General features: G+C 40.5%; 3 protein-coding genes across 3 annotated transcripts; 1 reads left to right on the top strand and 2 right to left on the bottom strand.

Moving 5' to 3' along the window:
• Positions 1-478: 478 nt before the first annotated feature.
• b3gnt7 (UDP-GlcNAc:betaGal beta-1,3-N-acetylglucosaminyltransferase 7) lies at positions 479-20,477 on the top strand (the record flags this gene model as incomplete). Its single annotated transcript, XM_083887798.1, has 2 exons — positions 479-549; positions 19,229-20,477. 2 exons carry the CDS (start codon positions 479-481, stop codon positions 20,475-20,477), a joined length of 1,320 nt encoding a protein of 439 aa, XP_083743924.1.
• A 5,100-nt stretch (positions 20,478-25,577) lies between these two features.
• Positions 25,578-33,833, bottom strand: ncl (nucleolin). Its single transcript, XM_083888534.1, has 16 exons — positions 33,710-33,833; positions 32,574-32,672; positions 32,373-32,472; positions 31,916-32,029; positions 31,385-31,588; positions 31,039-31,179; positions 30,681-30,764; positions 30,392-30,515; positions 29,706-29,842; positions 28,738-28,864; positions 28,454-28,590; positions 27,947-28,079; positions 27,541-27,680; positions 27,210-27,336; positions 26,501-26,790; positions 25,578-26,301 (listed from the first exon to the last, which is right to left on the bottom strand). The coding sequence occupies exons 1-16, from the start codon at positions 33,725-33,727 to the stop codon at positions 26,237-26,239; spliced, it is 2,040 nt and encodes a 679-aa protein (XP_083744660.1). The 5' UTR covers positions 33,728-33,833; the 3' UTR covers positions 25,578-26,236.
• A 7,359-nt stretch (positions 33,834-41,192) lies between these two features.
• On the bottom strand, positions 41,193-42,404 carry nppc (natriuretic peptide C; the record flags this gene model as incomplete). Its single annotated transcript, XM_083888031.1, has 2 exons — positions 41,193-41,465; positions 42,312-42,404. 2 exons carry the CDS (start codon positions 42,402-42,404, stop codon positions 41,193-41,195), a joined length of 366 nt encoding a protein of 121 aa, XP_083744157.1.
• Positions 42,405-60,948: the final 18,544 nt, after the last annotated feature.

The following is a 60,948-nucleotide window of genomic DNA, read 5'->3' as shown; positions in this document are numbered from 1 at the left end:
TTGCCATCATATATAACATGTATCCACTGGACAGATGAATCATCTGAGGCTGGAAGTTTGTGTAGGACTCTGTGCTGCACTGTGGAGCCAAGAATAGAACTTTTCGCGAACTTTCGGTTTTTCGAAAACTGTTGCCCTCGCCACCACTCTCGCGTGTTTTACGGACATAACGGAGCTCCGCAAGACAACAATTCCAGGAATTTAGCGTCTTGCGATGACCCAATGAGTGCGGAAGTCAACTTTGTGTGTTTTATCTCCTGTACTTAGACTGAGGAGGACCACAAAAACATGACTGAGTCATCTTTTTTTCACACTTTGCTGACTGATAGGACCTCCAGAGTCCCAAATATAAGGATTTAAATGATAAAAAAGTTGATTTTGCATATTATGGGACCTTTACGCAGGCCAAGATTCATTAAGTGAGAGTTTGTAACATTGGCTAAAATCTGTCTTTCTTTGTGCTCTAAAGAGAGCAACCATGCCTGTCGGATACTGGTTGGGGGCCACCAAGGGTCAAATACAGCTCAGACCTGGTCCCATTCGGACCCGGTACCAACATCCGTCCTCGGCAATACAATCATATGTGCCATTGTTTACATTGGGCATTAATTTATGTCCTGGATCCGTCTCCTATGATCAGATTTGGCCTCCCTGCCCTTTATTCAAATACACAAAGGACGTCACGAGCGTCTGTCTGTGAGAACCGAACGGCATGTTTGTGTGTAATGAGTCGTCATCACAGACGTCTGCACACACGATTAAAGAAAGAGACGGAAGGCACTTTAGCCAATCTAAACTCTACTCACACTGAAATAATTTTCAACCGTTAAGAAAACAAAGTCGTAATAGCAGTACACATAAATAAAGCCAAAAGTCAAAACTGCTGTAATCAGGTGATGACAGCTGAGGAGACGGAGTCTCTAATCCACCCTGAGGACAGATTACACTTAAACAGGAATGTGGCCACGTGTCCTCAAACCACCTGCAAATGTGGTCTCCGTGATCGGATCACTCAGGATGGATGTTAATACCAGGTCTGTACTGGGTCTTTGTGTCAGTACCTCATACAACCACACCTGAACTGTGCTTAAAGGGCAGTTTCGTCCATTTGGTCAAATGAAGAATAGACTTAAAAAATCATTATGATGCTGCTGTGTTTGTTTAATTTGACCAGGTTTTGTTTGTTAATTTCTTAAATTTTTTCAGATCTTTTACTCTTAAAACTTGACAGACTCACAGTAAAGAGCAGTGTAGGGTGTTTATTTTTGACTTTTTGTCAATGTTTTGTTTTTGTTTTTTCAATCCCAACTTCCTCTGTTGTTGTGGGAATGAGACTCTCAGATCCACTGTCTGATGGTGGAATAAGACATTTATGAATATGAAAAAAAAAGTATATTTTTTGGGTGAAGTGGCCCTTTAAAAGGAACATTTCTTATATAACTCAACAATCTTACGAATGTCTACTACGTGCACAATCACACATTTGTGACGGCTGAAAAATACATGTACAAATACTTGCATATAAATACTTGTAAAAAAAAAAATATTCATATAATTATTGATGTACATTACTTTACCATCCTTTCCACATCTGACAAAAAACCTTGAAATTGTGTCTTTAAAAAAAAAGAGTTTCCAGGTGTCCTGATGTTCTTAACTTCTACATTTTTGTTGTAGTGTATTTCAAACTGACTTTGATACATTGTGCTGTATGTGGGGTTTAAATAAATGTGTTCTCTGTTGTGCAACACCGTGTATATATAAACTCCCTATATTTATTACATGCTATGCAATTATTGAATTTGTTATCTCTGTTGAAACAGGATCCGTGCTACATCCCAGCATTACTGGCAGTCATTTTTTTTTAGGATAAATTGTACTGAGCACTGTCTCCTAAAAGCAAATGTGTTGTTTCCTAAGGTGTAGCCTCTTGTCCTGTATGAAAAAAAAAAAACCCAAACACATAAGTAGAATAGTGGGATTCCTAGAAACGTGGAAAACTAAATAAGTTTGTTGTGTTTTTTTTTTACTAAATGCGGTCACAAGTGTGTTCCTTGTGAATGCTTCATGTTTCCATTGCCCGGGGGGCAGATGTTAACAATGTTGTTGTTAATAAATTGATACAAGACTTCTATGAGGGTGAGGGTGCCATCACGCTCTCTGTCAGGGTGAAAGTTTTATGGCGGCTGGCAAAAGTCCCCACATTGTTGCACACAAAAAATCAGGCGACTGGAATTTGGAAATGAGTCATCAGTGTGTGTGTGCTCTGTTAGGTGTGGAGCATCAGTGGTTAATAATTACAAATCAAACAAACACCTCCCAATATTTCTGATTTCATTTCCTGTACACGGACATCGATGAGCCCGATTATACAGCATTTTCTGTACGACGTCACTTTTAGTCACATGATGCACACATGCAAACCTTTGATATAACACAAAACATGCACTGATTTTCAGGGTCTTTTTCCTGTTATTATTTCTTATATTTAGCAAGAAACTTTCCCTCTCCCACTCAGTCAACATGGTTGCACATAAAAAGTCTTAACATTTCCACTCATTTATTGTCACCATGTGATTCTATTAACTGACTTCTCCACTGTTTGTTTGTCAGCTGATGTGGCCGAGCTGTTTAGTGTACATATAAATATTTAAAAGGTCACAGTACACGTTCAATAAAATCACGTCTCCACAGCTACCACAGTAAAATACACATTGCATGTCACGAGCTACCACAATAAAAGCTCATCTGAACAAGGTGTTATTACCCACAATAACCTATAACTAGGTTAAGGTATAGGAATGACTACAGCTCTTGCTGGGCAAATCTTAGTAGCCTACGTAGCCTTTCCCCTCCGAGAGATGACATGCTCAGCAATTAATATTGTTGGACTCCGCAAGTGAGAAGCAGCACAATGTGAGGAAACAGGCTGCACATGAAACACTGACGCACTTGCGGCCAGGTGGCCGCGTAACCCCGGGCTTGAGCCACGCTGGTAACAGTCCAGCTGTAACTCCGACAGAGAGGAAGCTCTGCTTTTTATCAAAACAGTGGTGTGGATAAAGACCACGGGATGGGGATCAGACTTATTCTATGACCACATTTAAGTTTTTTAAAAAGCTGTCTCAAAGTAACCTCTGAAGGTGTATAGTACACTCTTAGAAATAAGGGTTCCAAAAGGGTCCTTCTACAAGGGCTGAGGTTCTACCTGGAACCATTTGCTTCTGAAAACCCCTTTCCCAAAGAAAGGGGTTTTCAAGGGTTCTTGGTAACACTAAAGGTTCCACTAAGAACCATTTTGATCCAGAGAACCCTTTAAAACCCCTTTCCTGAATAAAGGATTTTAAAAGGATTCTTGGTAGAACACTCCAAAAGGGTTAAAAAAGCCAAAGAACCTTATATGGTTCTACTTAGCACTTTTATTTCTAAGAAAACCTTCAAACCTAGAGTGTTATTGGAGGACTTTTTTTCCCCATTTGTTACAATTCTTTAATTCATTTTCATGTAGAAAATCAAGGTACATAAAAATCAGGACCATTTTAGGAAATTATAAAACATTGTAGTACAGTGTTTCAAAATCCCAGATGGATTTCATCAACTTACCATCGTTAGGTTTTTAGATTTTTCTCCGTAGATGCAGGAGAAGACAGAGCCGCAAGGCCGGACTTTTTGTAGTTTCGAGCTTTGCAGGCCTCTCCGTGTTTCTAATATCTCGCTGTAACGTGCAGTAGCGTGGTTTCAGATGTCTGTGGAATCTACCAAATATAGATCTTAGTGCTGATTATCCATCAACCCAACAGGGACATCTTCATGTCTTTTGTTCTTTAAAGATGGATGCTTATTTCAAACTTGATTCTTTATTCTTAAGTGTTTTTTAATGCCCCCTGGATTAGGTTAAGAAGACTCCCACTTATATGTAAAGTGGATTTGCACCACAGCCTCATAACTTTATTGTTAATCTGATGGAGACAGAAGCATTTTGCTGAAGTGTCACCAGGATAACTGGCACCATTTCCAGATGTCTTTATCAGGAGACAGCCATGTGAACAACTGATAAAAAGGTGACGCCAACCAAAAAAGAGATGGGGGGGGGCGGCGTGGGGGGTGTCTCTGTCTCCTGAACCTCCTGTTTCCTGATGACCAGTCGCCTTTTGAAGAGATAGATCAGAATGACCTCCACCAGCATTTGCCCTTTCATTGTATGCACTTGAGGTACTTGTGTGCTTTTCCCTTCAGGCCATGTTTGGTCGTTTTTGAAAGTGCACCAAACGAAGATAAAGGCCTGACAAAAGGAGACTTGTATAAAAGACAAAAGTGTATTTGGAAGTCGCCGTTTACATTTTTGACATTCTGAGGAATGTCCTCACAAACAGCCCAATAACCTTGACTGTGAACGCGGCCTTACTTTTTACTCTTATGTACAGTACGTTGTCGCAAATTCGCGCAGCGGGTTAATGTTTTGCGAGACCAAATGAATGAGAGTCTATGGCGAGAAAAAAACCACCATCGCTGTCACTCGTCACAGATGGATCAGTTTAACAGCAAGCCATGCTTTCCTGTGGCCTTTTCTGCACAGAACAAGGGGAACGCGGTGTGTGGACGACGCCGACGTTTATGGGAATCGGTGCAACGGCTGATCTTTGACATCGAACGACAGATGGCAAAACACTCTTGACTCGTCAAATGATTTATGGTTCTATTTTGCTTCATCCGCTTCAGAGTGCATGCTGTGTCACAGTCATTCTGTCCTGACGTGAACTGAACGGAGACATTTGATCTGGCAACAGTAAAAACCTGTGCGTCTCCTGATGAAACGTGGTCAAAATGGCCGCTGTGCAAAGGTCTCGTTTCTTTGTAAATCATGAAAAACGAAACTAATATGCGTTTATGAAATGAGTTCCTCGCTGGTATGTTGCTGCAATTGGTCATTTCAACTAGTAATGTAAGCAGTCGCTTAAGCCGTGTTGCACTATTACAACATGTGTGATCATGTATTGTGTACTGCTTTTTTATTTTGCAAACAGAAGACAAGATATAAGATCACACACACACACACACACACACACACACCGTGGTCTGTACATGTGACAACGTTGTTGATTTATTGATTTATTGATTGATAACTGCTTTTATGAGTTTTGTGCAACGTGCAAGCATCTGCCCATTGCTTTATAAACAATTTTAAACATGTAAATAAAAAGGTTTAAACACGAAATGAGTTTCTAATAAATTGCCACAATATTTTATAAAAGTAATAGCTCACTGACAGTGAGGTGTAAACGACAAATACTTCCATGAGGAACAACTGGACCGAGGCTCCAGTCTCACCTGTGACACTTAGATCTGGCCCCCACTTCCTTCAATTTCAAATCAACATATTTGTTTTTCGTGTGATTCTTAAATCCCCCGTGTGACAAACTCAGAGAAACAAAGGTGACGTGTGCTTCTCTTTGATGAAGGTGGAGGTCGTTTCAAGTCGTTTCCCCGTGTGAAACCATAAAATGCAAGTTTAGAATACTTGGTGGGGGGGATAAATCATCCAGTAGAGCTCACCTTTGTTCTCTCCCACCGTAAAAGCACCTGTGGGTGTTTCCTGCCCTCTGCCCTCGGGCGTGAGACCATCACAGCTTAACACAATAAAGTGAAAAAGACACAGCACTAAAGGCGACGTTAAGTCTATAGGCTTGACTTTTGGAAGTTGTAGTTGATATGTGGGACAATCACAACATTGCAATAGCGATAGATTGGAAAGGGGTCAAAATACCATAAGGACGAAGCAAAACAAAACAAACAACAACAAAAAAGTAAAACGAAGCTTAAAGGACAGGAAATGACATCAGCCACAGAGGCTACTGGGAGCTAACAGCAGTTAGCATTTGGAAAAGTGATCATTTGCAGGCTCTAGAAGGCACATTACCATCATATATAACATGTATCCACTGGACAGATAAATCCTCTGAGGCTGGAAGTTTGTGTAGAACTCTGTGCTGCACTGTGGAGCCAAGAATAGAACTTTTTCGCGGACTTCCGGTTTCTGAATGCTTTTGCCCTCGCCAGCACTCGCGTGTTTTACAGACAAAGCGGTGCTCCGCGAGACAACAATTCCAGGAATTTAGCATCTTGTGACGTCTCAATGAGCGCGCAAGTCAACATTATGTTTTTTTCTCCTGTACTTAAACTGAGGAGGACCACAAAAACATGACTGAGTCATCTTTGTTCACACTGATAGGGCCTCCAGAGTCCCAAATATAAGTATTAAAATGATTAAAAAGTTGATTTTGCATAATATGGGATCTTTAATGAAAAAACCAGATGTGTCCAGGAGACCCGGAAAACACAAAACGAAAAGGCAAAGGCTGCCCGGGAGACCTTTGATGACCCAAAAGGCTGAAGTCACGACAAAACTCTCCAGCACCACAAGTATATACACCCGGAAACAGACATCAAAGATACACAATGTTTTGAGTCGGTGTTTACAGATACACAGACGACTTGAGAAGCCACAGGGAGAACCTCTCACTGCCTCTGAAGGTGAGACAATGAGACAGAGCACTGCAGACTCAGGGTATATGAACACTCCTCACACCTGGGCTTCATCAACGCCAATCACACACCTGACTGCAGTGAACTGATTCTCCCACCGCTCTCACAGAGCCAGAAGACTGAGCAGCCCTCACAGATAATACACACGGTGTGTCCTAAAAATAGCATCATGTAAATCTTTAACATAATTCCTGTGACTTAACCTGTGGTTCATTAACACAGAATTGAAATGTTTTGACGTAAAACAGGAAGGTGTGTCAGCACCGGCGACGCCTTGTGCCTCGTGACCGTTCGATCACTGCTTGTATACTGTAAAGAAAGTGATTTCCTCCCTGCCACACATTTAAAGGTAACTTATATTTGCACTGGTTAGTGATTAAATACAGAAATAGTTCTCTTTATTAATACATTTGTGGTTTCTCATCTGCGTCGTCTAATGTTCGCATAAGTCAACCATTAACTCTACTCGCCACGTCATCGAGTTTATTAGATTTGGATGTAGACGCCTTCTGTATCTTTTTTCTCGATTTGAAAACTAAAAATAACCAGAGTAAACTCACACCCTTTTGTCTTTTTTTTTTTAATCTTGCGTCTTCACTTTGACCGTTGTTGTCTGCGCCTCGTCTTCTCTTTTGCTTTGTCTTACCTTATCTAACCCTTTGTTTTTGTTAAGCACTTTTGGCTCGTCTCCGGTTGTTTTTAATGCGCCACATAAATAAATACGGCTTGACTTAGTGTGGGACTAAACCAATGGGGGCCTCTCTGTTTAGAGAGAAGGCAGCTGTTTACCTATAACACAGCTGACAGCCTGATCACAGCTCCTCCTCCTCCTCCTCTTCCTCTGTAAGCCTTTTCAGAGAAGAACGTCCTCAGTTGACGGCTGAGTGTGGAAAAAAAGACAAGAGTGTATGGGGGGTGAGGTTGTGTGTGTGTGGGGGGGGGGGGTCCCCTCGGGCCAGTTTTTCTCTCCCAGCAGTAAATTCTTTCATAGTGAGTAAGGAGTCATCCGCCAGGGCCCCTCATTTATCAAAAGGAGGAAGGACAGGCTCATTCATTCCACTCAGTCAGTTCACGAGAGAAGAGCACACCAAAGGTATTCCTCTCCCTCAGGTGTGTCAAACACAACAAGGGATTAGCAGCGACTTCCTCTGAGCAGCTGCAGAGGCTTTTTTTTTTTGTCCGACCACCCGACCGCCGTATCTTCCAGCATCCAGCTCACCTGAGTAATAAAGTTGCAACACGAAGTTAAAAGGAATTCCAGAGTGGAAAGTTATCGCGGGTGGGATGATGACGGAGGGAGGATCAGGCGTGACAGGGATTGGCCCAGATTACGTCACGACGATTTCAAAACTTTACAATTTACTGCCATACATTGCTCGGTTATGAAGAAAGACTTATAAAAAGATAAGTTCGAAAAACTAGGATTCTGTAATGATTAACTCGTTACACTTGCTCTTTGGACGTTTGCTTGAAGTACAACGCAATCACCGCCCTTTACCACCTCACAACGTCAAGATTTCCAGTAAGACGCGTACGTCTTTTCATGTCTCACTGTGAAACTCGTGATGTCATTGCTGCTATTCCTGGTGCTCTTTTATCATTGACTAACTGTATTAACTACTTAATCTGTGCAATCGCTGTATTGACCGACACTTATAGATGTCATCGTTATCATTCATATTCCTGCTGATCAGTAGAAGTAAATGCCACGTTCCGATATACTCTATAGCCTATAATAATCAGTTATGCTTGCTCAGATTTTTGAAATTCTTACACTGACATTAACACACCCTCTCGCATTGAAAAATAGAAAATCATAATACACAATAATAATGTTATAATCTATCTATAAAGCAAGTTGCATCTGTCTGTCTGTGACAGGCATATATCACTGACCGTTAGTCAGATTGCCTTAAGACTTTGGATATGGGTTGATCATGGCCCGATTGTGTGCATCCTTGATTTTCAAGTTTTTTGGAGGAGTTTTCGCTGATTTATTGTGCTGCACATTCACCGATTTATCACGCTACACCAGGCAGGCAGCGGCTCATCAACAGCAGCTGCGCTGTCTGGAGGCTGTCCTCACGGTGGGTAAGACATTTTCATGGTGTTATATTGAAATAACGAAGTAGGTGTGTCTATTCACCAATACGCAAAAACATATTTATTTTTGCATTAGCATGCTACTACTTTGCGGCTAACTTGGCAAACCTGTTTCCAAAGGTAAGCTAGTGTTAGGAAGGCAGCACACAGCTGGACCCAAATTGCACAAGACGGAATATTTAAGAGACTTTATTTTATACTCTTAAAAACCAAAAAATAGGAACACTTCTTTGCGAGACAGACATGGATAAAGTTTTCACTTGCAGCATAAACAACGTACTGGCACGAGAGAAAGGGACTGGGGAGGGAATCAAGGGCAGGTGTGAGTACTTAAGGATCACCAGGTGAAGTGCATTAGAGAATTAGGGGAGATGTGTAAAGGTCGGTGAGGTGACAACATAAAAGGAAGACATAACCATTACCAAAATAAAAGGGGAAGTGAAAATTAAACCCAACACCAAAAAGGTGACATGAACTTAAAGGTGAAATAAGTAGTTTATAGTGCCATCTAGAGGAGAGGCTGAAATTTACAACAAAGAACTGCTCCTCTGCTCACCCCCTCCCTTCCCTGAGCGCTACGGTATCCTCAGCTGGTCAAATGACGTCCTCGTCGTCTTTCTCCGTGTCAGCAGATGAGGTTCGTGAGGCGAGGGAGAGGGCGAGCTACCGCGGCAGTAGTAGACGAAGCGGAGAGAGAGGAGGCGGGACTTCCGCTACAAGTAAAGAGACGCTTGATTTGTTCTCTCGCGTTTGTCCCTACAGGCTCAGGTAGAAACATGGTGTATCGCTGCTAACAGTGGCTATGCAACCGCGGCCCGCGACCATGTTATTTTACATGACTTTTTAAACTACGAAAATGAAACAAAAACTATTATACAGCTACTCGACAATGCAGGAGCACATAATATGTATGCAAAAGTGGATTTTGGGTTATATAAACCCATAAATACTACACATTGTCCCTTTAATGTGACTCTAAACCAACTAACACAAACTGACTAAACAGACACAAACATAACTGGTGTGTCGTGACAGCTAGCGAGGCTACGATTAGCATTAGCGTAGGGCTAACATAATACAAACACTGTGCAACCTCATTAGGCACAACGCAAAAGTTTTCATTTTCAATTAGTGACAGTCACAACAGCTAGCTATGCTAATACTAATCGAAAATTAAAACATTAGCGTAGGGCTAATGAGGTTGCACAGTGTTTGTATTATTAGCCTTTACGTTCCTTACCATGCATTACCATAACTAAAAAATCTTCATCAGCTCCCACTATAGGAATACATACTTCTTACGGGCACTGCAGTAGTAATAACAATGATAATAATTTAACCACTGGATAAAATATCTCTCACATCTCACCCTTTGCACATCATGCTGCCCTGAGTTGAGATTGACTTCAGCTAAGTGTGGCAAAGAGTAGAGACAGGGATCATAAAACAGCCTTCGACTGTAATATGATATCATATAAAAAGTATTGCATACAATGCTTTGCCGATCTCCGTCTACACAAAGCCATACAAATGAACACATTTAGAATAACAAAGATGTCAAACGGCTTACATGCCAGGGAAGAAACATGGAATTAAAAAACACACGAAACAGTTTAGAAGTCTGATATTGCAGATTAAGGAGCTCTGTGTCTACAGTGAGTACAATATTTTAGCAGTAACAAAGACCAGATTCTGTTACCAGAGGTCACCGTCAGAGGTCAAGTTCACTTCGCATTCTTGTGTGGAGACCTAAAATGGATACTTGAGAAAAGGTCTCTAGTATCTGACCAGAAAATGACTTTGGTAGAAGTTGAAGTCACTTTTTAATGATATTATAAGTAAAAGTCTTAAAGTCTATGACATTTACTGTACTTAAGTATCAAATGTCGTTATAGGGTCAGTTGTCTTTCAACTGGAAGGTTGTGGGTTCAATTCCTGCCTGTGCTAGTCTATATGTGTCCTTGAGCCACTTAACCCCATGTTGCAGTGTGTGAATGGGTGAATGGCAAAACTGGCAGCTCATCAAGACTAGAAAAGCTTGATATATATACATACCATTACCAACTCTTCTTCTTCTGATTTTATTTGGTAGTAATGAGTAACAAAGATAGTTGGGAGGAAATGTAGTGGAGTAAAAGTAAAAGTTGCTACAAATATAAACAACAAAGTAAAGTACAGATACGTGAATGTCATACTTAAGCAGTTGTACTTTCCTCTTTTAGACATCAGTGACAAACCTTTCAAGTCAAGGTCAAGATGAGTGGCCGCAGTGTCCGTCACCACTTTGCTCATCTGCAGCAATCACAGAGCTAGGATCCACAGAGAGGAAAAAAAAAATCAAAACGGGAAAAAACAGCGCCAGCAGGCAACAGGATGCACATGGGCCTGAGAAGGATGACTGACTGGATCCAGGAAATGGAGAGAGAAGGAGAGGAAGGAGAGATTGTTGGATTGCAGCTGTGTGTGCGGACTGAATAAATTCCTGTTTTTAAGCCGAGAGACATTTTGTTGTTCTTTTCCCCGGACCATAAAGAGGCGGAATATCACAGTTTGCCACAGAACCGGGTTAAGAGTGTGGCTGTGGTGGTGACAGCTGTGCAATCAGTGTCTCAGCCATCACCAAGAGTTCCCTGTTTGTTTTCAAGTTAGAGGGAGCTGAAGAGTGAAAATCGAAAAAAGATGACTGAAGAGAAAACACAACTCTTGATTCATGACATGACTTTCCTTCCAGTAACTGTAGGTAACCCTTCTATAACCCTCCCCGGATGATAGATGGGAGATGAATATGTCACTTTTATGGGCAATTAAACATCCTTGGACACACAGCGACTGTGAAAGACGTGCATGCTGATAAACACCTGTGGAGTTTGCTCTGCCGCTGCTCATTGACATCAGTGGGTTACCACACAAGTGCATACAGTTGTGCTCAGAAGTTTACATACCCTGACAGAATGTATGATTTTTTAAATCATTTTTCAGAGTATATGAATGATAACACAATAACTTTTCTTTCACTCGTGCTTTGTGGTTGGCTGAAGCCATTTACTGTCAAACAACTGTGTTTACTCTTTTTCATCATAATCAATCATAATTACAACACAAACTATCCAAATGACCCTGATCAAAAGTTTACATACCCTGATGATTTGGCCTGATAGCATGCACACAACTTGACACAAACGGGTTTGAAAGGGATATAATAAAATATCAAAGGAATTGAGAATGCCAATCAGCAGTGTTCAAACTCTAATGAAGAAGTGGAAAATGAGGGGTTCTGTTGAAACCAAACCACAGTCAGGTAGACTAAAATTTCAGCCACAACTGCCAGGAAAATTGTTGCTGTTTCAAGATGCACAATAAGGAGGAACAAAGATGGGCTGCATGGTCGAGTTGCCAGAAGAAAGCCATTACTACACAAATGCCACAAAGTATCCCGCTTACAATACGCCAAACAGCACAGAGACAAGCCTCAAACCTTCTGGCACAGAGTCATTTGGAGTGATGAGACCAATATGTAACTTTTTGACCACAACCATAAACACTACACTTGGAGAGGAGTCAACAAGGCCTTTGATGAAAGGTGCACCATTCCTCCTGCGAAACATGGTGGTGGATCACTGATGTTTCGGGGGAAACACTTTATCCTCCACCAAATGGTCGCTGTGCTGTACCTATCTCAGCTGACATAGGGCGATAGGCGGGGTACACCCTGGACAGTTTGCCAGTCCGTCGCAGGGCCACACATAGAGACAAACAACCATTCAATCACTTTTATTTTTTTAATTTTATTTAACCTTTATTTAACCAGATAAAAGACCCATTGAGATCAAGATCTCTTTCGCAAGGGTGACCTGGCCAAGAAAGGCAGCAGCACACATCAATAGTTAAATAAGAAGCAGGAAATGCAACATTTACAAAACAAAACATTGAAAGTGCAGGAGTTGTGATCGCAGTAACAATTTAAGAACATAGACACTGTTCAAAGAATTTCTGTTGTCTGTCTTTTAAGATGGAGCGGAAAGCTCCTAATTCACTCACTTTAGAGTGACCGGTTCGACTAATCATCACCTTGCATGTTTTTGGACTGTGGGAGGAAGCCAGAGAAACCAGAGAATACCCCCACACACACAGGGAGAACATGCAAACTCCTTTCAGAAAGGCCCTTGTTCCAACCGGGGACCGAAGTTGTTCCAACCGGGAAGGCCAAGTCGACCTGTCATTGGCTACAGCAGAACAAAGTGAAGGTTCTGGAGTGACCATCTCAGTCTCCTGAACTCAATATCACTGATCCCTTCTGGAGAGACCTCAAACGTGCAGTTCAAGCAAGACAACTCAAGAAATGACAGGAACTGGAGGCTTTTTGCCAGGAAGAATGGGCAGCTTTACCATCTGAGAAGATAAAGAGCCTCATCCACAACGACCACAAAAGACTTCAAACTGTCATTGATGTCAAAGGGGGAAATACGTGGTATTACGAACTGGGGTATGTAAACATTTGTCATTCGGTTAGTTTGTGTTTGACAATAAATGCCTTCAGCCAACCACTAACCACGAGTGAAAGAAATGTTTTTGTGGGTATCATTCATATTCTCTGAAAAATGGTTAAGAAATCGTAAATTCTGCCAGGGTATGTAAATTTATGAGCACAAGTGTGAATGTGAATATCAGTGAGGTTAATCATTGTGTTACAGTTACTCATTTGTGGTGTTGCTGAGAAGTGAAACTTCAAATTCTCCTGTTGCACCAGACCAGTGGTTTGGTTCAATGAAATCTTACAATGTATTTTGAAGTTTCAACATACATTCAATTTCAACAGCTGCTCCCACCTATATTCACATGGCATATCTATTTATTTTCAGATTGCACTTTATTTTATTGAAATTATACGCAGATAATCTATGAACGGTCCAAATGACCTCTATGGTCTTTCTAGTGGGTAAATCATTTCCTGTAGTCCAAGTGTTAATAATAATACTTCACTCATTAAAATAAGGTTCCATGATTACAAACTAAATGGTGCATTTAATCTCTTTTATAGCCTGTTCAGTTTGACTCTCCTAACTTTAACTTTAGTTCTGTAAATATGTTGTGTTTCTTACATGGCCTCGGTATTGTTGTGAAACAAAAATAGATAAGAGAGTGCTTATGTTTCGATGAAATCACACATGTATTGTCACTGTATCCTGTCCCTGCAAAACTGCAGCAAACACTGTTTCCTTCACACCTTGGCATGCAGCAGGATTCGTGTTTCTGCTGGAAGTGGGAGTCTGAAGAGCACACGTGATTTAACAGTATACGTCACATGCAGTGTTCTAATATAACACAGTACAAATACGAAATAAAATCACGTCTGTACTTTACTTGGTTGTTTGTATTTCCAGCAACTTTTACATTTACACCACAACATTTTCTCTAACTGTCTTTGTTACTTGTTACTACCATATACAATCAGAAGAAGAAGAAGAAAAGTTGGTAATAGTCTGTATTTATATAGAGCTTTTCTAGTCTTGATGATCTGCTTTAAAGAACACTTTTTGCCACTCACCCATTCGCACATCTTTCATACCCATTCACGTGCTTCAACATGGGGTTAAAGGGCGGTTTCACCCATTTTTCTCCCCACTTGGTCAAATGAAGGATAAACTTAAAAGCATTATGATGCTGCTGTGTTTGTTTAATTCGACCAGTTTTTTTTGTTTGTTTTTTTCAGATCTTTTACTTTGAAGAAAGTGACCTTGTCGTCTACTTTTTGTCAAACTTATTTATTTATTCAAATCCTAACTTCCTCATGTTGTTGCGGGAATGAGACATGTAATATAACAATTATTGACCATTAGTTACCATGGCTCAATCCTAACTCCCTTGCTTCTTAAACTTAAAGGGATAGTTCAGGAAAATACATTTTATCCTCTTTAATGACTAATGTATATCTGTTGAGGCCTGTGACAATATATAAAATATGTGTAAAATATATACACACACACACATACACACACACACACACACACACAATCATATATATATATATAGCAAAGTATCTTAAATGTTTAGTATAAGAAAAAACAGAGAAAGAAAAGCCTCATCCACTTCATCTTAACTCTGTGGATTATCTCACAGACTTTTCTTACAGTAAACTGAACCAAATGAATAACTCAAAACATCGAGATATGATTAGTGTGTGAGGAGAGAGAGAGCGATAGATAGATAAAAAGTTGTTTGGTGACACCAGCGGAAACACGATCTATGCTTTATCAACAGGAAACTAAACTAGTAGCAAATACTAAAGTAAAAAAAAAAACAAGATGTTTTCAACATGACTTTTTATGGGTAGATAATCCTATTCAGACAAACCAAATATTTTTTCCGTTGTGATTTGTTTTATTATTTGCATTGCTATGATTTTCCATTATTATTTCTATATATCTACCAGCATTTTAATGAAATAAAAAATAAAATAAAAAAGCGCAGAGGGAGGATAATATCAGAGTAAATACAGAGTTAATTGCAGAGCCTAAGCAGCCGCAGGTCATGTTGATTTAGGATTTTTTATTGAGCTTTGTTCACTGCACAGATCCTGGTCCTCCCATGTTAAGCCCGGAACCTAAAGAAGTGGCTTTGGCATCACTGTGAAAACATCTACTTCCTGGGTAAATATCATCTTCACTGCAGCATCGGGGGACAGTAAGACCTTTAATTTAACTGCTTTTTAATGATTTTAAGTGTTAGCTGCTCAAAATTGCTGCTATTTATAAGTTTTCTCTCATTTTATGTGCCTGATATTATTTATTTGTGTTCTTTCAATTTACTTTACTTTCCCTGTGACGTCTCACAGTCATAGCTGTATTATTTATTACGTGTTTATTACGAGATATTACAAGATTATTTTTACATTTCTATTTGTACATTATGTTTCTCTGCAGTTTAATCTTTATGATGGTTTATTTTGTGCTCAGCTTTGACTGTTTTATGACCCTCTCTTTAATTAAGGAACATGGATGGTCAGATGTCCTGCAACAGCACACATGTTGTATTGTGGGTTGTAAAAATCAAAAATTACAAAATGGTTCATTAACAACGGGGAATAAACTCTAATCATTAAAAGTCCAGCGTCAGTGCGGGGAGCCACTCCTTTCTTCCACGCATTTGGAGGCCAGAGCAGATCCATCGAGAGCAGGTGGATCATATGTAAGAATACCTTTATCGCTGTGACATTTCGGTGCTTAACCCACACGCAAACACTTTTTGAAAATGAGAAGCCATCTCAAACAGGGTGTGGGCCCCGGCCTCTTGAAAATGGATTATATGTTTGTTAAAGAATCAGCAAGTCCACGGCACAGCATTCCTCTCCAATAATAATGATAATAATCATGCAACTCGAAAAATAACTAAAATGACGATGCACTAACACTAACGCAGCAACGCAAAGCCAATAAATCATTAATAAACCACGGAATAAGCAGAACATAATGACTCATGAGTGAGTTTTAACAGCAGTTTTTTTGTCCTTCTGGCTGTCTCACGCTTTAGTTCAACCATGTGGAAGAAATGCAAAGTGACACTCATGTCACGTGAACCTTTGTCCTCCCTTCTTCTACACACCTGTCCAACAGAGACCAGAACCACGTTCTCACAGGGTAAGACACACACACACACACACACACACACACACACACACACACACACGCACATTTGTCTTTCTATGGCTGAGAGGACATTCAATGCACTGCTCAGCCCTTTTATGTAACTTTAACCATCTCAACTTTAGATTATTTATTTCATTTCATTCACAAATAAGATAATTAAAAAACTATTTAATATAAACACGAGACAAGTTGTCGAAGTCTTGAATGAAAGTGAGCAATTATGTATAGGAGCATGTACTTTATCCCGTAAGTAATCAATTTACATAGTATAGAAAACAAAATGACAATAATATCCATAGAGTAAATCAAATAGCCATAGTCCAACACAGCTACTACAACTACAGCCCCTAATCTATTTTATTTTATATTATATTATTCATATATATATATATATATATGGTTGTATGTGTGTGTACCTGGTTGTTATTCCTAATGTTGTGAGGCTGAGGTTAAGGATTATGGGTCAGGGTTTGGATTAGGCGAGTACTAGTTATGGTCAGAGGCGCACCTTGAGAACAGGCAAGGCAGGCAACTGCTTGGGGCCCCCAGCCGATGGGGGCCCCCGACCATCTCGGAGACTGAGGGCTGTTTTTTACTGAAATGTGCAGTGACCAGTCGCCTCCCTGTCCCCCTTAAAAAACAATGGCCGATTTGCAATGACATCTCAGTAGGAAACCTCCCTAAAGGAGCCCCACCTCACTTTAACCTCTTAGAAGTTATCGTTCTGCAAGTTGGAAAATTAAGAGGATTATTTGCAGTGTAATTCATATCTTTTTTTCACTAAGTTTATATAGTTTTTTAAAAGCTATTTACAGTATTTTATTGTTTTTTACATTTATATTTTCACATACTTTTTAATTATAAGGTTTTTCCATGTTATTTCATTCATTTCGAAAAAATATATATATATTTTGAACTCATACATTTTTCATTGGTGTCAGATTATTTGTAACATAATTGTGATGAACACTGGTTGGAAGGGCCCCCTGGGAATTTTAGCTTCAGGCCCCTACAGACTCTAGAATCGCCTCTGATCATAAGTTATGTGGTTTCATTTTGTAGTCTATTGTACATTTGGTGCAAATTTGTCTGTCAAGTTTTTAAACCTATATGCAAATGAATACCCTTACTGAGACAGTGAGACTGGTTCATTGCAAATAACACAATATAATAGTATTCATGCAATTTATAGTATTACATTTATATCAGTAATACTCACAAGCACAGGTGTCATCTAGGTGGTGGGAGGGGGCCCCAAGTCAAATTGAGCTTAGGGCCCCATAAAGGCTTGGGTCAGCCCTGGTTATGGTTAAGGTTTTAAGTCAGTCTCCAGGAAAAAAAGTCAAGAGTCATGGAAACCGGTGTGTGTGTGTGTGTGTGAGAGAGAGAGAGAGAGAGAGAGAGAGAGAGAGAGAGAGAGAGAGAGAGAGAGAGAGAGAGAGAGAGAGAGAGAGAGAGAGAGAGAGAGAAAGAGAGAGAAAGAGAGAGAGAGAGAGAGAGTTTAAAAGCGGGACACAGACAGAGAGAGAGGTCTGTGCTCAGGTCCTCAGCAGCAGCAACATCACCAACAAGACAACACCACCGTCTGCTCCACGGCTGTTTCCATAAAAAGGATTATTATTATTATTATTTTTTTTTTATCATTTGGGGCCCAAAACAAAAAAAAAGAAGAAGAAGAAAGAAAATAGTGAAGCTAAAAAAAACCCATCTCTTCTGGTTTACTCCACATTTGATTTAAAAAGCCCCTCAAAATAACGTTGAAAGAAAGTCTTCAGACAAAATGTAAGTACAATGTTTTTATGGCGTTGTCTTATATAGAGAACACACGTGCACGCGGCTGTAAATGTAGGTCATTGCACCGAGATAAGTGGCGTTTTTCTGCGTTTACAACATTCCAGGTTTTATTTTTAATCTAAGCTTTAATTTAAATAATTATTTTTTTTTAATCGAAGAGACTTAGCTTTAGCGTGTTTCAGTTGTACTACGAGGCGAACAGAGCGTTTCAAATGCAGACCGAGCGCCTGTGTTTATTCCCCCCTCGGGAGTGTCAGCTCCGGGGTTCGTGACTGTGACGAGCCTCGGCATGACACGATGGAAATGTGAGCGTTTTGAAGTGTTTGACTTCACTTTAGCCGAACATTCCAGCTCTTCCCTTCAGAAGTGACGCTGGATACGTAGAAAGTGATAAGTGTGCTGCTTTATCTTGGCAGTGGTTGTGTTAAAACATGTGGAAACAGTTCAGATTCAGCGTCTTCTTCTTTTGTGTTACCCATTATCCACAATAATGGCTTTATTATTAATTGAAGAAAAAAACATAATCATAGGCTATTTAAATATGACTTCACCTCAGGTAAACTTTTCTCTCTTTTTTTATTCTTACTTACATTGCATACATTTTATACATTCAGAATGTATGATATGGAAACTAGTATGTATTTATTACTGTTATTTTATTTATTTATCCCGGGAGAAACATGAACATTTCAAAGGTATTTCAAAAAGTTATCAGCCCCAACCCAGGAAATGTCTCAAGAGAATAAATTGTTCTTGCATCATTTTTCCAACACAGTCACCTTTAACATCAATTCACTTGGTTTGACCGATGATCGACTGTGATCCCTTGATGGGAGATAGGTTAACATCCTGAAGTCTCCAGAAACTACTTTCGTCATCATCTGACTCACAGTTGGGCAAATTTGGAAAAATACTACTGCTATTCCAGCAATACAAAGCCACATGGAAATCAAATTCAAATGGAATTCAAATAAGTAACCCACTTTGTTTCCACATGAGGCTGATACCTTTTGAAGTACCCAAGTACATTGTGTGAATTGTCATCAGTTATGAAAATGTTTGTTGTTGTTTTTTTTTTTATGTTGTAAGTTTATATCTATTTTTGCCCTATCTGACTGACATGTGTGATCCATGTCTCCCCCCAGGTTCAACAACAGAGATCGGTGTAGGGTGTACAAGAAGGTGGGTGTCATGTTCTTCCTGGCTGCGGTGGCACTGACGGTTGTCCACAGAGGGAGTATCAACATGGTGATTCCATTCGAACTCCAGAGACAAGCTCGCATGGACAACTCTCTCGGAGTCGAGCCTGGAGCTGTAACGGAAGGAAAAACGTTCCTGGGGTTCAAACATTTTTGGAAGATGAACAAACAACAACCGCACCCAAAAGGATTGGCCAGCACACATGAGGCCACAGTCACAGAGAACAGCAGCCCCAGAACCTGGGACATAACCAGCTCCAACTGCAGCGCGAACCTCAACCTCTCCAGCCAGGACTGGTTCAAGAGCCTGGAGGACAATTTTAAGCAATTCTTGCTCTATCGACACTGTCGTTCCTTTCCTATGCTTTTCAACCACCCAGAGAGGTGTAGTGGGGAGATATATTTGCTCATGGTAATCAAATCAGTGAGCACCCAACATGACCGCAGGGATGTCATCCGAAAAACCTGGGGTAAAGAGCGGGTGGTGGACGGCAAGAGGATAAAGACCCTCTTCCTCCTTGGCACGCCATCCAGTAAGGAAGAGAAAGCGAACCATCAGAAGCTTGTGGAGTTTGAGAACTACATCTACGGGGATATCCTCCAGTGGGATTTTTTGGATAGCTTCTTCAACCTCACGCTAAAAGAGACTCACTTCCTCAAATGGTTCCACATGTACTGTCCCAGTGTGCGCTACGTCTTCAAGGGGGACGATGATGTGTTTGTCAGTGTGGACAACATCATTGAATACCTTGAAAACGGCAGCCCTAACAAGGACTTGTTTGTGGGGGATGTGATTTTTAAGGCTAAGCCCATTCGCAAAAAAGAAAACAAGTACTACATACCCCCAGCTCTATATAACAAGACACTATACCCTCCATATGCAGGTGGAGGGGGTTTTCTGATGGACGGGGGCCTCGCGAGACGGCTTTACTGGGTTGCAGAGACCCTGGAGCTCTACCCCATCGACGATGTCTTTTTGGGCATGTGTTTGGAGGTCCTTCATATCACTCCCATAAAGCATGAGGCCTTTAAGACGTTTGGCCTGGTGAAAAGTAAGACCAGTAAATTGAACCGAGAACCTTGTTTCTTTAAGAGCATGATAGTGGTGCACAAGCTGCTCCCATCAGAGCTCATGCGCATGTGGAATCTGGTCAACAGTGAGCTGGTTTGCACACATAAAGTGGAGATTCGATAGTTGAACAAGGACACCAGATAAGGACTGAGCTACATTTCTGTGGACATCAAGAGGATGCACAGCACAGTGCATGCTAGTCAAAGACAATCCTCCCAGTAAATGCACCAGTACAATATTTGAATTCCTTTTTTTTTGGAGGGGGGGGGGGGGTAACTTTCTCAAAAGTCATAAATAGTAGTTTTTGAAAGTCTGACCTAGAAGTTTGTATCTATATTGGCCTACTGAAAAAAGAACTCACTGTCAGCATGCAGACTCAGACAACTCTCCCTACCTCTGTGACTTGGTGAAAGAACTCTTAAATGTTACCATGGGTGACATTTTCTTCTAAAATGAATCATGATAACATTTCCTGAATATGCATCACAGCTTCATTCATATCACCTTTTGTATCACAGAGGTCCTTGCACTCATTTGTTTGGACTGTGACTGACTTGATCCGTGCTTATACCACTCTTATTATAGGTTATTTCTGTGGAAACCCTTGAAACAATTGTGCTCACTCGATAACATGTATGTGCGGACTCTCTATGGATTGCTGATATACTTGACATGAACTTGGTAGTTTTTGCAAACACACACTGTGAACTAAACCGTTGCTGGTACGAGCATATGACATGTTAATTTAATTGCTCCTAATAAAAGGTGGCACGTGGGGGGCGGGGGGAGGGGGTTCTTTGTGTTTTAATTTAAGCATATTAAATGTTGAGGGTGTAGAGGGATTTTAGGTGATGTAAATACATGTAAAAATCAAAATGTACATACACTGTCATTTGTTAATAAAAGTTTTTTTTGACAATACGGTTGCCTTTGAAAATTTGTCTGACACTTCCATTATGACAAATAGATAAATTGTCTATATTGATATTATTGGATATAGAAAATTGTAATGGAAAGCAGCTGCTGACCTGGTGTAAAATTTAATGTTAAGTGTCCCTGTTTTTTGTTGTTTTTGAGCATAACTGTTGAGACTGATAGTGTCACTTCACAGTGTAGAAGATACTGTTTAGTGATTCAAGTTGCATCATAAAACCAAAAACCTTCCTGTTGTTTTTCCACAATCTCCACAACCAGGTCAAAGACAAGAGAGCCCGCACAGAAACAGAATGTTGTCCGTATTGTGTTTCACGAGGCGGCACACTCGCAAATACAGAGGCAAAGCTTGAGAAGGGTAATCTCTTTCAACGGCCCTCTTTGTTGAACACAATGTACAGTGAAACAGAGCGAAATCTCTCAAAAATGAGTCGCGTTATCTCTGCTTTTGTGCACCCGGTGTGGTTTTCTGCGACATAACGTGACAGAGAAAGACACACAAGGTTGGAAGCCGTTTACAATGCAGAACATGTGAACGGCACCCATTTTGACATGAAGTAGCGACTACAAGTGTTCTGCCCTCGGTGTTTAGAGCGTAACATACACATCTCAGCAGATCAGCAGTTTTCTGAAATACTCAAACTAGACAGTGTGGCACCAACAACCATTCCACAAGATTCCAATTGTTCTCCTAAAGTTCTACACATTCAAACAAGTTACACAAAGGTATGACTGTGTGGAAATTATGTCATTTAGATTATACATCTTTTTTTATTGCTACTGAAAGTTCAAATTGCAGAGAAACTGATATGAAGGTTCAACCATTGCTGATAACACATTTATTTAAGTTTAGTCACAGCTACTTCTTTTTTTATTATTCGTCAAAGGCCGTACCGTATACCTGACGTGGCACTGACTGTTTTCACGCCTTCAACGTGTCCAGATCGCTGCCGCTCGGCTATTAACTGGAGCCCACAGACGTGAGCACATTCCACCTGTACTTTAGAATTGATTTTACAATACAGTTCTTAGTGTTGTTTTAAATGTGCTTTGTTAAATAAAGTTGGATTGGACCTCAGGAGAAATGATATATAAGTTAGCAAAAACCTAAATAAAAGCTCAATGGATGTTTTTGAGGGAAAACGGATCACACACAGAGATGCTGCTGTCTTGGCCTGAACACAGTGGATCTGTGTGCCGTTTATCAGCAATCATCATAACACATTATCAAAAAGCAGTGTCGGTAAAGATAACATAAGCTTTATAGTGTTTTATTGTCTTAAGTGAGGTGTGTACTTGCCAAAAAAATCACAGGCCAAAAAAAACATTTTCTGCAGTTTGTCTTTCACTTCTGTTACTGATGAGTTATTTATGTACCTGTTGTCTGTACTGTTTCTGGCCCAGTCGCCACTTCCCTCAGGCAGGTGGTTACAGTTAACTATGCTTTCAAGAAATGATTGCACACCAGTGCGATTTCCCCTTAAGTCAAGGTGTTGTGTCAGTGTGTGTTCCTTTTTAAACTACCCTCAACAACAGACACATCGAGGTGTAATATAACCTTTATGACAGGAAGTCTTGGTCATTGCGTTAAGTGTCAGTGGGACACAGGGTCATTAATGACTTCATGAATGTAGTGATATATTAAAGACTGCTCGGGGAAACAGTGGTTTTGCAGTTGAAATAACTGCCTCATCAACTACAAACAAATTGTTTCCACCTTTAAAGGCGCCATATGTAAGAATGTGCCCGCCATTATAGCTCAGACGTACCTGGCAACCCGTGTTTGCTCGGCAGATGAGACTCTACTGACTGCAATGATTGGTAGACGGCGGTAGGTGGCGCCACATGCCAAAAACATGATTTCAAAACATAAACATGATTTGCGGTCTGCAAAAGATTTTTTTTAATGCAAATATTTTGGCTGTACTGTTGTTGTTGGTGAGTTCAGTATGATATATGAACATGATTCCTGAGTCTCTGTGACATATTAGGAGGATTTTGCACCCAGTTGCATTAGATTTATTACATAATGCACCTTTAATTATAGTCTGCATGTTTGTTGAAACTAATTAGAGGAAGCTTTTGATGTCAGAAGGGCCAGTTTCATGTCAGCCTTTGATTTTCTACAATTAAAACAATTTTTAAAGTCTTACATTTAGCCCTGACTTTAGTTCATTCATCAGCATTAGCCCTTACCTGGACTGTATTCTTGACTAAGATGTCACCACAGCAAGAAAGAATTATGCATGAATTCCTTACCAGAACTGATGAGCGCGAGCAGTTCAACACTCCGGTGTTGAAGAAATGGTGAGACAATAAATGATCAGTAACCAATCATTGACTGCCTTTGTCACTCCTGGTCCTGGGGAGCCACTGTCCTGCATGTTTTAGATGTTCAGTCACACATGATTCAAAAGGTTAGCTCGTCAGTAAGCTCTGCTGAAGCCTGATAGCCACCCATTTATTTGAATCAGGTGTGTTGGAGCAGGGATGCAGGACAGTGGCTTCCCAGGACCAGGGGTGAGAAACCCTGCCCTAGGGTTTCCGCACCTTGGTTGACATCAATTTCTAGGACTTGCCAGGACCAATTCCCTCAATTTCAAGGACCAAATGTGCAGACACAACTGAAGATGGGGGGACAACTAGTACAAGCCACTTTGCCCATGGCATCGCACACTCCGCATCTGGGCAAGTGATTGTCCTTGGGATCTTGAGCAAGCCAGTCTTTGGTGAGCCATGTCATCAGCGCTCTCTCGCTTAACATTACTCACTCATTGTTCTGCGTGGAATCTCACATCAATGCCGCCGCTTGTTTGTTCTGCGTTACCCGTTTGTCTACGTACACCCAGAAACGCAAGACGCATGAATAGTAGGTGGTGTTTTAATAAACAAGGGAGACCATTCACATTCATATCCATTTTAAGCACTCCCTATTAGGACTATCTTCAAAGTCTTGCAGATGCCAAAAGTACAAACTCAAGTACCTGTGGGAACACCACAACCATGACATACATTTACTGGGAAGATAATTTAGGATTTGTTTAAACTCAATAATGCCCTTTTCAGACCAGTCGATAAACAAATGAGAAAAAGTATCAGTGTATGCCAGTGTGAACCAGCCGTTGGCTTCCACCAGTCACATCTTCTACCGCATCTATCATATTATGCCTCAAAATCTGGATTTTCATAGCCATTCTGGATTACAAGGTTACCAGTGGAACATCTAAGCTCTGTAAGATATCAAACCTTGTGTTTGGCCCCATCTATTAAACTGTGTATAATTGAGATTACATACATATTTTAACATAACACTAGTAATATGTAATACATCTTAAAAAAGAAAAATAAACATAAATGGAGGCAGTTAATACCAGAGAGCTGCCATGTCACAAGAAAAGCTAGCATGACCTCTGTCACTGTTCATGGCAGAGAGCAACAGATCTCTAAATAGAGGCTTTTAGTGGTGCCATCATCAGCACCTCCTGCCCATGCAACCTCAGGAACAAAGGTCCCCGTTGAGCTGAAGGGTCCTTGAGATAACAGCATACAGGCGTCAGCTAACTGTGTCACTGACGAGAGACACCCACTCCCTCTCAGCAAAAGCTCACATTTACCAGCAAGCGTCTACACCAGAAACCTCTAAAACTACAAATTTAGGACCAAAGGCACACAAACACAATAAAATGTTTGTTTTTGAAAAATGGAGAGGGAAGTAGGTTGGACAGCAAAGCCTGAAGTGTGACCTGCCTTTTTACTTATGACATCAACCCATATAGTTTCACTGGCCTCGCTCGGATATGCAATTCAGCAAACATTAAGGAATGGCTAGAAATTTGTCATTGTGTTACGTTAAAACTCTAGATGAACATTCTCTATACTACCATACAGGTGAACATGAAAAAAAAATGGTGAAAGATACGACACTGAAAGACAATTTCACTGAATCTGCATCTATAAAAACACCGATGGTGAGCAGTTTCACTTTTGCCCAGATCCAAAAAGCTAGCAAAGACTGCCATCTAGTGGACAAGTCAAACAGCTTTTTGTTCGTTTCCAAGGTGATGACAAGTCAGTTGTGTGTAGTCCCAGTTTTTGCTAAGGCTTAAACATGTCAGTCACATGGGTTTCATGACCATGCAAAACAATTAAATAGTCACAAATTGGAAATGTGGTTTAGCCTTCACATGGGTAGTGACCCTGCAAATGGACTGAACAAAAGACAGGGTTGGTGCATATTAACCTTCTTCACATTAATGAGTGCAATGAGAGCTGGTATATAAAAATCACCACCTACACAGTTTTATTCAATCACATGAAAAGCTTTCATTCTCAGATGGGAAAAAAAAATTAGTCGATGCACTACAAATATCTTATGTCACTATTTTATGTTACATAGATGTAGCCAGTCATCCTTCGACGGACATGGTCCGTGCCCCACCAACGTGATATGAACATAAGCCATATTCTTACCATCCAACTATCAAAATATTCTTTGCACATTACAGTAAAACTTGGCAACAGAACTAAATGATAATAAAAACAAAAAAAAAACAAAGGATACAAGGGTGTTTTTTTTTTACAAAAGGTAAAATTAAATCATACAAACTGTTTAAATTTACACAATGTATCTGACAAAGACGCACATTTTTTCCCACTGCAAACTTGTTGCCAGACCCCGTTCCGTTTTACTCCTTAAGAAAAAGTAAGCTACCAAGGGCAAAAGGTGCAGGTTTGCATTTGAGACAGTCTGTACTCACACGTAGTACTTAAGTTGAAAAGGTCAAAAGTACCATTCTGGCACACAAGCGTGGGGAAGGTTGAAGGATCTAAATAAAGGGCTAAAATGCCCGTTAACAGTTAAATATTTATCAACGACGCTTTCCGGAATGTCCAAAAGCTCTGAATTGATGAAACCAGAGTCCATTGAAAATGTAGAACAGAATAATTATTTAGTCATCAAACTTGATTTTCTTCCCTTGGGGTTTGGCTCCAAATCCACCACCACCTCTTCCGCCTAAAATGAAAAACAGACACGTTAAGCCAGAAGAGCAAAGCAAGCATAAAATGATAACTTTGCTCTGGTAACTAAAAATTTGTCAACAGGAAATCATCATTTTGGCTTTTGTTTCATATTCTTAAAATAATTTTACAGAAAATGTTAAGTGCCAACCAACAATTTAACCAACTTCAGTAAAAAATTAATCTCCCTTTACCTCCAAAGCCACGTCCACCTCCCCGGCCTCCACCACCGCGGCCGCCAAATCCACCACGACCTCTTCCTCCGCCACCACGACCACCGCCAAATCCTCCGAATCCACCGCGGCCTCCTCTGCCCCCTCCGCGGCCGCCGAATCCACCACCGCCTCTGCCTCCACGAAAACCGCCTTCACCCTTGGGCTTAGCGTAGTCCAGGGTCACTTTGCTGCCATCGATCTCTCCGTCCTCCATTGCCTCCTTGGCTGCTTTGCAGTCATCCTCATTGTCAAAGTCTACAAAGCCAAAGCTGTGGAGCAAAACGGTAACTGGTGAGACAATGTTTGAAACACTCAACCAATAGCAATTGGCTCAAAAGTTTCTTTCCCCACAGACATGCGACTTCAGATAACATATTTGGCTCTAAATACAAATAAATTGCAACACATTCACAATAGTGGGTGGATTGCTGAGGGTTCAGGTGTGGCACTTGAGCATGCAGGAAGCAAAGACACATGCCCATTCATTCGTCTTTTGCATTCGTGTTTGAAAGCCATTACGTACTACATTGCTTTTGTTCCAAATCAGATATGGATAACTTTCACTGAGGAAGCTGCCCGTTTAACTGCAAGTCCATGCTACTTCTACAGTAGTCATTTGTGGACAGAGCAGTGCTCACGAGAAGAGACAGCTGCCAGAAAAGGAATATTCACAATTTTTCAGACTTACCCTTTAGATGAGCCGGTGTCTCTGTCTGTGACTATCCTCGCTCCTACAGCGCCATCAAATGAATCTTTAAGAGTCTGGTCTGATGTGTCCTCAGACAGACCCTTCACAAACAGGGTTTTTGTTGGACCTGAACACAGATGCGGTAATTACAATTTTTTGGTTAGTGTCATTTTTGACAAGTTCAGGTTGCATGTAGACCAGATCAGGACCTGACTATCATTGAATCATCACAGAATTTCAGGGGATTATGTTCATCGTCTCTGGCCAAGTCACCATGGTATACAATATTCAAACGCGTATCAATCTTTTTGGGTCGAGTTTAATAACACACCTGAGTTTCCTCTTCCTCCATCTCTGCCACTGTTCTGGCTGTACTCCAGTCGGATTGTGCGACCATCAATTTCTGTGTTGTTGAGGTTTTCCAAAGCGTCCTTGGCATCATCTGTGGTCTCAAACTCTACAAACGCAAAACTAAACACAGAAGTATATTGGATTAGAGTGAGCAGATTTCAAAACAGAACATACCACAGTGAATATGATGTAAAACAATTTTAGTTGTTGCACAGCAGACATATGCAACACCCATAGGAGGCTTGGGTGAGCTTATTCTGACTCTGCACTGACTCTACTTCTCGTGCGAATCCATGCAGAATCATGGGTGAGATTAAGAGGAGCTCATGAGAAGGTGCAACAGTTGATGACATCCATACAACAAAGTTGGGAGGTAAAACACCTACCCTTTGGGTCTACCATCTCTCTGTGGAAGCCTAATGGACACAGCCTTCTCGAATGTGGATTGCAAGGCGTCCTCTGTGGCACTGAAGGCCAGATTATTCACGACCAGCGTTTTACAGGCAGCACCCATTGCTCCTGTTGAGAAGGAAGAAGATTTAGGATTACTATTAGGGTTATAAATAGTTGGTGTATTAGAACTGTCAATAAATATCTTACAATAACTAGTCATAATTTCATATTTTCACAAAAACACAACGGGCCACCTGAGAGGCCCCTCCACCAGCTTTAGCAGGTTTGGGGGAAACCCCAACTAATATAATTATTTATATAATAAGGGACCTCACACCATTGTAATATTTACCTTAGAATTGTGCACCAAGTTCATGTTACAACACTAGATAGAAATGGCTCATAGTGTAAAATCATGCATTCTCTCTTAAGATGGAGTTGTAAATGGCACCAAACAAGTTCTCAGTAATAAGACCTCCTTTACTGCCCGAAGAGCTTACCTCCCACCCTGGCGCCCTTCTGACTCTTATCACCGACATAGTCAACCATGATGGACCGTCCTTGTACATCTGCTCCCTGTGCCTCCTCCAGCATTTTATCGGCCTCTGCCTCCGATTTAAATTCAATGTAAGCAATGCTGTCGGAGAAGGAAATATCCGTCATGTAGAAAAATACTGAATTTAGGTTTAAATCAGGTTTAGACAAAGATCCATCTAGGATTCCATACAAAGGTCAGCTTGTAGTGATACCATCTGAACTAAGAACGTAAATGTTACATGCTTACCCTCTATTTGAGCCGTTCTGGCCTTGTGGCAAACGGACATCAACTGCATCTTCAAAGACTTCCTTTAGGTCCTCAACCGTGGCAGAGAAGGGAAGGTTTTTCACAAAGAGTGTCTTGGCGTCTCTCTCTGTAGGACAATGAAAACTTTCAATGACCCGAGGAACATTTTAATTTGAGGAGAGATTTTTTTTTAAGTATTTAAAAAATGTAAATATCAGTTCCGTTTAAAATATTGGGACACCACTACATGCAATTTGGCATTGGCAAATTGGTGAGCTTAACGAACTTGCCAACCTACGTCATGTTGACAATTCTACTGGTGGAGCGTGCTACTATTTTCATTCAGGAAAAATGCCAGCAGATCTAGCCGTTGTGTTGCCTGTTGTATTGGGTGCGTTTGTTTTTCTCCGTCACCCCAATTTCTATTCATCCTCGTAAACACTATATCACGAATGTGATTGAAATCTGAGTAGTCCAGCATATTCATGTTCAAGTGAATGCCAGTACACGCATCCAAAACACTGACTAAATTATCCAGATGCAGCAGAGCTAGGTAGCTCGCTAGCTGCTTTCATAAGTTTTTTTCTGACAGTTAAATAGCTTGGTCCTTTGTTTGTATATGAAACATAAACTAACACAATTCGACACTATAACGTGCTTATTTGAGAAAATATATTATTTTCTCAAATTTTTACTGAATATGCAAAGCATCATGAGTAATTTCATCTTCCACTTCTTTTTAAGCTCACATCAGCGCTCACTACAGCGCTCACTACACTTTGAGGGTTGGTAAGGACAAAAACCCCAATTTCCCCTTATTCCCCCTACACACCAACATGCATAATTTAAGGTTAGGGGAAATTAGGGGGGCATTGGGGGAGGTATTGGGGAAGGGCCGATATACTTTTTATTTTCCCCCTTTGATAAATTAAAACAGGAAGTGTACAAAATAAACAGCGGTCATTCACCTTTCTTGCCCTCCTGTGAGGTCTCTTTGCTGCGGGCCCTATCCAACTTCAACTCCTGGCCCATGACCTTTTTGCCATTGAGCTCCAGTGCCTTCTGCATGTCCTCCTCAGTTGAAAAGTCCACATAGCCAAATTTCCTGTGGAGGCAAGTGATGGAGGTCCAATTACAAATGTGTTACAATGGGGAAAGGACACAAGTCGTTTGGTGCACAAGCTACATTTTAAAACACATTTTGAACAAATGGCGAACTAATAAAATGACTTACATGGGGTTTGAACCAACTGAATGCTCGTCAGATACAAACAATCACTCTACCCTCTAATTATAATCTCTGTATATCCCATACAGCAATTAGAAGTAAGAATGTCACAGCGATTGAGGATAGAACCAGCAGACAAAAAACACACTGGTACCGAAGACATAGCGCTGCATTTACTTTACCTCCGTACATACCACACATGAGTACTGAACAACTTCACGCATGCCAAGAAATGGAGGGTGTATGAACATTAAAAGACAAGAAACTGACTTTTTTTGGACCAGAAAAAGGCTAGTTCAATAATGAGCATGTTAATCAGTTCCAGGTCAACTAAACCTATGCTCTGCATGTTTATTCTGAATAAAGAGAATTAATCACGTATTCCAAAACAGGCAGTTGGAGCTCCAATTTTTTCCCCCCACTTACTTGGTTCCTCCTAACCGGACATCGGCAACCTCAAGGTCGTTCTTGGAGAAGAATTTCCTCAGGGCTGATTTGATTTCATCAAAATCTTTGTTGAAGTTTAAGTTTCCAACAAATAGACAGAACCCTAAAAGGAGGAGAAGGTTAAGTACCAATCTGCTTTTTTGTAGAACTTTGAATAGTACAATTGTAAAGATTCAGAATAAGAAGGTGACATCACACATCAGTATTAAGTCCCTTTTTTGTCATCATAAAGTGCAAACATTTTGATTGTAAAGTCTATTCTTCTTACCTTCACCTTCTGCCTTTGCCTTTTTGGCAGGTGGTGTATCTTTTTTGCCATCTGCCTTCCTCTTACCAGGTGTCACAGGGGCGTCTGCAAAGTTGAAACACGCTCATTCATGTCTGAAGTAGTGCCAGGCAGTACGACCAAAAATGTATATCATGAAAATTTTACAACAGTTTTGGGGTATACAACATTTATTTTATTTGATTTACTTTTTAAAGCATGTTCTGGTGAAAGTTTAGTGTGCTGGGTTTATTTTGTTTTTGGTACAACACCCACCACTGTGATTTATGCTAACTTGTTCGTTTGTTTTAGGCAAGTAATAGATTGTGGGCCAGATTCGAGGTTTCCTTCCAAAACTCACCCTCTTCTTCCTCATCTTCATCCTCCTCCTCGTCATCATCGTCGTCTTCATCCTCCTCTTCAGACTCCTCCTTGGCCTTGACCATGCCGGCTTTCTTTGCCTTGGCTGGAGCAGGAGTGGTGTCCATCTCCTCTTCAGATTCTGAAAACACACATACTGTCAAACTTTCTGAGGGACACTAAAACACAAAATGACATTATCACAACCTGCATCAGACACAAATGAGCGACATCATACGTTTTCAGTATTAAGTCCCTTGTTGATCATCACATAGCAACAACTTTAAATCCCAGGCAATGTCATTTCCACATAAGGGTTAAAAATAAGTTAAGATGTTGGCACTAACCATCTTCATCCTCATCATCAGAAGCCTCTTTAGCGGGCTTCGCCTTTGCGGCTTTGGCTGCCTTCTTGGGGGGTGGGGCCTCCTCTTCAGATTCATCATCTTCCTCCTCAGAGGACTCTTTTGCAGGTTTAGCCTTCACTGGGGGCTTAGCAGCAGCTTTGGCTCCTTTTTTGGGTGGTGGAGCTTCTTCCTCCGATTCATCATCTAGACGATTTATAAAGGAAATTGTGAAACGGAAAAATGGCATTGCTTTTCAGATAGTATCAATACTCTTGGTCAATCTCCTTATATTCCACACACAGTCATTAGATGCAAGACTGTCACAGCGATTGAGGATAGAACCAGCAGACAAAAAACACACTGGTACCGAAGACATAGCGCTGCATTCACTTTTCCTCCGTACATACCACACATGAGTACTGAACAACTTCACGCATGCCAAGAAATGGAGGGTGTCTGATCATATACTTCAAAAAATGATTTATTGGGTCTATGTTAATAGTGGGCTTGTGAATCTGTGCAAGGTCTTACCATCTTCATCATCGTCATCCTCAGATTCCTCTGCCTTTGCAGGGGCTGCCTTGGCTGGTGTTGCCTTTGCAGGGGTCTTCTTCGGTGGTGGGGCCTCCTCTTCGGATTCCTCCTCTGTAGGACAAGTATAATTCACAAGACTTAACATTGACCTACACAATTCATTCATCAAGAACAATTTCAAATCTAGCAGTAATACACAATTGTTGCAGTGGTGGATGGTATCTTCAACCCACACTGGGGGTCAATGCATGAATACAATGCTACATTTTAACTAATTCAGGGTGTCTGAACTTCAAAGTCCACTCGACTTGTTTATTTACTAGGCAAACAAAGAAATTGAAGGGGGAGGGGTGACCAGGGGGTTCTCCATTTGGTCACTAGTCCCAGCTTTACATACCACTAAACATGACCTTTACATCCAGTTAAATTAGCAAAGTCAAATTTCATGACTTACCAGATTCATCATCTTCACTTTCAGCTTTTTTGACAACAGTGCCATTTTTAGCAGCTGCTTTAGCTGGTGTGGCTTTCTTCACCGCTTTAGGAGGAGGGGCCTGCAGAAAAAGACATGCATTAGTTGATGGCTTATCCATCATACATTAAAATGCACAGAAATACCAAATTGTAGGAGTTGAATTGAAAAAGTATAGAGCACCTCTTCCTCTTCACTGCTGTCCTCTTCGCTGGATTCCTCCTCCACTTCTTTAGGTGGTGGGGGGGCCTTTTTCTTTTGGGCCCCCTGCTTGTTTGCTGCCTGTAAAAAATAGAGTAAACTGTCAAAAACTACTCCAAATTATTATTATTCTTATAACAGCATTGATTTGTTAAAAATGTGTGAAAGCACATAACTTCAGTATCTACTCAAGTCTAGTCCGGGCATTTGCCGACATGGGGGTGGGGTCTTTACCATGTGGCAAATTTAAGAAAACATCACGAGATTAACTTCAATATAAGAAAATATAATAAAGTTGTAACTAGTATTTGTATATGACATTTCACATGAACCGCGTTCAGACAAAGATGCATCTATCTGAATGGCGGTGTCGTTTTCGATGTTTGCCTCGTGTGTCACTCGGAGCAGGCGCACAACCCACGTGGAGCGCAGGAGGTGGGGAAGCTAACGTGTTAGCTACATTAGCGTACGATGAGGAACTTTCATACGTACGTCGACATAACGACTTAAAAACACAGCGCCTGGTGCAAATTATTAAACGACAGGTGATATGGAAATATCGTGTATCGCTATCAGTTCTTCAACTAACGGACGGAGAACGGTTTCAGTTCTGCATTTACGTTGCAAACCACCGTGCTAATGCTATCATCTTACCAGCTACACCGTGTTGATCAATGTGCTAAAATAACTGGTTTTCCAGTAGTCATTTGTCACCGGTTGGCGTTTGTTTTATTCACATTAGGCCGAGAATCCCAAAGCTCACCCATTATTTAATCGAGAGCGCGCATGAATGCCATTTTGTTTCGTTAGCAGGCCAGACAACCATCTTTAGAAGCAAACATGGCCGCTCTCGGCGGCAGAGAAATAATCCCCCTCCACGCTGCATCCACAATACATATACTCACTGTAACGGTACCGTTATTTAATACAAAGCATAACACGTGAGCTACAACGTGACATTTTATACCGTTGTGTGTTTCTTCCCCACATATATGCAGTAACTTCTCTGTAAAGGCCTCGCGGCTTAATTTTGACGACGACTGCACATCTTCACCACCAAATACAAACATTGTTCTCCCCCCCCAAAAAAAACAACCAAAAATAATGTCTCTTCTTACCTTTGCTAACTTCACCATGGTGCTGTTGTGTGTTTCGGTGAAACACGGTCGACTGGACGATGTAAGACAGACAGGTAAGGAAATGGCTATCGCATACACGTGTTTCGACCAACACGATGGGACATAGGACGGGAAAGACAGACGAGTCGACGACGCGCTTCTAACTCTCCTACTCTGCGCGTTCTCGCGGACCCGCCCACATGACTGTGTCACCCAATCAGAAGAACATTTGCAGCGTGACCGCGCCTCGCTTTCGCACACAGGGGGCGTAACAGACGAGTACACGAGCCAACACTTGAAAACACATTTGGTGATTTAAATCGTCGTCTCACTGTGCATTTTACGACATTTTATTCCCTTTAACCTTCCAATTTAACACTAAATATTTAGTTACGTGTGCGTACATTTGTTGTTGGGCTCGTTCACTCCACGTACAGTAGGGTCTTTATGTCCCATCATGCAGCTGTTTGTATGAACCACGTGGTCTGGGCCAGTTGCCATCAACCATCAACCACATGTGGACACCACGTGCTGATGGTACATTACATTAATTAATTGCTTCCAAAGAGCTGCTGCATACTATTATATTATTATACATTTTTTAGAGAAAAACACACATATGGTGATAAATTACTACTGCAAATATTTTTTTGATAATCAATCAAACTATTTGGTTTTAATATATGAACACAAACACACACACACACAAACACACACACATATACATATAGATAATATAATCTGATTGCAGGAGAAAATAGTCAACAGGTTAATCAATAATGGAAATAACCATTAACTGCAGCCCTACTCCAATTACTACTAAGTTACCATTTGTTGTGCATATGAAACACATGAGCCTAAAGTGTGAAATAGAAAAGGAATAGTTCCTCCTCAACAATATGTTTTGCTTGTATTAATTCATCAATTACAGTGGGGATGTCGATGCAGGACCTTTGCCTTGTTGTATTTGCACTGTCACTAAAGCAAGATTGTATAATCTGCCATTGATTCAAATATAGGTTAAACCACACAGAAATAAAGGTCTAAATATCTGTGTGGTTTGTCTTTCTGTCTGTATGTTTGAGTAATTAACCCTCAACACCACACAGAGGCAGCATTGCATTTTACATCCCTCACTTATTTCACAAAGCTCTGGGCTTAGAAGTGCACTCCATGTGTCTCTTTCATTGTGTATATGAGTCTCACAGCATCACACTGTCTATAAACCAATAAGAAGTTTATCTGGATGTTGTTAATATTAATTAAGGGTTGTATATGCTCCGTTTTTTTGTCACACATTGACAACCTTGTCAATATTACTTGTTTAAACTAAACATGTAATAATAATTCAAATGATTTTAATAGGAATATTACTAATACCATCCAATAATTTGAATTATTACTTGTTTAAACTAAACCTATAATAATTCCAATTATTTTTATTATATTAGAAATGTTCCTATTATAAAAGTATACATATATCTCATGCCATTCTTTATCCTGAGTTTTAGTAGCCCATATATTGATTTAACATAAATGCCTTGTGTGTGTATGTATAATCATTGCACCTTTCTGTTCTGTTTCATGTTATTTAAAGCCCATGGTTATAATTATTCATAAATATGCAGTTTCATAATAACTACATCTCTGACGTTTATAACAAACCAAACCGTGTGAAAATCGGTAGAAAACTGAGCAAGATATGGTTATTTAAAAAGTCCACTACAACCACTGTGCGAAATACAGGGGGGTCTGTGGGGTTAGACCCCCCTGATTAACACTCAAGACCCCTTTAAAGCCTGAAATGCAAAATTTGAGGGGGGTCTAAACACAGTGTAATTGGAAAGCATATTTTTTTCCTAAAGATTTTTGAAATTTCAGTTTTACATATATGATCTACATACATAATACACTTTGCATTATTTCTTATCCTTTTTAACCAGACAAAATGTAAATTATTTTATTCCGAATTGTGTATTTTCAATGTTTTAATACAGTTTTTCTCAATTGTTTACACACATTTTCTGAAAGCATGCCTCATGCTCTCACAACTCTACACACAAATCCAAAAAAACACATACAATGGGCAAAACCCCTCAATTCTCCTGCAAAATGAAACTTTACATTCAAAACAATGTTATTTCTTCTCAAAATGGTATTTTGTTTTCAAATGACACACACAAACCATCATATCAATAGACATTTATAAGAACCAGTTGAACACTGATGTGATCAATGTAAAACACTATGATGAATGGAAAACACTTCTCCATTGATCATAATGACAGGCCACATTATACTTCTCCGACTGCGTATGCGTTATCCGTCTGCGTCACCACGGAGACGCCTCGAGCATTTATACTTCTGCGTCGTGGTGACGGACACTCGCTGCAATTTCCCGCCCGATCAGTAGGGGTCGCTGCGCAAGGTTGTTCTGCCTCAGGCTACAGTGAGCAATGGCGTCCGAGAAAGAAAGAGAGAGAAAGACTGTTGTTGTTGAAAAAGTGGCCGTTTCTCACTTTTCTGTGTCACGGAACGCAGTTTTAAGATAATTTGAGGCGAGAAATTGGCCATTTAGAGTCTAAACATGTGCTGTGTGTGTTAAGATATGACGTATTTATAGTTCGGCAGCGGCGTTATCGGCGGGGATCAGCTCCGCCTCTGTCAGGACGCCCGGAGCGCACTGAGAGCCGGCACAGAGCAGCTTAGCTCGGCCTGTCCTGAGGACCAATCGCAGCTCTTGCCGTCTCCGTAGTCCCTTGACGGAGTGACGGACACTTAAAAAATATTCCGTGCACCCGGAGACGACGCAGAGGCTCTTCGACAGGTTCTGCGTCGACGCAGAGGACTCTGCGTAGCTACGCAGAGCACTTTACGCAGGAGTATAAATTGGGCTTTAGGCCTTTTTTTGTTTAGTGTTACACTTACCAAAGGCACTACATACATCCATCCATCCATCCATTATCTACCGCTTCATCCTCCACCAGAGGGTCACGGGGGGTGCTGTGCCTATCTCAGCAGACATTGGGCGATAGGCAGGGTACACCCTGGACAGTTCGCCAGTCCATCACAGGGCCACATATAGACAAACAACCATTCACACACTCACACCTACGGTCAATTTAGAGTGACCAATTCACTTAATCCCCATATCGCATGTTTTTGGACTGTGGGAGGAAGCCGGAGAACCCGGAGAAAACCCACGCACACACGGGGAGAACATGCAAACTCCTTGCAGAAAGGCCCTTGTTCCGAAGTTGTTCCAAACGGGGCTCGAACCCAGGAACCCGGGTCTTCTTGCTGCAAAGGCAAGAGTGCTAACCACTACACCAACCGTGGGCCCCACTACATACATAAGTGTGTAAAATATTTTAGAATATTGTTTTTATAGGAGGCCCACGGTTGGTGTAGTAGTTGGTGTAGTAAATTGACCGTAGGTGTGAGAGTGTGAGTGAATGATTGTTTGTCTCTATATGTGACCCTGTGATGGAGTGGTGAACTGTCCAGGGTGCCCAATGTCAGCTGAGATAGGCACAGCACCCCCCGCGATCCTCTGGTGGAGGATAAAGCGGTAGATAATGGATGGATGTACAGGAGAATATTAGCCACATATACATACATAAAAACAGCTTCAATTTAGGACCTTTACCCTGGATTTGCACTGTTACTAAAGGCAAGATATGTATGTATAATCTGCCATTGATTCAAATATATGATAAACCACACAGACATTAAAGTCTAAATATCTGTGTGGTTTATCTGTCTGTATGTCTGTCTTGTTTGTGTAAAAAGTAAGCTACTGTTATCGGTCAATTAATTCCCAGGGGAAATGAGCAGCATATTTGAGTAATTAACCCTCAACACCACACAGAGGCAGCATTGCATTTTACATCCCTCACTTATTTCACAAACCTCTGGGCTTAGAAATTCACAGTCTCTCTTTCCTTGTATATACTGGAGTCTCACCGCGTCACACTTTGTATAAACCAATAAGCAGTTTATTATCTGGATGTTGTTAATATTAATTAAGTGTTGTATATGCTAAGTTTTTTTTGTGACACATTGACAACCTTGCATACTTTCTCTCACTGCATCCTGGAGTCATCACTAATATCATTGTGTATTCAGAACACACGCAGATATGCACATCTATTCTTGTTAGGACACTGCATTGACTTCCATTCATGTGAAAAGCCTAAACAAAGTGTTGTGCTGAACCTTTACCATGGACAGTTAATGCCTCATCCTAACCTTAACCTAACCACAATTCAAATATTAGCCCTAAAATGTACCAGTTCCATGAGTTATAAAGTGAATTAGAGTTATAAAGGAAATCTTCTGTTATTTTTTGCTATTATGAATCAAACTTAATAAAGCAATAATATAATTCAGCCCCACGTACTTCAGATGTGGCTGAAGATGCTCACGTTCATCTTTTTGAAGGGTGTTTCAATGGTATCTTTATATGCAATACACTTGATACTAACTTAATTAATACAAACCTACAAAGGTACCAACATGAACTACTTTTGGAGTAAATTTCAGTCGCTATCATCTTCAGTACACACTAATTGGTCTTTTCATTCGGTATACCTGTTCATCTTCAATTATTAACCAAGTATCTAATCAGCCAATCAGACGGCAGCAAATCGATGCATTTCAGCATCTGGACATGGTCAAGACGACCTGCTGAGCATCAGAAGATGGGTAAAGAGGTGATTTGAGTGACTTTTAATGTGGCAGAGTGAGTATTTCAGACACTGATGATCAACCATGGTGTTTACAGAGAATGGACAGTTCTCTCTCGTCTTAATGCCGAAGGTCAGACTAATTCATAAGATAAAAAGGCAACATTAATTCAAATGACTATTCATTACAACCGGGGTATGCTGGCGTGCCAATCATACATGCCTCTGTGTGATAAAGTGGACAATATGTGCTTCTTGCATTAGCTTTAAAGAAGCTTTTGTCCATGTTTAACAGGTGGGATTTGTTTTAATAATAGCCCAAAATTGCCCAGGTTTCTGTCTGGATTTTTAAACATTTCTGTGACCACCAATTTGGGCACCATGAAGTGAGTTAATGTGGCTTCTATTGTTTCAGTCACAGCAAGTACTCAGTGTTGTTTTCTTGTTTTCCATCATGTGTGTCAGTAGAATAGTCATGCTAATTACAGTAATTTACCTTTTTTTTAAACTGTAAAATCTTGTGGATAAAGTCTCACTGTGCTTTTCACTGCTATATCACTGCAACACAATTTGAAAACACAGTGTAGCCAAAAGAATAGATTCATCTCTTCTGGTTCTGGAGTAAATGCACATCTTGAGCATGTCTCCCTTTGAGATTCTGGTCTGGTCCTGACTACATCAGGTGAAAGCTCAATTCTATAAAAATTGTCACAATCGAATGTACAGGTATAATGTTTTTGTCTCACTCTCATTTGCATTATTCGTCTTTGAATACACCTCTGTTTTCAGATTGTCTTGAAACGAGTATGATGATCATGCATAAAGCTACAACTCTCTGAGGTTCAGGTCAAATATAGAAAACAACAAAGAAAACCAAACCTTATCATACTGTATATGAGATTCATAATAATAGACATGGAGTATACATGGTCCTGTTCAAAATGGACTCACTTTACTGAACTGGTGGTGGTAAAGCTTTTCTCAACAATGCAATGTTTTTTTCACCATGAAGGACATGCGGCGTGAGTGCAATTCACCAGAGTCACAGAAACATAAAACCCCAAAGAAGTTGCATGTAAGTGCACATGGAAAGTTCTTTTTTTTATATCATTTTTCAGAACATTTTACAACTATTTGAAGACAAAAGAAAAAAGTTACAAACAGAATTGACCTGCAGTTTGCGTTCATTTTCAAAATGTTACATAAATAAAACTCATATTTATAAATATCTCTTTTTTATAAACATATAAATAGTTTTTAAAACATAAATACATTTATGCGGGGGAAGATGAAGTACGTGAATGTACAACAGCAGCAACAATATACAGCTTTGCAGTTTGTAGTTTTTACACCGTTGCCTGCAATCTTGTCGTTATGCATCTGCGTTTTGGACCATTCTGTGTGGTATACATACATGTATATATGTATATATACTGAATATTTATTATATATATTTATATGAGGGTTTTGTAGCACTGTCGTCTCAGTCTTTGCCAATGCTGGTTGTGTTGACTTCCGTACCGAAAATCCGTCACTTGGTTGAATTCTACTTTGTTTTTTGATTTTTTCCCTCCAGCATTTGAGAACAAATTGAACCATTTGTTGTCCACAACTATTGTCCAGAAATCTAGGGAAAGAGAAGGAAAAAAAGGGGGAAAGGTAATGTTAGACTGAGCTGTAATAAAACAACATGAACAGAATTCAGTTTTTCATTTTGTCCACTAAGCCTCTCATCCATCTGAGTATCTCCAAAGATTTGTGCTCATTAAAAATGCTTCCCCCTGACTTTTCACATAACCATTTCACCCCCGACAAACACATGCAAAACAAAGCCTGTCACATTAATGACACAATGGTGTTGACTAATGAAAAATACGCTCACACTCACTGAAGTTCACGCACAAAATCACCCCCCCCCATCAGGACTTTACAGTTTCTCACGACCACAAAAAAGGCCTCGAGCATCAGGACTAACTGTGCGTCACCTACAGCTTCCTCATTACTTTATGCATCCCACAGTCTCTTTGTTGCTTTTTGTTGAGATCACTCGGATAAAGAGAACAAAGTTTCCCAGAAAGGCCCTGGCCCTCCACGGGGTGCTGTGTTTTCAAGTGTGCGTAAATGTGTGTGGGTTTGCCTGGCCACTTCCTCCCTTCGTCTCTCTCTCCCAGTCTTCTGTCTTCTGTCTTAAATGTGACGTATCCTTGCAGTTTCCTATATGAAGCAGATGGGTCCATTCACGATGATGATGTGTAATAATATGAGAGTGGACTTCCTTAACATTCACTAGGCTGTTTCCCATACATCAATTCCAGTGGAGTCTAAGTGGGATTTCCAGCTGTCTTAAAGGGGGTTCCTGTCCAAGGAGAACCCCCTCCCCTCCTCCCTCCACATCCCAGCCCTCCATACATTATACAGAGTCATCAAATCATATAAACTCTTAGGATAATGTGGCGTCAGCCAGTCAGACAGCTGAGGTCAGTGACATTAATGTCCTGCTCTGCTTAATGTGAATTCTTCAATCAAGCTGACCTTTCACCCATGTAAGGATCCAACCATATATGGTCATCACCTGCTGAGCTGTACAGTGAAAACATAAAGTCTAGGTTTTCTTCTTTTTCTTCTCTTTTATTCACTTCAGACTACAAGTGACAAACGAAACAAATGAAAGTTGGATGTGTTCACCATCATTTGTATATTTTATTTCCACCTCTGCCATTCATTCTTCTACATCTTCACACATTTGCTCCACAATGAACGAGATCTGAACTCACCATCAGAGCGCTGTTCCAGCCCTAGCAGCCCATGCCGCTGATGGTCCCTATCCTGTCCATCTTGTGTCCGAAGCAGCCACTCCGCGACGTGGAGCTACCTTTCTTGCTCCCCGATTTGTGTCTCCTCGGTGCGGGTTGGTCGTTAAGCAGGCGAGCCCACATCCCCCTGGCGCGGGTGTCCAAGCGTAAATCTCGCAGTAACCGTAACCGAGAGCGCACAGCATCCAACCTCCTCTCCTTCTCCTCCGACTCCAGAAACTCCGCCAGCTCCTCGCCCAGCAAACTTCTAAGAGACTGGAACACAGATGGGAGAAAATACATTAAAAACAAGACAGTCTGAGGCGCGCAGATCCACGGGTGCCGTGTTCGAGCTGAACAGTGTGTGAAGTTTTGACATTTACGCGCGTTTAAACGCTGCGCGCATCAGTCAAATAACTGGAAAATAACCAAACGAATTCACTCTCATCATGTTGTCATGTGAAAATAAATCCTTGACGTTTCATTCCAGTAATGAGTTCGGGCTCTCACTATCACTATGTCCAAATCAGCTGCCTTCATGAAAGAGTCACAGTAAGACAGGTGTCTGCCCGTTCCTTCATCCGGTGGGAACGCGATGGCATCCCCGAAATCTGCTCATATAAGTCCAATTACAACAGTGTTTTTTTGTTTTGTTTTTATAGGTATTTCTTAAGCATCGGTGTCGATTCTAAGGGTTAATTACGCACACAACATTTAGCTCGTTTTATTTGATTTTGACGCACACTTGGACAAAATCATTCCAAAAGCCCCACAAAATAAACAGACTTAATGAAATCTGATGTTATTCCTCTACAGTATGTTGTCCAAAACTAATTTGAATTCTTTTCACTAAAAAAAAAAAAAGGCTTGAATCTGTTTTCCCCCTGGAGAGGCTGCCTGGACGAGACATCAGTGAAACACTGTGTTTGGATAAATTAGTTTGTAAGTTTAAGGGAGTGGAAATAATAATAATAATAATACTAATAATAATAATAATAATAATAATAAAAAGGGTGAATTATGATGCGTAAAGCCAACAATTTTGTGCGTCGGAGCCACAGAACACTGAGTGTAAAGCTTCAGTTCTCAGTTTTAAGGATAAAAAAAAGGACTCATTCTTACCTTCTGCTGCGCCTGAGATAAAGGTTTTGCCCCCATCCTTACTGAAAGCAGGGTGACCATAAGTCCACAAGCTACCAAATATGACAAGTTCATTCTGACAGGTCTTGTATTCTCTAAGTGATTCCTCTGCGCCGGAGTTCAGAAAGAGGGACGGTAACAGCAGCCAATCAGTCAGCTGTTAAACATAGGAGGCTTCAGTCCGTCCTTTACTCCAAAGCTTCTCAAGTGCTCCTCTAACTGAGTATTAGTCCCCGCCGCTTTATAGCCAGCCCATAGTGATGTCATGACAACCTGCGTAATGGTCCTCCTTCCTCGCCAACTGCCTGTTTTCTCTACCTGCTTCTGAGCACGTCATGCTCGGGTTTAATTAAATGATACAAGCTTCGGTCATCGAGGCTTTGGAGGAAACAAGAGCTATCAGAACGCGTCGTGTGTGTGTGTTTTTTTAAATTTTCAACTTGGAGACCTTTGGCTGAGATTCAGCGGCTGAAATCGAAGGTGGTTTCAAAGGCTGCGCGTTAAGAGCCGAAGAGCGACTTTGGCACAGAAGTGACTTCAGAGATGCCAACCGAAAGCCCTGCGAAACGTCTTAACAAGACTTACTCTGCTGAGCGAGTGAGAAAGACATGTTTCCCCTGATAGTGAACATTCAAATTGTGCAACTGGAACGATATATTTGTCACTTATTTTCTGTGGTCAAATGATGTCAGTCTCTTAATCCCAATCCTTCAGTGAACACACCTCAGAGCAATGACATTTCATAGAAATAAATGTTTTTTGCCCCAGTTATATTCCCCAAAGTTAAAGAAATGTGAGATTTCACTTCTCCACATGAAACAAAACGACTTTTCACAAACATTGGAAACCAGGGCCAGACTTAATCCCAAAGATATGGCACTGCACATTTATGTGAACTTATTTAGTGATGTTATGGCCCCAAAAAATATTCCCACTAAGCAACAAAACACATCAAATCGTATTATTCTCCTCGGGTGCCTGTGCATGTCTGTGCATCTATCCGGCCAGACACCTGCCACACACAAAGAGAGAGTTGGTTTAGACTCACTTGGTGATGAGGTTTTCTGTTATAACTTCAAACAGAAACACTAGAAAAACACTCAAGACTCATGCAGGGATCGTCCAGAATATTGCATCAATTCCTATGCACATTAAGGTCCAGAACAGAGCATCCTGAAGACAGAGAACTATCTGAGAGATATTTCTTCTAGTGCAAACGGCTGAAGAGTCTCAACCAGCTTTATCTGTGTTTTTAAAATTCAAATTTTCACTTTATTTAAACGTAATGGATGATGCTTTTTTTTTTTTTTTAAATATTTTTTTTTTAACCACAGTGAAAGTAATAAGATAGAAACCTAAAGACTGTCATTCTGCATAATAGAAGCCAAGAATTGTGTTAATCTGAGGCATTAACATCTTTGGATATATAATATATCATTGTACTCTATTATATTCTATTGGAATAATCCCAGTTACTGTGTATGCAACATTCACACAGCTTCACCCTAAGGAGCAAAGTTGTAAAAAGGTGCTGTAATAATTAAACTAAACTTTGGGAGATTGACGCCTCACTGAAGAAGTTACAAGTGACATCAAACTCACCCCACTGACAGACATGCTTTCACTCGTCTGGAGGAAATGATGCAGACTCGCAGTAGTCTGCATTTTTTTTGTAGCTTGTGTGTGTGTTGGTGTGTGTGTGTGTGTGTGTGTGTGTGTGTGCGCGTGTGTGTGTGTGCGAGCTGCAGTGTCAGGCAGCACCGTCTGTTTTGGAACACAGAGTGGCAGTATTCGCTGTGCTGAGAAGTGAATACCCCCTCATAGTCGCATGTTTACTGGATCAATTCCATCCAGCCAAAACAAGTCAAAGACAAAGAGTGCACCGAGAACCTAATGAGGTTCCATGTCGAGCAAATGCGGTGCGTGTGTGCGTGTGTGATGAAAGGAAACAAACAAGTGCCTCATTTTCTGTGGCAAGTGTCTTATCATTTGAGTTCAACCCGGCCGTAACGCTCAAAGATAGTGTGCAGCATGTTTGTTGAATTATTACCCGAACAAAGATCATCATTCTCGTGTCATTCTTCACAGAACTGTTACACTGCTCTCTTTCTCTGGACGTACGCCAGTGCATGATTGATCAGGACATTTATTGTAATGCAACAGCTCACACTAACTGACATTTTCATGAAATATAGTGGAAAAGAATTTTACAGGAGACCAAATTTTTATCTTTTCTTTCCGTTGCATTTCGCAGGAACTGGCCAATATCGGACAGTTCAGTAGGTCTGATAGTTCTAGGCATTTTGTCTTTGATATTATAAATCGGTTTGGACTTCTTGTTGTAGAGTGTGTTCTTAAACCTTGGCGTTTCCTGTTTTATTTTGTAGTTGTTTACCTTGTTTAGTCTCACTTCCTTGCTTATGTTCTCCCTGTGTTCCCATGTGTTGTTGTATTTGTCTTTTATCTCTGGGGGCCAAAGGGCCCACACTCTTCTGCCCTTTCACGATACTCTGTTCTTTAATAATGAAGGCAAAAAGCCCCCAAAATGTCTTGGAATATATTTTACAATTACCTTATCCATCGGTTTTCATTTCCTTTGCTCAGTTTCACTTCTATCAAAGGACCGGTTTGACCGAGGGCCTTTCTGTGTGCAGTTGTGTGCATGTTTTTCCTGTGTGAGTGTGGGTTGCCAAAACATATAGATTGGGGGGTCAGGTTAACTCCATGGTGAATGGTTGGTGACCCTGGTGACCTGTCCAGGGTGTACACTGACTTTCACTGAAGGTCAGCTGGGATGGCCTCCAGCCCCCTGTGACGCCTCATGAGGTGGATACAGTGATAGAAAATGGATGGACGATGGACTCTTTTTGTTGTTCCTAACTTTTTGTAACTGTGACATAGTTACTATAATATACCTCTACCTTTAAAACAACCACAGTTGACCAAAGTGCTGTACAGAATAATAATTAAAAAGCACTTGAGGGGGAAAATATTAATTTTTTGGTGTGTCATGTCACCCAAATGTAATATTTTCTTCATCTTCCTCCACATAATAATTTCCTAGCTGTTTTTCAACCCTCTGAAAGAAACATTTCCAAATGACACTGTGTCATCTGGCTTGTAATTCCTTGTCCTTTCTTCTGCCCTTTCTCGAGCATGGTAATTATAATTCCACCATGCTCGTCTTTCTATTCTTCCCTACAAGTACAGGAACAAAGAGCAGAAATGCTCTTTCAGGAAAAGGGCAACCAACATTACAACATAAAAAACAACTCGTGAACCTGGGAAACACTAAACGCTATACTGTTGTATCAGTCAGCAACGGTATGTAGCAAAACCAGGCTGATATGTAAATATTGCAGTTTGACTAGAAATGATTGTGAAAGAAAAATAACCCCCCCAAAACTGTGCTTATGTGTTTGTTCACACACTGGGTCTGTAAGGACAAAAAAAGTTAATGTCAAATATCAGATTCCAGGTGAATTTATTCATTCAGAGAATGTCACTGCGCACTGTGACGTGTTTTAACACCACAGAGTCACAGTGTGACACATTTACCTCCAGATGCTCCACTGGGGAACTAAAGGATTAACGCGCTTGGCACAAAACACTGTTTGTTATTGATCGAAGAGGTACTTAGATAATTTTCCGGGGATGTATGGCCTAGGGAAGGAATTATTAGATCCTGGTGGTGATTTGGAAATGGAAATGGAGGGGATGTGGCAGAGACTCGTGCTCTCTGAGTGCTCTCGAGTTTTGATTTACAAACAAACAAAACATGACTGAAGCAAAATGTAAAATGTGATGCAGTAACACATTAAAAAAATTCAGTGGCACTTTATAAGAGTAAATCTGTACGTTTTTCTGTACATGTTTTAATAACATCTGCACACCGATATATGGTGGTGCTTTGCATTGTTAAAAACAAGCATGTAAAAAATATACTTTTTTAGTCACCAACATAGTTAAAGGTAGGGTTGGAGATCCTGGAAAAACAGCAGGCTACATTATGAATTCAAATGTCCAAGCCACTTTCTTCAGACTTCCCTCTGAAGCTCCGCCTCCAGAGAACAGGAACGCGCAACGAACACAGAGCGCTGCGTAGCATCGGTAACTTGCCGTAAAAAGTTTTTTGGATACTTGTTCAATTGACAACGTGATGATGAAAAACAGCAAATACTCAATAAAAAGTTCACAAAGACATAAAGATAACCTAGAAAAAGTACCAACCCTGGCATCACTTTGCAGCCCTTTCTGGGCTTTCAGTTGTCGCCAACGTTTCAAACGTAGCACCGATGCCTTTTTATTGTCAGTAGCTTTCCCAAAAACTGTTGTTGGCACCTTTTCTGCCATAAACGTTGAATTTAGAAAGCTAGCATAAGCTCTGGCGTTGTCTTCTGAGCGTGAGCGATTAATTCACAAAGGGGTGTACGCACAATCCCGTTAATTAGTTCAATATGATTGGATGGTGTTTTTACAGGCCTGTCCGTTCCACAGCTGACTGACATTTTTTCGGGTTGTGAAGATCTCCCACCCTATTTTTAACTAACGTGTCATTTATCCTGATTCTGGGACGCTTTGCTTCTTTCCTTTACCGTGTCTTGTTACAGCAGGAGACACCAACAGCGGACACATGATGAGTGTATCTCATTCAGTTTGATTCCTGTTCATGCAGGTGTTGCAGGGACTGAACCTGTGACATCATTTGCTACCTGACTGCGTCTCTGTTACACACCGGCTTCACTTCATGGAGTCCTTTTCCCCCCCAATCGTGCAAGAATATGCTGTGATGTGTGTATATCACAGTAAATTGAGTTTATGCTCACTGACATGCATACTGTCTGTTTGCGGTGAGCTGGAAAAGACAGATGCAAAGGCTCATGGATAATTCTGATATGTGCAAGTGTAATTTTCCAGACCTGGGCTTGCCCTGTCATCAAGATTCTGTCCAAAAATGACAGAACCCGTGCTTCTTTGCAGCTTTCTGCGGCGGCGCGGTGTCACCGTTCCAGCGAATGTTAGGGAGATGCTTTTGTTTCCCATACTTAAGGCGAAAGGAAGTCTCATTGACCTCTTTCTAAGAAATAATTGAGGGTTTGTCACTTTCAGCAAATGCAACTGGAAAATCCCCCTCACACACTGAGGTACCTGTAGTCAGAGCGAGTGGAGGATGAGTTTTATATCTAAGATAATCTGCAATGTTACTTTCACACTGGCAGCAATGTGAAGAACTCTGTTTATCTAGTGTCTGTGACAAACTCACTCGCTCAATTCCTTTTTTTTTTTCCTCCCTCTAATTGCCAAGTCCTTTATTTTGAAATTTTACGAGTGACACATTCTTCCTAAATGCCGCAAGTGTTGTGTCACCAGTTTCTTTTTTGGGGGTGTACTTTAACAATGTTACACAGTCTTACCGATTACATCACGCGGGTTACCGAGAGCACCTATGTCTTTTCTTCCTCTGCCTTTGCTGCAACGCTTAATTCTCAATAGGTTTCTTAGCTTTTATGTGGCTGACAAAACAATTTGCAGTGAAGCAGCTTCACTGCTTTGCTTCAGGCAGCCATACAAACCAGCAGAGTGGCTTCTGCAGTGAATGTCGATGAGAGGATTGTGTGTTTTTTTTTTTAGGGTTTTGTGTAAGACAAACTACAAGGTTGTTATGGTCCTATAAATAACAGTTTTATTGCATGGGGATTTTTAACGCTTTTTACACAAGTGCTCTGAATGTTTTTGCATGTGCCAACAATAGGCCCACTTTCAATTCAGACGGTTACATTTCACTCGCGTATATATACACATATGACGATGACAATGCACTTTTTTCCTGGAATTAGAGTTTTGCCCTTTTGATATGGAGAGATGTGGCCTTTCTTTAGGTGGCAGTTTTAAGGAAAATGGACCACATATCCTTGGATTACATATAGGATTTTAAAATGTAACTGTTTAAATGGATGTCTCTCTTTATCTGTGCGTGTGATGATCCTAAATTCGGTATCAGTCTGCAGATTTGAAACCTCACACAGATACAGATACTCTTGGCACTCTTGGTTTTTCCTCGGAAAGTTGCATTTAAAAAAAAAAAAAAAAAAAATCACTCTCAATTGGATACTGTGTTTCACTAACACATGATTTGTGCCGTGAGTCACAAATCTTGTTTTGTGTATTTGTCTGCAGATGGATACAAACTCACACACACTCACACACACAAATCTTTTTTTGCACAGTTTCTCCACTGGAATGGGAGGAAAAAAATAAAAAATCCACAGATGAACCTACAAATCACATCCCTGTTCCTATAAACAATCAGCCAGTAATAACATTTAACCTTTGCTTGTTCCACATTATGTCAGTTATGTATACTTGACACGACCAATTGTAAATATGTTAAATATTCGCCGTAAGATGTGCATTTTGTTGGTATTATTTATGACACACCACAGATCCCCCCTTAGACTTGCTTGGTGCCATTGTTCCTGCTGCAGCAAGAGTCTTTATTAACAAACACATCACAGTTTACTGAGCCAGTATTCATGACATCCCCAGGCCTCGCACTGTATTTTAAATAACAGAGGAATCCCTGCTTTCGAAACCACAGCACCAGTCAGTAATGCAGGTGCATTAGTCTGGCAGATGGGAGACTGTGGAGCTCCAACAAAATATTGTTCTTTGTCACTCATGTATGAAGCCAAACACAAAGGACAAAGAAGCCACAAGTGGAATATGTTCATATGAACAATCAAGTTTTATGGCTCATTCCAAAACATGCACTCGCGTTTCCACTTTATTGCAATTCCACAACCACAATATACTGATGATTTTTGAGCAGACACTGAGGTGATTAAAAAGTGGAAAAAAAAAAAAATCTACATCTTCATCTGCACTCATGTTATCATCAAACAACCACTGAAACAGCATTCTTAACCTTTTTCTCTGGCAAAAATACTCACAATATAGATTGTTTCATGTGTGTCATATTTTTTTTCTTTTCTTTTGCGGCAACATCGTCTCGTTTGGAAAAACATTCCAATCTGGAGGCACGAGGACAGAACATATGAAAGACGCTCTTAGGTCAGGAACTATTCTTGTACATATTTTGTTTTCTGCTGCCGTCTGGCTCTCATTTTAACTGGGTTTGTGTTCGCAGTTGAAAATGGCTGCAGCAGCACATGCACAAATTACACTTACATCCCCTCATATTAAGCCAATAATGTCAGAGTGGCATCATATTCCTACTAATGTCATCTCTTTTTATAAATAGCTTCAATCATCATCGTAATTACTCAGAGGTAAGATCTCCCTGGTTGTTATTACGCCGCCCTCAGTGTTACCATAACTATTAAAATCATAAATGAGAATAATTCACAGACGGCTTCAGAGGGCTTTTATTCCAGCGTTCAGTGTGCCACACATACTTGGTGGCAGAAATGTCTTTCTAAGCTACTCTAACACTAGTGTGTCACTTGTGTTTTTCAAACCATGTGGAAAAACCCATGTTTGGGGTTTGGGTGGTACAAGCCTTGACTAAACCACATGGAAACAGGACATGTCATCGCAGATATATAATCTTGGATCAAGGTACCAAATAATGTGCTTGACATAAGTGAAGTGTACAATCATCATGCGCAGACCCACTACATCGCACAGTTTCCCTCATTATATCTTTTCATTGAGAACAGTATTTCCCCAATATCTCATTTATTTGACAACTTGCAGTGAGACATGAGGATGAAAAATATGTCTTTTATTGTTGTTGAACCAAGAGTTATATCTGCTGCTGCTGTGCTCAATTGCACGCTCTCTCTCTCTCTCTCGCAAACGCAAACATGTTGCGAATGTCAAAAAGTTTATATTGAGCATGAATGATTTAATATTAATTGTAGCGAGCAAGCAAGCATCAAAGCTTGCGGAAAACAGATGGGTTGATTTACTTCCCATGCGCCACTGAAACATTTAGCGTCATTTCAAGGGACGACGAATGGAGCCAGCGGAGACACAGAGGTGTAATAATGTAATGACTAAAAGTACCACTGAAAAACACCATTCCTGTTGTAAAGTCTGGGGACAAACTGCACGCAGGACGTGATGTAACCCCTAATCAGCTGGACCCAAAACCCAAGGCTGCAGATGCGTCACGTGAGGTCACTTCTTCAGTGCACTTGAAAAACAACAAGGAATGTGTTACAGGACAACCACAAAGGAAATTCAAAGGCTCTGCAAATGGGTTCAGGGCATTAAGCTAACATTCCTAACCAGGAGCTGCTCAGAATGAGTTAATTAACAAGCTCAGACTCTTGGACAGGGTAACTTAAAATGTGTTTTATTGAGTAATGAAACAGGAATTAAGTCATTCTTGTGTACTGATATAAAAAAAATGGACCTGAAAATGCAGTGGGTAAAAGAAAACAACATATCTCATCATTGTGTCAGCACAGTGTCTCATTTAACTGGTTAGTTGCTAATCCCACTTAATCTCATGTATTGGTTATCACTTCACTTAAAGGTACTAGTATCAAGTAACTGGCCAGGTATTGAGGTTATAATTTTTACCAATCAATCTGCTTGATTTTTTTTATTAGCAAACAAAACAAGGAAGAGTGTAAAATAATTGAAGTACGGCAACTATTATTTATTCGTCTTCTATCTGGACAAAGATAAAGGCTCATCAGCGTCAATTCTAAAAGATGCAAATTGTCCTTTGTTCCATGTGCAATCGACACTATCAATTGGCACAATATGAATTCTTAACTACACAGTTTATTGTTTTTCTTGTTGCGTTTTATTGACCGTTAGCTCTGGTGTTCTTATAAACTTGAAATTTTGATTGTTTTTCGTCAAGTTTGTACTGTGTGGGTCTAAAAAAGCGCAACACATTTCTACCTGAGGGACTTCATTCAAAACAAACTGAACATTTTACTTAACGTCTTTTCACAAAACTTTAAAGCCAAAGAAGAACCCATTAAATGTGCAGATCTGGATAAGAAAGAGTGAGAATATGGTGTTTTGAATTAAAGGGAACTGCTTGTCCTTGGTAACGGTATGTGCTGAATTGCCTTTCAAATTCTGTTTATTTTTTTCTTTCTTTTAAATTGAGGACAAATAATCATGGAATGCTTTTTGCAATTGCAGTTGCACGTACATCTGCAGACAGCTAAACGGACACATATTTGACCTCCTTGCATACGAACAAAGCATGCTTTGTAATCGAAAATGTATTCATGTTTAATCGGGATTGTCAATTGATTGAGCAATTCATTTTCAAGTTTTTCAAATCCTTTGTTTTATCCAAACCATCACTTAAAAAAAAGAAAAAAAAAAATACTGCTGAGGACAAACAAGCCACTAATCAAGTGTAATATATTTTCCATATGCCTTTATCTGGAACATGAACTAATCTTTAACATTTCACTCAAGTACCAAATCCCTAAATCCTAAATGAGTTTGTGTTTTCCCAACTTTGACATGGTGTGTTAACTAAATCCTGACACTGAGCATGTATTCCTGCTCCTGGAGTGATAGGGTGACAAACTATCCCATCCATGCTGTAAATGAATGTATGTAACAGAGTTGTAAGCTTGTGGATAAGCGGTGAAATGATCCAGTGTCTGGACAATTATCAGAAAACACTTTCCTTCCATCGAGGATGACAGAAAAGGTGCTTCTGAGCATGCAGCTGTGAGCAGATAAGCAGTTTTATCCAACACCGTACCCTTAATAAAAAAAAATGGCGCTATCAAACTTTTCTCGATATAAACGCTGTGAAGTACACAGTGCACAAAATGTTCCTTTTGCGATCTCAATTTCAGCTGTTACGTTAAAAGACACCTATTACAGTCACTCAATGAGAGTAGTGGATTATTGTTTTGTTCACACAAGTGACAGATTTGTTTTTCATGTCACCATAACCTATGTTGGCAAATGACTTTGTTCTCTTGGTGAAAAAAAAAAAACTTTTTGGAAAAGTGAGGGAATGTTCCGGCTGCCTGGAAACGAGGAGCCATTATGGCTTTGCCTTTCACTGAAACCTGTATTTAGGAGTTAAGCTGCCACTTGGAGCTGTGATAGCCACTTGCACACCAAAGCAATTTCAAATCAGTGGCGTAGGTGGTGATGTGAGGTCTAACTCAAATCAGACAAACCAAGCCAGTCTGGCAACGGGGTTTTCAAAATAATCACTCCTAACTCCCATGTGCCTGCTATTTAGCGGGTGATCTATGACGTCAAGATCGGTGGACCTGCGCAAAGGCCACACAGGTCTGTGTTGAGCAAGTTAGAGCAGAGCAAAAATACAGACTCTTTGTATTTACAGCATGTGTGCGATTTGCATATTGTGTCACTTGTGTGCAGCGAGTGTTTGTGTCCGTGAATACAACGCATTCATAATGTTTAAGAGTCTGGGTTTGGCCCGTCGACTCTTTTGCCTCAGGTTTCATTTATTATGCATAGGATTTTTTTTTACACCGTGTGATCTCGCAGATGTTACTTCGTGTTGTTTGTGTGATTTACCAAAGTGCACGCCTGATTTACCTTTGTGTGACTGCATACAAACGCACTGCAGAGTGACAAGCCTGAGGCCTGGACACCCATCAAGAGAAACCTGTTGGCCTTAGACCTGAGAGGGGAAAAAAGTTAATAGCTAGATGGCAGTTAACTTTACAGGCAGGAGCTTAATTCAATAAAGATCCCTTTTCACACAGTGTGCCTCCACAGCTGAGCCCAAAAATGAGAAAGGATGGGAGACAGTAACCCAAGCGCTGCGAAAGAGCGTCTGATTTGCTACATTAAAGGAAAACTCAGGCTTTCCGTCAAGCAGCGTTAAGCACCTCTCATAAACTCCTGTCACATACGATATTCTGGCTGTGAATGAACTTAACCATGACTCCTGCGTGACCTCTTTGTCTGCGCTGTATTTTCAGAGGTCAAAGACAGTTCCAGACAGAGTGGTCAGTGTTCTGTTTAAAGATTTAATCTGACGATTTCTGTGACCCTTATATAGACTAATAACCACAAACATGCCGTCAACTGGCGAGTGAGGTAATTCTAGGGTTACACTTAAGGCAAACCTAGGTGGGGTGGTGAATAGAAGCAGCTCAGTGAACTACTGGGCAGTAACTTAACATAAAGTCTCGCTCACGGCTATAGAGTGCAGTCCATAAAACCCCCAAAATAGTCATAACCAGTGAAGCCGTACTCGCTGGCGTTCTACCAGCTGTCGTATTACACTGAATTGATGTCCTGATTTCATTTGCAGTTTGGCAAATGTTGATGAGAGCGAAGCAGTATTTGATGAAGCGGACAGACAGCTCATATTATTCATATTGTCTTGATCTACGCACAATGAGACTGGAATGAACAGGCCGGCGTAAGAAAAGGTGTAAATAATTAAATTAATCATGGCCACGTTCCACGGAGCTGACTGGAGTTTTTAGGGTGCATTCTGGCTCACTGTCACACACTTCGCCGCCATCATTAATATTATGAGTATCACCTGTGTGCGGAAAAGGCCAGAATAAACACAAGCTGGTAAGAAGTGATTAATGGCGGCTGGGATTTATTATGTCTTCCTGTCAAATTAAATAAATAATCTACAGTTTACATTTCTGCTCTAATAAAAAAAAAAGAAGAACAGAACATAATTTGTTTGGGGAATATCGACAATAGTCCACTTGTGTGTGCGTGGCAAACACCTTCCTAACAGTGCCCTACAGAGGTGAGGTGGAGGATGAATCATAATAAATTGGTAGACAATGCATGAATGAATGATTGAATGAATGAATGAATATTGTTAATAATATTCTTTGTATAATCAAATTAGTAATATGAATAAAGGCTTACATTTGCAATAATGGTGGGGGGGAGCTTTTTGTTCTTCCCCCTGTTTACCTTCATTGCAACTTCATTTCAAAGTAATTACTGTATGCCAGAAAACTAATATAAACGAAATTAGTTTTAAACAAATGTCTTTATTCTACTGTTTGATCAAGTTGCATGTAACTTGATCAAAGTTACATGCAACTGTAACTTGCAGGAATTTGCATGTAATTTCCACGTGGAAATTACATGCAAATTCCTCTTTGGTAACCAGAAAACAACTTGATCAAACAGTAGAATCCTCTCATATTGACAGTAGAATCCAGTAGAATCCTCTACAGAAACAGAAAATCTGTTCTGTTTAATTGTTTTTGGCTAATGCAGTCAGCAGTTCATGTACAATATTATTATGCAATTTTTATTTAGGGAAATTTTGGAAAATTAGATGGAAGAAGTGGAAAAAAGTATTTGTTTGTTTTTAAAATTAAATAACCCTGTCTTTATGTGTGTCCAGCAATCACATAAAGACAGGGGCAGCATATTAAGTTTATTAACTGACCAAGGATCAAGAGCTTTCACAACCTTTACCAGATATACACGACAAACATATGACAAGTTGTTCATTAAGTGTTAAGGAAAGTGCAGAATTGGATCTTTAGATCGAGCATTTCTGGTATTTCGGACACCACCAAAGCTCTTCTTCATAAGAGTTATGTCCCCAAGTGATAAACAATTAGTTACGAAAAAAAATCTTTCTCCTAGTTGGTAGTACGTCGCCCAAATCGCCCGTTTCTACCATCCACCCCATCCACATGTCTCTTCAGAAGCTCCACCTCTCACTTTCATGCATGTCATAATATGTTGTTTGTGGCAGGATGGTACATCTGCAGCTCCTCATGGTCAGCTCATCATCAAGCTCTGCAAAAGCCTGATAACGACCCATGATTTGAATCAGGTGTGTTGTAGCAGAGGTCAGGGCGTGTGGTTCCAGCAGCACTATAACAATCTGACTGCAGCAACTGAAAGGTAAGCATTTATTCCCACACCCCTGTTGTTACTTGAAAGAACACCACTACTGAGACATTTGAATTGTTTGAGGGTCTTGATAGCCCTAACATGTTAACAGGGCTCTTATAGTAAGAAGGAGTGAAGCACATGGAGGGTTTACTCTCCGTTGCTGGGTTCACCAGCATAATGGAGGTTTCGCTCACTAGCCCAAATTCAAACCTCTTGCATCTCTTGGCTCTCGTCCAGCTGCTGGGGTATAACTGGGGGAGTGTTCCCATGGAAAAGCTGTTAAACTGGCCATGGAAGTGAGGTTGAGGAACAAAGTTTCCGTCATATTTTAACTAGCTAGCAAGAGTTTCACATATTGCACAGCCGTATAGACTTCTCAAGTGTAAGCTAATCCTGTGTAATTATGATGAAGTGTATTTTTAGTGGAGGTCTTGTCTTCACTGTTATGCTTCCCTTTTCTCGTTCTGGTGGCTACAGGTGTGTGTCTGTGTTCATTCTTTGTGATGTTTTAGCTTGACATATGAGCTTCTAAGCTTGTTTTTGCATTATCTCCATGTTGTAAAGCAGACTCACATTTCCATTGGGTGGGTTTTTCCAGTCATCCTTAAAGAGAAGACTGGTACTGATTGTTTTAGAACTCAAGACCAAATCAAATTAAGGACTGGCCATAAAGTCCATGTCGGAGGTATTATACTCACTGGTGTGGGCCCACTTCACATTTTCCATCCGTACTTGCTTTCATCTCCTGTTTTCCATTATCAACTAATCTGAAGGATTAGTATTTGTGATGTTCCACAAATTAACAACATGCTTCTAATTGGCCAACTCATACATCATATTTGTTCTGCCACAAGTTTGTCGTTGTTTGTGAAATACAGTCATTTCTGACATCACAGTGACTCAGGGTGCATCCTGCTCTGTTGTGTGTGTGTGTGTAAGGAGAATCCATCAGTGTTTACCCACTTCAGAGTATTAGTAAGTGAAATATCAAAATTCTGCTATGCCATCCCAACCAATCGGAGGCTGAGAGAGGGTGCAGCAGCTGAAACGATAATAAACACTGGTTCATTAACCCTAAATGCTCAGATCTGTGTCATGTGAAATTGGTAAATTGCCGTGGGAATAATATACTACTCATTATATGGACATCCTGCAGGTGTGTGTACAGGTCACATATTCAGGCTTTAAAAAATGTGTGCTGCATTTATAGTAGTGGTATAAAGTTAATTAATTATTAATAATAATAATAATAATAATTATATGTATCAGCCATCATTCAATAACTAATGACTTAATATTGACTATGGCTGCTGTTTGATTAGTTGTATTCTTACTTACCCTCTCACCTGGGCATGTGAACACTGTATTATTGTTTGCTTTAAATATCAATTAGAGTCAGCAATATTTTTTTGCGATGCTTCAAGACTTATGAAACACTGGAAGCTTTCTTGTTATCATAATGTTTTCCTCAAGAGGACCCCAAGGCTTTGAAAATAATAATGTGGCATTTCGCTGGCGCAGTGATTACAGGTAGATATCAATCTTGCATTTCTAAAAATGTACACCACAGTCCTTTGCCCGGCTGTTGGTGTGTAAGATGAGCACTGTCATGATTACTTTGTTGCTCAACACCTGTCAATCTAGTTTAGCTGCTCACATATTCTGACTTGCAGAAATGTTCTGTTTATCTTATTGCAGCAGCTGCGTAAGTATCTCAGCTCGGATTGCTTAGTTTACTTGTCTTCCTAAAGGCATTAAAGCAGCGGTAAAGTGTCAACACTTGTGCTGCAGTGAGAAATTCATTATTTTTCCAGAACTTCCCAGGACATTATACTCACATCGTGTTCAATAGGCAATTCATACAGAGGGCCTAAGGGACCTTATGGATTTTGACTGAATATAAAATGCGTTAATCCCTACAGTCCGAATATATGCTCAATAGGTTGGATGATTTGTATGTAGTGTCGATGTGAATTTGTCCAGTTATAGATTGAATACCTTTGTTATTTTCTACATCATTTATGTTCTACATAGCAAACCAATTACAGTAGACTAAAATGGGAGGATAAAAATTATGTCAGTGTTGTATAATATGCATGTACCCACTGCCTTCTGGGGAAAGTTGAATTTTCCCTCATATACTGGGAACATTACCATCAAGTTAAAGGCAAGATCATGTCTGCTTCCATTATTTTTGTTCCACTATGACATTGAGCTATGCAACATATTATAAAGACATTATCTTATTCCGTCCAAAATCATGCCTACATTGTTTTTCTTATTCCTTCACCTAGTTCACCGCTGAACTCCAGTTCCACAAAGTGTGTCTTTCTCATCAATGAGTTGTGGTATTAATATTTGGTAACCGCACACGTTGTGATAAATTCTTTTTGCATGTTTATCTGCTCTATGAGTCACAATGTTTCTTTAGGGCCTGACGTTCTGGATTTAAAATGAAAATTTCAAAAACACTCCACTTAATTTAGAGCATGTTAACATGTGGTGAGCAGTCATATCCAGAGTGACTTCCAGCTGACTGAGTGAGTGGTTTCAGGATCTTACAGAGGGACCTTTGGCCAGGATGTGTGGCTGTTACTGCAATTGACCTCTTGTCCTTTACATGATGGGATGGTCACTGTAACCACTAGGCCACCCCGCCACCCTGAATAATCGTTATTGGGCTCTCCAAATAAGCAATATACTTGTGGAGGAGAAGGGAAACCTTTCGGTGGATGTTGAGTGGGTGGCTGTAACAGCAGGACTTATTCATTTTAAAAGACCTGAAGCTGCCCTCACATCTGGGAGGAGCATTTCCCTAAATTGTTGCCGTCATTTGTCGCTGCACCACCAGGTCGAAGTGGTCTTTTGTTTCCTAAAACAATACGGCACCGGATGGTTGTGTCAGCCACTGGAGTGGTGATGTTCCTTTGGCATGTAATTAGCCATGAAGCAGTTTGGTGACAGCATTGCTCCTTTGTCACTGTGAGCTAATGTTAGCTTACCTTACCTCACTGTGTAGCCTGATCACTGACATCACCACTGACTGTGTGTCCTGTGATGTTTCACCTTTATTCGGACCCTGATCGACCACCTGAACACTGAAAGCAGCGGATGGTGCATCATGTCCTCCCCCTTTTACCACGATGTGTGTCTTCTTTATAACTTTGTAGGGTTGCAAAACCTAAAGAGTAACCTCTTAAAGCTCAGAGAACTCATAGATACTGCCATAAAGCTCTTGCTGCAGTTATTTTGTGGGAAAAAATGGGTAATAAGGCAAAAAGGGGAAGTCAACCTGTTGGGAGACAATGCATGCATTTTCATGGCTCATTTAAAACTTTAAAACTTAGCATTTAATTTTTTTTTTTTTTTTTTAATAAAATCATTGATGTGTTCATCACAAGATATGCACAGCTAAGGTCAACCCATATCATGCACAATGTATTTGATTCTTTAAAGTGGATGGAAGGCAAAAAAAAAACAACAACAAAAAACACATGAACTAAGATACTGATTAATTTGGATCACAATGCCTTTTCCCAGTTTGTAAGAAGTTTAAGTTTAGGTAGTTCCTCAGAGCACTTGTTCGATTGAGCATCTGAATCTGGTGCATCCCAGATACCTGCTGTTAAATGTATTCCCAGCATGTCCATATTACAAAGCCCTCAACACTTTGAGGGCTGACTTTTAATTCTGGATATTGTGCATCTGCATAACCACCAGGGTCTCTATGACGTGGACACACTGTGTCACAAACGTTTCAGCTGCACTAGAAAAGCAAACGTCATACAAGTTCCATGCCCCATATAACAAATACTGTTGCTTTAGCTGCTGAGTCACAGCTACCCCAATCGGCAATTGTCTATTTGATTAAGTTCTCATGCAATTGCATGTTCACTAATGGTTGTGGTTATATGGCACTGTTTAATGGTTGTAGAATGAATATAGTCTATAAACCACAGATCCCAGTCTGTAGACAGCCACAGCTCCTCCACACTGATGCTGAACACGGGTCTTCCTCAAGGCTGCATGCTCAGTCCTCTTCTTGATTGACTGTTAACCTAGGACTGTATCCCTCATGGACCATTAATTGAACCTCCTCAAGTTCACAGACGACATCACAGTACTGGGTCTGATCAGTGGGAACAACAAGGAGGCTTATTGAGAGGAGATGGAACCTCTCGCGGAGACAACAATCTGACCCACAACACCAAGAAGACCAAGTGGCATGCACACCAGAGGGAATGAAGTGGAGTGTAACACATATAGTCTGATAAAGAAAGCAAAGACATGACTGCACTTTCTCTGCTTCCTACCAGAACTCTAACAAACTTGTACAGATGCACCATCGAGAGCATCTTAACAAGCTGCGTCACATTGTGGCACAGCAACTGCACTGCAGCTGATAGGAAGGTTCTGCAGCGGCTATTGGAAACTGTCCAAAACATCATTGGTGCCCACCTCCCCTCCATCACAGAAATTAGCCAGAAAGAGCATCGGGAGAAAAGCTCATGGCATCATAAAAGACTCCCCCCACCCAAACCACAGACTGTTCTCTCTGCTCCCCTCAAGAAGGAGGTACATGAGCCTCTGCTCCTGAAGCATATAGGCTGAAGAACAGCTTGGTTTCACACAGCTGTCAGTCTCCTAAACTCTGGATAATGACAATAACACAATTTTACAGCTGCTTAGGGATTGGAGTTAGCGCAAATTATACACACACACACACCAAACTGGAAGAAAGAAACTACTCTACTGTATATTTATATTTATAAATATATTTATATATATATTTTTATTAATACCACCTTGTGTATTGATAATGTTGTATTTGTATACACTGTGATTTGCATTTTAGATTGGATGCCATACTTCTCAAATTCTCAATGACAAAATTTAATCGATCTAATCAAATCTAATCTAATGATTAGGTGTGAAGTGTGTATTTTTTGTGCAAAACCTGGTCTGCTCTGGTGTAGATTTAATACTCTATTTAAATTAGCATCCCTTGTGGTTGTGTGGTGCTTTAAATGATTAATATACTATAGACTCTGCAAGTATGTAGGTTTTGTAAGGAGATCGTCTCGTCTGACAGTAAAGCCCAATTTATACTCCTGCGTAAAGTGCTCTGCGTAGGTTACGCAGAGCCTGTCGGATAACCTCTGCGTCGTCTCCGACTGCACAAAATATTTTTTAAGTGTCCGTCAGTCCTACAAGTGACAACGGAGACGGCAAGAGCTGCGATTGGTCCCCAGGACAGCCTGAGCCAAGCTGCTCTGTGCTGGCCACAGTGCGCACCGAGCGTCCACAGAGGCGGAGCTGATCACCGCCGACAACGTCGCTGCCAAACTATAAATAAGTTATATCTTAATACACACAGCACATGTTTAGACTCTAAATGGCCAATTTCTCACCTCAAATTATCTTCAAACTGAGTTCCGTGACACAGAAAAGTGAGAAACGGCGGGAAATTTCAGTGTGTATACTGTTTACATATAGAATGAGCTTTTTTCAGTGCAAAGCCCTTTTAAACATTAAGGTCTGCTCCAGTGAAGTGAAGTGCTGTGTCAGTCGTGGTCCGCCAAACTCTTGGCCGTAAGCCATGTTCTTCAGGAGTTTCTGCTGCCTTTGTCATGTTGTCTCCTGCCCTGTCATATCCTCCCGGAGGAGTTTTCTCCTGCTTCCTCAGAATCCGTCTTCTCTCTCTGTGAATATGACAGACAAACAGACCCTTGGGGATTCACATTTCTACACAATCACCCTTGTTCAGCAAGCTGTAGTCATACGATACAAA

The sequence above is a fragment of the Microchirus variegatus genome (genome assembly GCF_963457635.1).
Source record: "Microchirus variegatus genome assembly, chromosome: 4".
In the NCBI taxonomy this organism is placed as follows: Eukaryota; Metazoa; Chordata; class Actinopteri; order Pleuronectiformes; family Soleidae; genus Microchirus; species Microchirus variegatus.
This window is presented reverse-complemented; position numbering and strand designations above follow the sequence as displayed.

Coding starts and splice junctions, on each gene's coding strand:
- ncl (XM_083888534.1), bottom strand. Junction 27,337..27,540: donor TGGAGGAAGAGGAAACTCAG/GTGTGTTATTAA, acceptor ATCTGTGTTCAG/GTCCAACAAAAACCCTGTTT. Junction 26,302..26,500: donor AGGTGGACGTGGCTTTGGAG/GTAAAGGGAGAT, acceptor TTTTCATTTTAG/GCGGAAGAGGTGGTGGTGGA.